We start from the raw sequence: 72,089 nt of genomic DNA on the forward strand, positions 1-72,089 counted from the left end.
CTCTTCGCAAGAGTGGTATTCTAGAAACCAATGAGTTTGATTCATTTGATGTATGTGAATCTTGTTTACAAGGCAAAATGACAAAGCAACCCTTTAATAAAACTTTTGAAAGGTCAAAAGAATTATTGGGTATCATACATTCGGATGTATGTGGTCCTTTTAGACCAATGACTAGGAATGGTGAAAGATACTTCATTACCTTTATTGACGATTATAGTCGATATGGTTATGTGTACTTAATGAAACACAAAGATGAAGCTTTTGAAATGTTCAAAGACTTCAAAGCTGAAGTAGAAAGACAACTCAAAACCACAATCAAAGTACTTCGTAGTGATAGAGGAGGTGAATACCTAAGTGGTATTTTTCAAGATCATCTTAAGAGTTGTGGAATTATTTCACAACTTACTCCACCTGGAACACCACAACATAATGGTGTGTCTGAAAGGAGAAATCGTACCCTATTAGATATGGTTCGATCAATGATGGCTAGAAGCACTTTACCTCTATCATTTTGGGGCTATGCTTTACTTTCCGCTGTTCGCATATTGAATATGGCTCCAACCAAGAAAGTGGAGAAGACACCTTTCGAAATATGGCATGGAAAGGCTCCATCGCTATCATTCTTAAAAGTTTGGGGTTGTGAAACTTATGTAAAGCAATACACCCCAAACAAGTTAGAAGTCCGATCCACTAAGTGTATCTTTATTGGTTACCCTAAAGATGATATAGGATATTACTTTTACGATCCTAGTGAGCAAAATGTTATTATTGCTCGAAAGGGTAAGTTCTTGGAAACCAAGTTCCTTAAGGAAGGAACTAATAGTAGAACAGTGAAATTTGATGAGGATCAAGAATCACAAGATGATACACAATTGGTTGATACTAGCACTCAACAAGAGGTTGTTGAAAGTGATCAAGTGGTTGATCAAAACACACAAAACGTTCGCAGATTTGGTAGAGTTAGCAATCCACCCGAAAGATATGGATTTTTTGTAGAAGGTTGCTACGTGGTAGATTCGGATGAACCAACCACATACCGTGATGCAATGTCCAAGAATGATTGTGACAAATGGCTTGAAGCCATGAACGTTGAGATGCAATCCATGTATGACAACCAAGTTTGGGAATTGGTTGAACCACCACTCAACTCCAAAGCTGTTGGAAGTAAGTGGGTTTTCAAAAGAAAAACGGATATGCATGGAAACTTGGATACTTATAAAGCAAGACTTGTAGCTAAAGGTTTCACTCAAACTCAAGGGGTTGATTATGATGAAACTTTTTCGCCTGTGGCAATGCTAAAGTCTATTAGGATATTATTTGCCATAGCCGCACATTATGATTATGAAATTTGGCAAATGGATGTCAAGACCGCTTTCCTAAATGGATATCTTGAGGAAGATGTCTATATGGTTCAGCCTGAGGGTTTTGTCGATCCGAAACATCCTAAAAAGGTATGCAAGTTAAAGAAATCAATCTATGGATTGAAACAAGCATCTAGAACTTGGAATCATCGTTTTGATGAAGAAATCAAAAATTTTGGGTTCATCAAGAACGCTGATGAGGCTTGTGTGTATAAGAAAGCTAGTGGGAGTGTAATTACCTTCTTAGTATTGTATGTCGATGACATTCTACTATTTGGAAATGACATTCCAACCATGGAAAGCGTTAAAGCTTGGCTTGGAAGTAAATTTTCTATCAAGGATCTTGGTGAAGCAGCCTATATTTTGGGAATAAAGATCTATAGGGATAGGTCAAGGCGCTTGATAGGTTTGAACCAAAGTACATACATTGATAAAATCTTGAAAAGGTTCAAGATGGAAAACTCCAAGAAAGGTTTTGTACCTATTCAAAGAGGGACCATATTGAGTTCAGCTCAATGTCCAAGCTCAAAGGATGAGCAAGACATGATGAAACAAATCCCATATGCTTCTGCTATAGGATCCATCATGTATGCGATGATATGTACTAGACCGGATGTGTCATGCGCTTTGAGCATAACAAGCAGATACCAACAGAATCCAGGAGACAGTCATTGGATGGCTGTTAAGAACATATTGAAATACCTTAGGAGGACTAAGGATATGTTTCTGATATATGGATCTGGTGAGGAGGAACTCGCTATAAAAGGTTACACGGATGCGAGCTTCCAAACTGATCGAGATGATTCTCGATCACAATCTGGGTATGTGTTCACTCTTAATGGAGGAGCTGTCTCTTGGAAGAGCTCAAAACAGGAAGTGGTAGCATTGTCCACTACAGAATCAGAATACATCGCCGCTTCATTGGCAGCTCAAGAAGCTGCATGGTTGAAGAAATTCATTACCGATCTAGGGGTGGTCTCTACCATTCAAGACCCCCTAGAAATCTTTTGTGACAACGAGGGTGCGATTGCTCAAATCAAGGAACCTCGTTCGCACCAAAAGACAAGGCACATAGAGCGGAGATTCAACTACATAAGGGATGAAGTTGAAAAGGGAAAGATATGTATTCGCAAAGTTGGAACTGATCAAAATCTTGCGGACCCATTCACGAAGCTCCTAGAAAGACCGAAACATGAGCGTCATGCGAGTGGCTTAGGACTTCGATATTCTAGTAATTGGATTTGATCTATTTTGTATTAAAGTTTAAAAGACTTTTGTAATTTAACTCTTTTATATGATTATGGAATCTTGAGTTAAATTCTAATTTTGCATGTTTAATCCATGAATAAGTTATCTTATTCTAAAAGTCCGTAGTCGATCACATTTGTGGGAACAAATATGAAGCAAGACTATTATGAACTAGGATTGGTGGATATTCATAAAGGGTGAATATGGAGCATAGGTTTGCTGCCAAAGTTCATAGATATTTGTGGGATACAAATATTGGACTGACCCGCTCTCAATATTACTACATGGAGTCGATTGACCTGATCATTAGTAATTTTGAGTAAAGGAGAATTTCATATTATCCTTAGACCTGAGATGTATATTGGGTCTTGATTTTCACCGAGTATTACACTTTGACTCTCCCCTTCGCTATTCGTAAAAGATGGTACATAAGGATGAGCTCAGGTGGAGTATAAAGTGATAGTGAGAGGCGTATACAGTCAAGATGGAATTTGTTCCTCTTATGTGTTGAGAGTTTAGATGTCTAAGGCCTGATAAAGTTGAATTGAAAAGAGAATGATCACCTATGTCTCTTAGATTCAACATGACATCTAGTAACAAAGGGATATAATGATAGATTCACCTAAATCATATCAAGTAAGGGACTTGAAGGCATGATGTTATTGAATGGCACTTCGTCAAACACATTAGGGGTGGTGAACTGTTGTTAGGCGGTATTCACCACTTGCATTAATTTTCTATGTATCTCGTGCAAGTGGGAGATTGTTGGAATTACGTATGCCCGAGACACATACTTATACTAATGTGGCTAACTGTGTTTGATCCAAGTCGGGTCATACCCAATAACAAGCTAGACAACACCAAATGTATTCTTTAATGATTTGATCATTTAAACGAATACCGAACACTACGCGTTTAGAAAATTGGTTTTCTAAACAAACACACTTGAGGATTTAAATAAATTATCTGGATAATTTGTTTATATAAATTAATTATTTAATTGGTTAAATAATTATGTAAATGCATGTACATTTTATAAAATGGTTTTATAAAATGAAAGGAGATAGTTTTAATTGTTAAAACAAAACAACAAAAAAAAAAAAAAAAAAAAATAATAATAATAATAACAATAACAAAACCGGCCACCCCATGTGGGTGGTGGTTTTTGGTCCAATCAAAACTTCCTTGGTTGGTTGACCACTTTATTATTTTACTCCATCCTCCAAGACATGCATTCATGCCTTTCAATTTTGAATTTCCAAGTGCAAAAATATCAAACTCTCTCTCTCTTTTCCCTCTCCAAACTCACGGCCAAATAGGGGCTGTTTTGGGAGTGAATTTTGAGCTTGACCAAGTGTTCATAAATCCTAGCAATCACTTGGTGTTGTTGCAAAAGCTTGGGGTATCAAAAGCTTGAGGTTTTCTTCTTTGGAGGCTAGCCATTCAAAGACATCATCATCTTCATCCACTTACTTGTTATTCTAAAGGTAGAAGAAGGTATATTTTATATTTGTGAGCATTTTAGTTCTTGTAATATTGATCCTTGGCTTTGGGTTTTAGTTTTAACATAATGGTATGTTCATTAACAAGTTTTAAGATATAAGCTTCCGTTGCGTTTTTCATGTTAAATGGTTAACTTGAACTTTGATAAACTTGTATAAAACCCAACAGAATCAAGGTCTTAAAGGTCAATTTCAACAAACGGGTGGTGGTCAAAATGGGTCTTCGGGTCAAAGTTCATCAAGTGGGAATGAAGTTATGGAGATACTCAAAGTGATGCAACAAGACATGCAAAGGAAGAATGAACTTGATGAAATTCGTTTGCAAAAGGATGAGGTCCGTGACAAATCAATTCAATCATTGACCACTCAAATGGGTCAACTTGCAACCAAAGTGTCGGACTTAAAGAAAAACAAAGGTCAATTTCCAAGCGACACAAAGGTAAATCCTTCCCACAACTCATCTCGTATTGTTCCTATTAATCATGTTAGTTTTTTGAGAAGTGGTTAAGAATATAAAGCTAATTTATCAACGGGTTTGGTTGATGGGGTGGTTGAGGACATTACGGGAAATGAAAGTGATGAGGATGAGGCCTAACCCAAAATTGTTTCTAAAGACCCAACTTTTGAAAATATAATTGATAAACCGGGTTTGGGTAATAATGTGAATGATAAAGGCAAGGGAGTGGGATTAAGTCAAGTCCCATTCCCCTCGGCTTTAGTTGACCCGGGTAAGCAGATTATCATTTCAATACGGGGTCCTCAAAAAGAGAAAATGTAGGAAGTCTTTAAGGAACTAAAAGTAAATTTATCTTTACTTGAAGCAATTAAGCAAGTAACCGCTTATGCCAAATTTTTAAAAGAATTGTGCACCCAAAAGATACAACAAAAAGTGCCTAAACGGGTTAATTTAACTAAGCGGGTAAGTGCGATTTTTTAAGGGGATCTTCCTCCTAAGCTCCAAGATTCGGGAACACCTTTATTAAATATTCAAGTAGGTGATTTTCAAATGTCAAGGGTGTTGTTAGATCTTGGAGGCGGAGTAAGTATTTTACCGGGGTGTTTATATGACCAATACGATTTTGGTCCATTAAAAAGGGTTGAGACAACAGTTGTTTTAGCCAATTTGTCTCATAAACTCCCCCCGAGGGATTGTGCGGGATGTGATAGTAAAAGTTGAAGAATTTTACTATCTGGTTGACTATTTGGTATTAGACTACTCACCGGTTGACTCGACCCAACAACAAAATGTCATATTGGGCCGACCATTTTTAAACACCGCTCATGTTGTTATTGACTGTCGATCAGGTAAGGTCCATTGGACAACCCTTAAGTGATACAAGACCTTTAATAATCATACATATAACCGGTTTATTATGTGGACTTGGATGACTACATTTATCTGATTATTTCAGGTACAAGAGACTTAAAGGAAGTGAATTGATGTGTTGAAAAGAAGCTAGCTGAAACGAGGAAGTCGGGCAATCAAAGATGGCGAAAGAATAAGAAAAGAAGGTGGTCAAAGAGGAATCCATCGTAGATTAAGGTACCCACCATAAGCTACGGTGGGGAGTGAAGAACTTTGTCTGTCGTAGCTTTTGTGAAAGACACCATAAGCTACAGTGGCCACCGTAGCTTTGACGCTGAAAATTGTAACAGCTTTTATAACTTGCATTTTGGACGGCTTTTGACATTCTTATCACTATTTTTCAATCAAGAACGAATCTAGGGAGATTTTGAGGCTCCATAACATTATTGGGGGTTGTGTAATCATTAGAGACTTGTTTTTTATTTGTATGATTACTCCAATTTAAGGGGTGATGAACTAAGTCATGATCGGCTAATTTCCTTTGTGTTATCTCCCGAATTGTAAGATTTTCCGTTTAATGTTTGTTAATTGTTTATGTTATTTGTGGGATAGTAGTTTGATCTTATGACTATATCGCTATGGAGATTGTGAGTTTGATTAGTAATTGTTAGTACAGTTTAATTAGTGTTCTTGACCATTAGTTCTTAATGCCATTAGCAATCGAGATTTATTTGAAGGGAATTAGGGTTGGCGATATAAAACTGATTATCGGGTGACAACCTTGTGTTATGGCAATCCAAGGACTCAGCCCATTTTTATCACAATCAAATATATACTCACGAACTATGTCTATGTATTTCATCCCAAAAGTATAGGTTAACATTATCAATCACTGAAACATGAAATCGAGAGAGAGCATTCTTTTTATTATTAAATCAGTTAAAACTCATTATTTGTTTCTAGTTCTTTTTGTTAACCAATCCAAACAACCAAATATTTGAAGTTAATTTCTACATTTATTTTAATATAGTTAAATTACAAAGCTACTCACTAACATAATTTCCACAAACTCCAAGTGTTCAATACCCACTTACTGCTATCTATTTAGTTGTATTTGGTTTATTTTTGAGTGAGTCTTCGACCTCACTTTAAAAGGCTCATCGTTTTCTGGTTTCATCAACAATGGTGTCGAGGATATTTATGTCTTCAATTCTTAGAATGATTTTTCGTGTTGCTCATTCCATTCAGATCTTTTATTCTTTCTTGGGATATCATAAAACTCTTTGTATCTTTTTGAGGATATATAAACCCATCAAACTCATTATAAAAACTCAGATCGATCAACAACAAAGTTCATTTGTTCAACACTTGTTCTTCATCTCTTATTCATCATATTGTGTGTTTGTATGTTCTTGATTTACCAACAGTGGTATCGGAGCACATGTTACAAATCTGGGAGAAGAAGTAAGAAATCGGTCAAGAAAGGCAACTAATTCGAAAAATATCTGTTGCAGCGATAATCAGAAAGAAAGGAGGAGGCCTGATCCAATCAATCAGAGATTGAAGGGGACGGGTCTGATTGAATTGAATCTCTAGAAACGAAAATAAATTATAATCTAGAAAGTTTGCAAAACAATTATGGGTGTGATATATTGGCTGAAGTGTACGACAAAGAAAAGGGAAGAAAGTCAAACTTTGTAGGCATTATAATATTCAAGTAAGTAGATTATTGTTATTATCATAATTCTGGAAGTGTGACGAAAAAGGAAAGGGTTGTGATTACATTGCAAATCAGAATTCTCAATTGAAAACGTAATCCCTATTCAGATTAGTACATGTTTTGTATATTTTTTGATTCAGAAAGCAAAGAACTCTTGTGTGGCAAGAAAGTTAAGTCCTGTGTGGCGAAGTCCTGTGTGGCAAGAAAGTTAGTCATGTGTGGCAAGAAAGTCCTGTGTGGCAAAAAAGTCATGTGGGCAAGAAAGTCCTATGTGGCAAAAAAGTCTTGTGTGGCAAACAAGTCTTGTGTGGCAAGAAAGTCATGTGTGGCAAACAAGTCCTGTGTGGTAAGAAAGAAAGACCTGTGTGGCAAACAAAACTTGTGTGGTACAAGTAAGAAGCAATAGAAAGATTAAAGCAAGAACCGCAATATATGGAAGAAAAAGTCTAAGAAAGTAAGGCAAGAAATCATGGTTGGCTAAGAAGACAATAAAGATGGAAGCCCATGAACATTGGTTCAAGAGCAATGGAATGTATCTCTTCAATGTCCAAAGTTGACAGAATCAAATTTCAACGAATGGTCCATTATGATGGAAACAATCCTAAAGGCATATAATCTTTGGGAAACGCTTGGATCAACGGAAGGAGTAAACAAAAGAAAAGATAATACATCAAAAGTGATGATCTTCCAAACATTACTGGGAGATGTTTTAATGCAAGTGGCACAATTAGAAAGTGCAAATGAAGTATAGGATGTAATAAAAACTTGATTCGTTGGAGCGGATATGGTTCAAAGAGCACGACTACAAACTTTGAGGAGAGAATTGGATTCCTTAAAGATGAATGAGAATGAAACTGTAAGTAGCTTTGCAAGCAAGTTGGGAAGTATACGGTCCAAATTTAAAAGTCTTGGCGCAACTCTTAAAGACAAGAAAACTGTAAGGAAGTTGCTTATCTCGGTACCTAAGAAGTATCTGCATGCCGTGGCAAATATCGAGCAGCAGTCAGAGATAGATAAGATGCCATCTGAAGAAGCAGTGGGAAGAAAAACAAATTTTGAAGAATGCCTCAAATTTTTAAAGAAACAGAGTACGATGATCAAGGAAGACTGTTGATAGCAAGTACAATTAATTCAGTGAGCCGACGTTATGAAAGAGGAAGTGGTGATCAAAACCGTTAAAGTGGAAGAGGATCATTCAGAGGAGGAAGAGGATCATTCCGAGAAGGAAAAGGACGTGGACAAAGTACAAATCAAGAAACCGAAGACAATAGCAAGTTGAGGTGTTTCAATTGTGGTGAATACGGACACTTTGAAACAGATTGCTCTAAATGGAAGGAAGACAAGGAAGAAAAGGATCATCTTGCCTGTGAAGATGAATCGTTGCTAATAAGAAAGGAAGTCAAGAAAGTTTGAAGACCTTCTTAAACTATGTTTTGTTTTAGGGGGGTACTGGAAGTTAAACTAAATATAGGGATCCATGTGTCATTAGTAGAAAGTATGTTTAGAATGCTTTATGTATTTGTAAAAGTAGAAGGGTCAAATATGTGCAATTGAAAGTAAATAACTGTTAGACAGTTATTTTTTATGGCTATATAAACCCATCAAGCTCATTGTAAAAACTTAGATCGATTAACAAGAAAGTTCATTTGTTCAACACTTGTTCTTCATCTATATTGTGTGTTTGTATGTTCTTGATTTACCAACAGGTTGCACCTATGTTTTTAAGACCAAACAGCATATCATTATAACAGTAAATACCTTTAGGTGTCATGAAGGCAATACCCTCTTGATCTGAGGGTTCCATCTGGATTTGAAGGTATCCTGAAAAAGTATCCATGAAAGATAACATTTCATGGCCTACCGTTGCATACACCATTGTATTTATATGTAGTAAAAGGAAATGATCCCTTGGGCATATTTTGTTGAGGTCGGTGAAATCCACACAAATTGTCCACTTCCTATTCTTCTTGGGTACTACCACCACACCGGCGAGCCATCTGGGAAATTATACTTCTCTTATCATCCTCGTTATGAGTATCCTTTCTACCTCTGCTTGAAGAACCACATTCTTTTCCAGTGCATAATTTCTTCGATTTTGGTGTATTGGCCTGAAATTGTTATCTATACATCGTTTACGAGTAATAATGTCATTAGAGATACCTGTCATGTCTTTGTGTTTCCAGACGAAGGTTGATTTTCTTTCATTCGGAAACTTTAAGATCTTGAATTCAATATCCTCAGGGATACTGGATCCAAAGAATATTGGTTATCAGGATCCTTAGGACTTAGGATAACTTCTTTCACATTTTGTGTGTTTGCTTCAAAGACCTCGCGGTCTTTTTTCTTGGATTGTTATGATTGCCTTGACTTTACGGATGGTTTCATGGAGGATGTATAACAATCCTTGGCTTCTTGTTGATCGCCTGCTATTTTAACTACTCCCATGGGCTTGGTAACTTGATACATTGATGATACGTTGAGGGTACTGCTTTCATATCATGGATCCATGGTCTTCCCAAGATAGTATTGTAGCAGGACAACGAATCAATAACACAAAAATCTTTGGATTCAACTCACCCCTTCTATAGTGTTCTTGGCTTCTCCACTACCGAGGATTTCTTCAGGATCTCTTCTTCTAAGATATTCATTCTTTTTGAAGTTTCAAGCTGAATTATATTGACTAAACTTCCTCCATAAACCAGGATCCTTCGAACATAATGGTTGGCCATGTATAATGTGATAACAAGACCATCATGGTGAGGATATAGAATATTTTCTTTGTCTTCCTCCCCAAAGGTTATGAATTTTTCATCACTTAGAGCCCACATTTTGGTAGGCATGGTTTCTTTATCTGACTTGGAATCTTTAGCTTGTCTTTTAGTTGTGGAATAGGAAGTACCACATATGTCAGATCCTCCTGGTATAAGCTTAACTATTCTTGCACCCGGAGGAGGAGATGGTGCCCTTTCAGTAGGCTTGGTATCCTCTTGCATTTTGTTCCCCTTTCTTCCTAAGAGATCCTTCAAGTATCCTTTGCTCAAGAGATGACTTATTTCCCTCATCAAGGCAATGTAATTTCAGTTGTGTGACCTAAGTCTTAGTGATAAGCACACCATTTGGATTGATCCTTCAAATATGTGGTTTTATCATTTTCCTTGGCCATTAAGCCTTATCTCCAAGATCCTGCATAGCAAACATTAGTCCAAACATTGTTGAGTCAAGAATTTGACTTGAAATGACCTAAGAAAGTCTAAGGAAGATTGTAATCTTCTCAACCTCCTATGTATTCGGTAAGTATGGAAACCGAGCATACTTGGACATCCGAGCAGGGTTTTACTTGTCCTAGCAAGGTATTTTGCCTATCGGGCAGGGTTATCTTCTTGAAGTCTTCTTAAGTGTTAATCCGAGCAGGGGGGTTCACTTCATCCAGTAGAGGTGTTCTTCTAGCCGAGCACAGTTTGCTTACTAGCAAACCCTTGGCTAAACCAAGCTTGTGAAGCCAAGTATTTGGAAGATCTAGCAAGGTTTGATTAATAAACAGTAGTCTGAGCATGCTTGTTGAAAGTGATCAAGAAATATTCTAAGTACTTTCTCTAGCTAGGTTCAACCCCGAGCAAGCTACAGTGCTACCAGCAGAGTTCAAACAGTGTTACCAGCACACAATGGTTTGCTTAATAAGTTATCTTCTAACAATGGGTTGAAGGGATTCTTAAAGAACAGTTTGCTCGTAGGATCATATCGCGAAAAGTTTGTTATGGTCAAGAAGATTGAAGTCTACTAGGTGAGTAATTTCTTAGGAAAATACTCTAAGTAAAGTCTACCCGAAGAACTGTTCACGAGCACACTTCAAGGTTACCAGGTCTACTTGAAAAGGACAAAAGGCACAAAGCCTACTCGGAGAAGACAAATGTCATAAAGTCTACCCGGAAGACCTGTTTTTACACTTAGTATAGTTTTGAATATGTAATTTGATTATGTACCAATCATTAGGCTTTCTAGAAGGAATGAAAGCTGTCAGGAGGTGGCAGACCTATAAATAGAATATTTTAGGGCACGCCTCCATAGACAAGAGACAAGGATTTTTGGCAGGCTTTACACTTTTCAGACCTAAAAGAATATTCTTGATTAAGTGTGACGGTTGTCATAGGATTTGTACGGACAGTATATTCCTTACAAGAAACCCTAATCGAATAACATTTGTATGATTATATTCAATAAATGGAAATCTTTTGAGTGATTGTTGTGTTTGTTACATTTATTAATCCTTAAGCAACAACTCTGTTTGTTTCTGATTCCGCCGTTAACAAACAGATTTCTTACCCATTAGCAACCCGTCATTAACCTTATTGTCAACACATCTAATGTGTGGGTTATGACATGAGTGTGAGCGATCAATATTTAACAGGACCTGACAAACATATCAACAGGAAAACAATAATCACTAATTATTGGATATTCTTCTTCCTCATCATCCTCATCCTGCATAGAGTTAATTTTATGGTTACTAGGTTTAGTGTATGGCTTGGATTTGTATGATGGTTGGGATGAGGATTCTGATTTTCATTTAGGGAGGTCATAGCTGGTTGCCAATGCATTGTTTGAATCCATGACACAAAATATTTGGATTGAGTTCAACCCTTCTATATAAATAGGTAGCTTGATTTCTCCAACCGTGTTCTGACTTCTCCACTAAATTCTACCAACACCGAGGATTTTCTTAGGATTTCTTCTTCTATGATGTTTATTATTTTCAAGGTTTCAAGCTGAATTATGTTAACTAAACTTTCCCCATCGACCAGGATCCTCGGAACATAATGATTTTCCATGTATAAGGTGATAACAAGACCATCATGATGAGGGTCAAGAATATTTTCTTAGTCTTCTTCCCCAAATGTTATGAACTTTTCATTACTTATAGTTGTCGTTTGGTAGGTTTGGTTTCTTTCTCAGATTTGGATTCTTTAGTATGTCTTTTGGCTACAGAGTAGGAGGTGACATATGTCGGATCCTCCTTATATAAGGTTAATTATTCTTGCATTTGGGGAGGAGATGGTGCGCTATCAGTGGGCTTTCTATTTTCTTTCATTTTGTTCACCTTTTGTTCCCAAGAGATCCTTCAAGTGTCCTTTGCTTAAGAGATGACTTATTTCCCTCCTCAAAGAGATGCAATTTTCAATGGTGTGGCCAAATTCTTCATGATATTCACACCATTTGGATTGATCCTTCCAAGATGTGGTTTTATCGTATTTCCTTGGCCATCGAGCCTTTTCTCCAAGATTATGTATGTTGAAATTCCTTAAAGAATAAATAATTTGAAGTTTGTTTCTCGTGAAACACTACAAGTTTGTGGATTTTGAACTCCAAAACATTATTTGATATGATTATGTGTTTAGTTACTATGTTTAGTGTTAAGTATTTTTAGATATCATGTGGTGCAATGTTCATTAGTGTTTATGTTAAGTATTTTGATATGTTTATGTTTGTTTGTCCATTAACATTCATTAGTGTCCATTGATGTTTATTTGTCCATTAGTGTTCTGTTGCCCATTATTGTTCATTAGCGTTCGTTTGCAATACAAATGAACGGACGCAGACAAACTCAATTCCTTAATGAACGGACACGAACACGAATTTTCGTTCGATAGGGTGTTTGTTGAGCCGTCCATTTGTCCCAAAAAAGCTTAACGGGGGAGCACGGACAAGGTCTCGTCCGGTTTGGTTCAAACTGCTTACAGCCCTACATATTACCCAACATAAAATCAATATTATTTTATTCTTATTATAACATACAAACATAACTATTAATAAAAATTACCTATTAATTTTTGTCTGTACTTTAAAATGGTGGTACTATGAGTCTATTATGAAAGAACCGGTGAACTTGTGATTTTATTAGGAGCTGGAAATTGAATGGTTAGAATCTTTGATCCTATGTGGTCGATAAAATTTTCAAGAATAATATCAAGATATGTACTATAATCAGATGCTTTGGAGAGACGTTGAAGATATAAAACAATCTCTACAGTTTCAACGGGTTGTTCATACTTGTTATGCTTTTGGGATTTATGTCGGTAGTGGTTGAAAGACGAGTCGGAAGTAATCGAAGACTAAAGCCATACAATTAATGTCAATGGGAGAGTTTGTTAATATATTATAAACTAGTATAATTGATAACTTTGGTACCACAAAGTTTTTTGAGCTACTAGCTTAACTATTTATCTACTTAGTTTCAAGTTTATTCAAATTCTTAACTTGGTTTGATGGTTGAAGGAATTTTTTCAAACTCATGTTATACTAATTTGCTTAAGTTCGACCCCCCATGGTAGCAACTATTTTTAGTTATCCTTCTATGTTGTATTAGGTTTTATTTTTTTAGCTTTTGAAGTATGTTTTATTTTTATTTTTTGTTTGTTAATATATGTTAATCTGACGAAATTATTTTTTAGGTTTAGTTCTCGTAAACGTTATGAACCTAATTGATACCGACTGAATTCGCATCGAGTCATTGCCGTAACACCGGTGTTTTTGCTTTAAATGTGTTAACTTAACGTAACAAACGAGGTTGATACTGACCAAATGCAACGACTATGTTTTACCGGCCGAATAAACATTATTTAAATTTGTTTTTTGTATCATATGCTATGCGAGTATCACTACTATTCTAGGTGCTTACTAATTTGTGGTTTGGGTTTAATGTATGTACCTGTACGAACCTAACCAATACCAACAACATTCGTACTGTCGCCACAATGCGGTGGGTTGCTAACGCGTTCATTATATTCTAGATTAAAACTACTATCTACGAATTATATGTTTAGCCATTCTCATTATGATTGGGTGATAAGATGGTTAATGTGTGAAATGGAATGTTATGGGTTCAAACTTTGTAAGGTGCAAAAATTTAGTCGTTAAAAAAATGAAATTATATGTTTAATATAAATTAAAGCTTTATCTAGCTCAAGGGCAGACAAGTGGGTATGTGTTTAAAACAGGATAAGACCTACTAATAATAACAGTGCGGCGTGCGATTTTTTTTTTATTTTCTTGAATAATTGAAATTAGTATTGTTTTGGACAAAAATCACTCAAGGATAATGTATCCAAATCTGTTATTGTGAGGTCTAGTGCTATGATAATAATGATGAATATGTAAACGAAATGATGATGAACACAAGGATTTGTTACGAGGAAAAGCCCTTGATCTTGGTCGGATCGCCGGCACAAAAACCCCGGGTGATGACAAATCGTCTATCACCACTTTATTAATAAAAAAAATCGGGTTACAATGGTGGAGATTATGATCAGTGATACAATATTTTCTATGTGTGTGTGTATGCTGCTGAATTCATAGTGAATTGTGTGTTGTTGTGTATTGGGTGTGTTTTCCTAGCTGATCATAGCCTCTATTTATACATAAAAGATAATAACTCCATTTAGTTATAAATAATAAAGACTGTTAACTAATAATCCCTAAAAATCCGCCACTGTCTTCAATATAAACGTAACAGCCACTTTGACCACGTGCTCCATCACTCAGGCTGCGAAATAGGGGGTAGACCAGGTCTCTTAGCCGTTACATCCGTCAAATATATTGTTATACACATGAAACAATCGTTAGTAAATAATAAGTACTGAGGATCCTTGATCCTGACGGGATCCGACTAAGGATAGCTGATCCAAGAACATATGCCATGATAACTTATCCATAGTGTCAAATTCCTGTGCACTAACAATTGCACCCAAAATGGCAGTTGTGATAAGATCACAGCTATCATTTTGCCTTTGAATTCAAACTTCCTACAAAAACATATTAGATTTGACAAGCTGGATAAATGGTGAAATCCGGGTTAAGATTTTGGTAAGTTCAGGTGACTTATTAATAACAATAAGCTAAAAACTTTTGGCTATTTGCATGTTGTTTATTATTCCGAAAGCATATCTGTTATAGTCTTAGTTTTATTAAAAGTTCTGAAATAAAGTTCAAGAATACATTTTCCTTATAAAAATAGATTGAGGATACTGGATCCTTATATACATAAATATATAAATTAAAGTCAAACAAGTATAAATTGACAAACTGAAATCATACCATAAGGTTTGATTAGACCTAAGTTACCATAAGTGTTGATCCTTCTGTGATCCTTGTAATTGAACTTAGGATACCTGATGCAAATAACTTATGATATTAACTGGGATTAAACCCAACAAACTGGGGACAAGCCCAAAATAAACTAGGGACAAGCCCGTGCAACTGGGGACAAGCCCGTGTAACTGGGGACAAGCCCGTGCAACTGGGGACAAGCCCAAACTGGAGACTGGCCCAAGGATACGGATGTTAACTGGGGACTCGCCCAAACCAGGATTTAGCCCAAATGTGAGTGACGTGAAAACGCCAAAACCTTAGCTAACATGAAAATGTTAGAAACCTTTGTCTTGAGATAACGTGAAAACGTTATAAACCGGTGGTATTGTACGTCTACCATAAATCTTAGGATCCTCCATATAGCCGAAGACAACGAAATTGTCAGCCACTAAACGTGTACTGGTCCCGCTGCCCCGGACTATACGTTGGATAGCGTGCGCTCCAGGAGAGAGTGTAGAAACTCTAATTTATAAAAAAAAGGTGAAAACCTTTAAACCGTGGGGTATATAACCATCGGGGGTCATATCCAATCGTGGGTTAGGCCAAGGGAAATAGTATAGTACCTTAAATGTAAAGGAGAGGTAGCCAACCTCTTGATCATCAAAAATATTACTAGATACCTGCATTGTTATTTAAAACTTGGAAAAAATAAAACGTTAAGAATATATTATCCTTGAATTAATAATAAGAAATTGAGAAGAATAAGTGATCAGATAGATATTACCAATTTTAGGATTTTGACCCTTTTAGGATACTCGATTCTCTGAGAATACTTGATTCTGATCAGAAAAAGTACTTCTTGAGATGGATAGCATTCCATGTTCTTGGTAACTTGTTGCCTTCCATGGTGAGCAAATGATATACCCCCTTCCCTGCTCCTGACTCGATCAGATAAGGACCTTCCCACTTGGGTGCTAGCTTCCCATCTGCCAGATTGGTTGTGTTTTGGAAGGCTTTCCTTAAAACTAGGTATCATTCTTGAAATCTTTGGACCCTTATATTTTTGTTGTATGACCCAGCTACCCTTTGTTGATATGCTGCCATTCTGATCTTGGCTAGGTCTCTGAGTTCTTCAACAGTATCCAAGTCTTCAAGAAGGATTTCTTTATTGACCACAGGATCATGGATGCTTGTTCTAGCTGTAGGAACCACCATTTCTGTAGGGATTACTGCTTCTGATCCAAATACCAATGAGAAGGGTGTTTGGCCTGTTGCATTCTTGGGTGTTGTCCTGTCAGCCCAAAGAACATAAGGTAGCTCTTCAGCCCACTTTCCTTTCTTGGATCCTAATTTCTTCTTCAAGTTGTTGATGATTATCTTGTTGCTAGACTCCACTTGACCATTAGCTTGAGGATGTACCGGTGTGGGTTGATGCCCCAACTGTCACAAAAGTTAGTGGTTCTTTTCCCGATAAACTGGGAACCGTTGTCACAAATAATTTCTGAATGGATACAAAATCTAGCAATAATATTTCTTCTGATGAAAGATATCACCTCTTTTTCGCGTACTTGAACAAAAGCTTCTGCTTCTATCCACTTTGAAAAGTAATCAGTCATTGCAAGCATGAATACTTTACCTCCAGGCGCTTTAGGTAGCTTACCCACGATATCCATGCCCCACTTCATGAAAGGCCATGATGAGGATATAGGATACATAGGTTCTGCTGTCTGATGTAGGATGTTTCCATGCCTTTGGCAACCATCACATTTCTTTGAGTATTCCATGGCGTCTTTCTTCATTGTTGGCAAGAAGTATCCTGTTCTTCGAATCCTGGAAAACAGAGCTCTACCTCCTGTGTGATTACCACAATCACCTTCGTGAAAATCTTTGAGCACCTCTTGAATTTCAGGATCCTCGATGCACCTCAAGTATGAACCTGCAAGATATTTTCTATACAACACATAATAAAATGTATTGTGATACCTTGAGTTTGAAAGACTTCGGATTCTCTATGGCTGGAATTTCTCCATCTTGAATGTATTTTTTGATTGGGAGGATCCAGGATCCTTGGTTGTTTGAGGATGATGGATCCCAAAGTACGATTTTTTTGTTAGTTGTTATCTCCCCAACTTCTTGTTCTCCTATTGCTGTCAAGAGTATATGAATGATTGAGATCTTCGTGTCTTCTGGAATCTTCAAAGATGAGGCTAAATTTGCCAAGGTATCTGCCCCAGCATTCTCTTCCCTTGGTACCTGTACAATGCTAAACAATTCGAAGGATTTTGCTAATTCCTTCACAACATCTAGATATTTGATTAGTTTTTCTTCTTTAACAGCATATGAGACATTAAAGTGGTTATCAATCAACAACGAATCTATATATACTTGAAGATACCTGATCCTCATGCACTTAGCTAATTGCAAACCTGCGATCAGAGCTTCATACTATGCCTCATTGTTCGTTGCTTGGAACTCACAGGCTATAGACTGGGGTAATATGTCCCCCTGTGGCGATTTCAGTAGGATACCTAATCCTGTTCCTCTTACGTTGGAAGCTCCATCAGTGAAGAGTATCCAAGGATCCTTGCTCTCTTCTAGTTGTTGAACCTCCAAATCAGCTTCTTTCTGCATGTCGCTACTGAAATCAGCCACAAAGTCTGCGAGTGCTTGTGACTTGATGGTTGTTCTAGGATCATACTGAATATCATATGCACTTAGTTTGACAGCCCACTTGGCCATCCTTCCTGACAATTCTGGCTTTCTAAGAACATTCTTAACAAGATAGTTAGTTCTCAAAATAATAGTATGTGTTTCAAAGTAATGTCTCAATTTAGTAGAAGCCATAATAAGTGCAAGAATTAATTTTTCTAAATGAGAATACCTGGCTTCTGCATCTAAAAGACTTTTACTTACATAATAAACGGGATGTTGTTCACCTTCATAATCCTTCACAAGGACAGCACTTAAAGCGTTTCCTGAGACAGCTAGGTACAGGTATAAGGATTCTCCATCCACAGGCTTCATCAGAACTGGAGTTGAGGATAAGTAATCCTTCAAGGCTTTGAGTGCAGCCTCATGCTTTTCCGTCCACTCGAACTTCTTATTTTTCCTCAAGATATCATAGAAGTCTTTGCACTTCTCTGAGGATCTAGAAATGAATCTGTTGAGAGCAGCTATTCTTCCCGTCAGTCTTTGGACATCTTTAGCATTCACATAAGACTTTAAATTGATGATGGCTTCTATCTGCTATGGGCTTGCTTCTATCCCTCTTTTAGTCATCATGTATCCTAAAAACTTCCATGCCTTAACACCAAAATGACATTTTGACGGGTTCAGCTTCATGTTATACTGGTCGAGGATATTGAATGCTTCTTCAATATCTCTGAGGTGATCCTCAGCTCCTTTGACTTCACCACCATATCATCTATGTAAACCTCCATAGTCTTGCCTAACTGATCCTTGAACATCATGTTGACTAATCTTTGATATGTTGTCCCTGCATTTCTTAGTCCAAAAGGCATAGCAATATAACAGTATATGCTGGTAGGAGTCATGAATGTTGTATCCTCTTGATCATATGGTTCCATCTAAATTTGTTGAAATCCAGAAGAAGCATCCATAAAGGTAAACATCTCATGTCCCCCCGTTGCATCCAGCATGGAGTCTATATGTGGTAACGGGAAAGGATCCTTGGGGCATGCCTTGTTTAAATCAGTAAAATCGACACACACCATCCACTTTTCATTCTTTTTAGAAACAACAACCACATTAGCTAACAATCGAGGATACTTAACCTCTCTTATCATACCGGCCTTAAGAAGTTTTTCAACTTCTTCTTGTATGATTGCGTTCCTCTTAGGAGCGAATTTTCTTCGCTTCTGATGGACGGGTTTAATAGAATAATCAAAGCCCAACTTATGAGTAATTACCTCCTTTGAAATACCTGTCATGTCTGAATGTCTGAAGGCAAATGTGGATTTCCGTTGCTTTAAGAAGGATACTATATCCTCCTAGATCTCATTAGGGATATTGGATCCTAGGAAAACTTTCACGTCTGGATCCTCGGGATCCAAGGATACTTCTTTTAGGTCCTGCTCTCAAGCTTCCAGTACATTCCTAGGATTTTGCTATAATTGCTTAGCTATCATCTGTTTAGTTGTCGGCTTCATGGATGAAGAATAATAATTCTTGGCTTCCACTTGGTCACCATCTATCCTTACTACTCCCCAAGGAGTTGGTAGTTTGATACACTGATGGTAAGTAGAGGCTACAACCTTCATCCTATGTAGCCAAGGCCTACCAAGAATAACATTGCAACAAGAAAGATTGTCAATAACACAAAACTTTTGGTAAGAGTTTAACCCTTCGATGTATAATGGGAGTTTGATGTCCCCCAATGTTTTCTTGGTTTCACCACTGAAACCCACTAGCACCGATGTTCTCGGGATGATTTCCGAGTCCGGGATGTTCATTTTCTACAGCACGTCATGTCGGATGATGTTGACCGAGCTCCCACCATCTTCTAGGATCATGCGTACATAATGGTTAGCAATAAACAAAGTAACAATCAAACCGTCATGGTGAGGATCCTGGATGCTGGTTTTATCTTCTTCATCAAAGAAGATTCTTTTATCAGTTGTTAAAGTAGTGGATATAACCGGTCGTTCCCTGTTATCCAACTTTGTCTCCTTGGCGAGCCTCTTAGCTGTGCAGAAGGAAGTGCCGCATATGTCTGAGCCTCCGGAGATGAAGTTGATCACTTAAGCATCTGGTGGGGTCGGAGTTGCTTTTTGAGGAACCTCTTCACGATCCTGGATCCTGGACTTTTTTCTTCCCAAGAGCTCCTTAAAGTGGCCCTTGCTCAGGAGGTATCCAATTTCCCTCCTTAAACTAATGCAATCGTCCGTCATGTGACCAAAATCCTCATTGAATGCACACCACTTGGACTTGTCTTTGAAGGATGTTGTTTTCTCAAATTTCCGAGGCCACCTTGCTTACTCTCCAAGATCCTTCATGGCACAAATCAAACCATGAGTATCAACAGAGAAGCAATATTCAGAAATACTTGGGTAGTCCGCATCATCATCTTCTTCTTCAACTGCCCAGACGTTTTGGTTGTTGAACTTGGCGTACGGCTTTGAGTTGTTATTTCTGAACGAGGATCCTTGTTTCTGATTAGGTGACTCTTGTTTTGTAGGAATCCCTAACCGCTCTTGGATCTTCTTGTCATCCTCTAGCCTTATAAATCTGAGTGCCCTGTTTTTGACTTCATCTAAATTCCTACATGGAGTCATCACAAGATCGTCATAAAATGGGGAGCCCCTTTAAAGTCCCATCTTGAACGCTTTAACAGCCGTAGCCATGTCAAGATTAGGGATCTCTAGGGCCTCCCTGCCAAACCTTGTAACAAAATCCCTTAGGGATTCATCATAAGGTTGGACAACTCTATATAAATCACTAGTTAACTTCTCAAATTTCCTACTACAAGAAAACTGAATGTGAACAAGTTAACTAAATGTGAAAAAGAAGTAACATAATAAGGAAGAAGACTTAGCAGCCATTTTAATGTAGATCCTGTTAGTGTGGATCCGAAACCCTTGCATAGACAAGCCTCCTTGAGTCTTTCAGGAATTGGATTGATTTACATCCTCTCCCTGTATTGAGCCACATGCTCTTCCGGATCAGTTGTCCCATCATACACCTTCATGTTGGGGGTCTGAAATTGTTTTGGGACTTCAGCATCACAAATAGGTGGAAAAAATCTGGACAACTTGTGGCTTCCTTCTGGTATTTCAGGGATTGGTCGACCACCCCTGGTACGCTGGTTATCATATCCTTAAGCTTTCGTAGTTCCTTATCCATAGCTTGGTTGATACATGCATCCTGCATAGAACCAAGATTAGCATCTAAGGATATAGGATTATAAGTGTTACCTCTTTGTTGTGTGAATGTTGGCATCCCAAAAGAATAGCTGAGGTAAGAAGCGTCTACTACAGGAGTTGGTCCACCAGAGGCAATAGTTTGCATGGGGATAATATCTCCTTCATGGACCTCTGAAGACCTCTGATGTTGAGTTCCGGAGGATCCTTGATTCTGGAAGAAGGATCCTTGAGGTTGGAAGTTGAAGGATCCTGGATGATATAATCCAGAGGATCCTGGTTGAAGGATAGACGATCCTTGTTGAAGGAACGAGGATCCTTGAGCTTGCTGACCCGTGGACCCTTGTTGGAGGATTGATGATCCTGGCTGGAGAAACGAGGATCCCTGAGCTTGCTGACCCATGGACCCTTGTTGAAGGATGGATGATCCTTGCTGGAAGATCGAGGATCCTTGAGTATGCTAACCCACGAACCCTGATTGAAGGATGGATGATCCTTGTTGAAGGATCGAGGATTCTTAAGTATGTTGAGCCACGGATCCTGGAGTAGTGAAATCCAGCACCCTAGGCATCAAGGGAGTCTGATCCTCCAATGGCCTCTTTCTTTTCTTAAGATCTTCAATTTCACGTAGGATCCTCTGGTTGGTTTTGTTTAGCTGTTCCATGTATGCCTTAACCTGTGAAAACATAACAGAAACATCATTGTTAGATTTGACCACTGGAGTGGCAGCAGTGGTTTTTGAGCTCTGGAAGACTGGAATTTGTGTCTTGTTTCCAGCCGCGGTGGTCCTTGGAGCTGCTATTAGCGGTGGAGGCATCGGTGGTAAGGTTCTTGATGAGAGAGAAACCGAAGATGGCATGGTTGATGAAGCAGAGGTTGATTGAGAGGCCATTGATAGTGATATGGGTATGAAAAATTGTAAATTGATAGGAAATAATCTGGATTATAGCACCAATTGCCCCACGGTGGGCGCCAAACTGTTTTGGACAAAAATCACTCAAGGATAATGTATCCAAATCTGTTATTGTGAGGTCTAGTGCTATGATAATAATGATGAATATGTAAACGAAATGATGATGAACACAAGGATTTGTTACGAGGAAAAGCCCTTGATCTTGGTCGGATCGCCGGCACAAAAACCACGGGTGATGACAAATCGTCTATCACCACTTTATTAATAAAAAATCGGGTTACAATGGTGGAGATTATGATCAGTGATACAATATTTTCTATGTGTGTGTGTATGCTGCTGAATTCATAGTGAATTGTGTGTTGTTGTGTATTGGGTGTGTTTTCCTAGCTGATCATAGCCTCTATTTATACATAAAAGATAATAACTCCATTTAGTTATAAATAATAAAGACTATTAACTAATAATCCCTAAAAATCCGCCACTGTATTCAATATAAACGTAACAGCCACTTTGACCACGTGCTCCATCACTCAGGCTGCGAAATAGGGGGTAGACCAGGTCTCTTAGCCGTTACATCTGTCAACTATATTGTTATACACATGAAACAATCGTTAGTAAATAATAAGTACTGAGGATCCTTGATCCTGACGGGATCCGACTAAGGATAGCTGATCCAAGAACATATGCCATGATAACTTATCCATAGTGTCAAATTCCTGTGCACTAACAAGTATGCTAGACTTCATCATTTTCCCTTATTGGTACATGAAAGTTAAAACTGTCTTATAGTCATGACATATAAAGTAGTGAAACGAGTCATATTCATGTTTGATACTTGTGTTATGCGCGTCGTTTCTAACCTCTAAACTAGTTAAGACATTAATTGTCGCATGTACATCAAAGAAAATAGTTTCTCGGGTCATTTATCGGGTTGTGGATAAAAGTGACATGTATGATATAATATAACAATAATAATATAATAATCTTTTAAAATAATATTAAGTAGCATGCAATGGTGACATTATGAAATTCATTTCGTCCGGAATCATGTCTATTGGAAACTAGGCCACCTTTGACACAACAAGATATGTACCATCCAAACTCGACGTATGTATAACAGTATTACACTCTATCACTTTGTATCTAAATCTTAGCATCCCCAAACTGAACCTCAATTTCATCAAACCAATCCATGGGAACGTTAACCTTAACAAAATCCATATTAAAAAAATCTAATCACGTACACCTACGTGCTCGTCTGGATATGCCTCGGCTTCATAGTAATCGTCTACAACAAGTACATTCTCAACCGCAACATGTACAACTGGTTGTACCCGATTTCGCTAACCATGATCCACATGGCGAATTGTTTGTCAATGGCTTATGTGATTGTTAACGTTTTTAAAATAGTGGAACGACTTCAAATGACTCAAGAGGTTTATATCAAGTCGGTTGTACCCATCGGGTATCTATACTCGCTTAGCTTTTGGCTGTCAAATTTGGCGTATATTTATTTATCGGTTTCGTTTATTCGGATGATGAAGGCGTTGATATCGGTTGTTGTGTACACCATAGGTGGTTTGTTTAAGAAAGAAGCGTTTAAATCACAAATTGTGGATAATGTTTATTGTTATTTGTTATATAACTAGATGGTTAGATTTATTGTTAAACATGTTTTTCACTAGGGGTGTAAACGAGTTGAACTGGGCTCGAATTCAGCGTGTTTTATGTATTTGACATTGCCTGTATTGGTCTTTAGATAGCTTGTAGATCATTGTATTAGTTGTTTGATTATTTTGTAATGTACTTACTTACTCCCCATATGCATAGTTTGTATGTGTATTCGAGTCTATGCACATGAACCATACGTATGAGCCTGTTCATGCATGTGGGAGCCTATAAATAGCTATAGTCATATGTATGGGTTAGAACTTTTTTCATTTATGATCTGATCTTTGATCATTATAAATTTTAAACAATTACTTTTGCACTATATTGTTAATTTGATTACTATTATGATTCCAATGCCACACTCGATTATAGATACCGCACTTAATCGATGTTGAATCAATGAGATAGATTCTATTCGTGGCTTCTAAAGTTATATCAGAGCTTTTAGCTCCCGATTCATTGTGTATCGACTCTGTTTGAACCCTCAATTTGATTAATTCATCCTTCAAAATGCTTAATATAATGTTTACATTACCGAAAAACCACATACTAATGGAAAATCCTAGCCATGCCCATGCATACAAGCTATGTATTCAACACAAGACTGAACCTAGTCTATTTCGATTGACACAATAAATGCCCTAACGACCCCCCCCCCCCTCCCCCCATCTTGCAAATCATCAGTCATAATAAAGTGCATTAACAAGCCTCAAAATTCAAAATGGATTAAACAAAATATACCATAATTATATTTAATATTACTATTTAATATGAGAGTGGACAGGGAAATAAAAAAAAATGTAAAGGGCCTATAACGGTGACAGACGTCTTCAATTCTTTTTATTTGTTAGTATATGTATAAATATATTTGTATGGAATGTAGATTTCAAAAACTCTAGGGCTTTTTTCATGGGGTTATAAGGTAAACCTAAAAGTGAGTAGGTTAGGGTTTCCCAAGGAAACAATATAAATACAATGCTTTGGCACCACTTTTTCAACACGATTGTATTACTGAATTCAAATATTGCGAGGAGGCTTAACCTTAGGTCGCAAGTCGTCAAAACTAAGGGACAAGCTTGGTATTGATTAAAGCCTAGATCTTGAACTTTTCATGTGAGTAGTTATCGCCTACTTGAGTCGTGTTGCCTCGTATGACATTTCTCGCATCAACAAGTAAATCTCTAAAAGGTTAGGTTTCTTGAAAAATCTTATGGTTTTTTTAACGTTTCTCGCAACTTGCAATTTGAACCTTGTGAAAGATCCATGATAGGAGTGTTATGCCATATCATTGTATGTTCAATATTTTCACTACTAATGTAACTTTAAAACAAACATACAAATCACTAAAATAGGATGAAATGTCACATTAGAAAAACTTCTAAAAAAACTTACATTATAGGGATGAAACTGATATAAGAAATGACATAAGAATGCATTTAAAACTTACGGGATTCTATACATAGAAAAATATATATAATTTCAATAACAAGTTATGATGTTTTAAATATACATAACTTTTATTACTTTTTAAGATGTATTATATAACTATCCATTTAAAGAATACCAACCTTACTAAAAAACACCATTTAACGTCAATAAGTGATTGCACAAGAGAATTAAATGAATTGGGAATCAGCTTGCTTCGTGCGGCCAACCTTAGTTTGTTAACAAAATGTGGTGGAGGTTATGGGGTGACGACAAAAGCCTATGGTTTAAGGTTATTTAGGCAACATATAAAACTACAAAACCATGGAGACCACTCTCAAGAAAAATTGGTATTTCGGGTACGTGAAATACTATTTCAGAGTTGGATTTGTCAAAATTCAATCTCGATATTAATAAATGCATAAGAATGGTGGTTAGGAACGGGTCAAGAATAAGATTTTGGCTGGATATTTAGGTGGAAAACACTCCTCTCAAAGATATTTTAATTATAATTTGTAATCGTAGGGAAAAAATTGTAAGATACTTGATTGCTACTAACTAGATAGTTGGCGGTACCGTGATTTAGGATTGGGCTTATGCGTCCGTCAGCTTCCTCAGATGAAATTCAACAACTAAATGAAAGCTATACCATGTCACTTAATGTAAAATTGTCATAGGAATTTGATATATGAGTCTGGGCCGCGAACAAATGGAATATTTTTGGTAAGTTTAATTCGAGTAAAGATGGATATGTACAATGGGGATGTGAGTGATCAACGAATGAAACTTTGGGAGGATCCAAAAAAAGGTTAGCATTCCTTGTTTCAGCAATTAAAAAGGATCTCGACTTATACAACTTTGGCTAAAAGGAATGTTCAAATCAATTCGAACTTGAATCCCAATTGTTTGGATATTCTAGAAACATATAACACTGTATCCTTGTGTAATGGCCGATGCGGCATGTCAAAACATCCCGGCATGCTGTAAGTTGCCACCATTTTGCCTTCTCGGTCATTGACATTATGAAGTATCACAAGTTTTGAACGATAGCAAGACTCAACAAAACATAATCTAAATTCAATGGAAACAATAGTCTCTAAAGAAATTACTACACACGCAAGCAAAATTGGTGAGGAAGTTATTACACTTATTTTCTAAAGGCCACAACATGATAAAAAAAAAAGCTATCAACACGGTGAAAGTAATGATGTAGTAATCTATGATAATCTTTAATGTTCGCCATAAAAAAACGTCAATAAAAATCTACTAGATGTATGGATGACAATGGGTCGGATATTGCTAATTCTCTACCCATACTCAGTTGTGAAATTAGGTAGGGATGAGATCGGGACTGCATCTGTACCTGTACTCATACATGTACACGAAAGTACCCGTACCTAAAATCAGTAAATCTTGGTACCCATACCCGTACCCGAATTTTATGGTACGGGTACGGGTATGGGTACATGTACTTTGGGTACAGTACTCGTTTTGATACCCTTTTGTATTTATTTTAAATCTCCACTAAACTAGGTATTGGTAACGGTACGGTACTAACAATCAATTCTCTATAATACCAAAACCGTAATATTACAACCAAAACCGTAATACTGCAGCCAAAACATAATACCAAAACTAAAAATGAAACAAATTAACCATAATATAAAATTCATTCGAAATAAAGTAATGAATACCAAAACATAAAAAAAGTATCCAAAAATATTTTATCAAAATGTTTAAAACAAAATTAAATTATGCAAAGAAAGTCAACATTCGTTTAATCTTCGCTAGTTATTTTTTCATTTTCCTTTTCCATTTTCTTTGTCTTTTGTTTCCTTAATTTCTATAGAAAAATAAGAGATGAGTTAATACATGTTATTTAATGATATACCCTTACACATTTATGAAATAAAAATATATGAGTACACAACATATGAATATACACATATAGATCGAGAAGGAATTTATTCAACTAATATATATTAGGTTTTGAAAATACCGTTTGAAAGTTAAGTCATGAGTGTTGAGAACCTAATAAAAGCCCCTACATATTCTAAACGAGTACCAGTACCCGAAATACCCGTACGTGTACTCGTACCTATAATCAATAAAATTGGGTACCCGCACCCAATAGACACGCGCGGGTACGAGTACTGTACAGGTACATGTATTCGTGAAAAAAATTTCATCCCTAATATCAGGCCCATTACCCATCGGGTATGTGTCGGGTAATTACCCGTCAAGTATCGGGTATACCCGTTAGTTTGTTAAAAAATTCCCTTTAGGATTTCCAAGTATATTTTATATATTTTTTTATTTATTTATAAACTATTACAAATTAAAATGTATCATTACGTATATATAAAAGTTATCATAAATAAATAATAGTGCTTTAATTATTATATAAGTTTATGTATGAACTTAATAGCATATAAAATATAAATAATATTTTAAAATACATATTTTAAACATAAAATGAATTTTTTTTTGTATAATAAACCTAAAAAAATAAAGTGTTACTAGGAAAAGATTAAGAAGAAATAATATTAATAATTAAAAAAACTTTGGGTTTATAATTCGTGTATATAGTTCAGGTAAACAACTATGTGTTTTCGGGTAATCGGGTCAGGTATTATTAATTCTTACACTTGACCCTTACCTGTGAAAAATTTTCGAACCTAATCACATATCTAGCTCAATACCTGTCGGGCTTTAGATATACCCATCCAGAATGCTTTGTGGTTAGGTTATTTTTGCCATCCCTAACTAGATTTTTAGTTATTACCCAACATAAAATCAATATTATCTTATCACGATAACATAAAAAACATAACTATTAATAAATTTACCTATTAATATTAATAATATATTCTAAGAAATTCATATCTATGTATGTAAATAATAATAATAATAAGATTGCCTGAACCCAATTCACGAATCTCCAAATTCCATCTTTTTGTTTGTTGAAATGCATTTAAATCATCATCATCATCTGCTCTCTCAATCCAAACCCTAATCTAATCCCATCGAAACCCTAATTCCCAATCTTCACCTCAGATCTCCCGATTACAGGTTAATTACATCAATTATCGTACCGATTTGGTCTTAATTTTCATTATATTTTGTGGGTTTGAGTTGCCGACTAGTAATTTGATCGAATTGTTGTCTAGGGTTTAGTGATTCTGCATGTGTTTTGGTACAGATCTAGTTAAAGTTTGTTGATTTTGTGTTGTGGGTTTTTTAATTTTCATCAATTTTGAATTAAGGGTTTTGTATATCATGTTTAAGATTTGTCTAATTATATGTTAATTGGGTTTTTTTGGATCTTTATAATGTTTTATCATTAGGGTGTTAGTGATTTTATTGTCTGGAAGTATTTTTAATATGTTTTAATAACTTGATGATATAGATCTAGCTTAATTCCACGCGTGTGACCATTTTGCCCTCGAAGAGCTCACGGATTCGTTTTTGAGATTTCCGGCCAAAAGAGGTAACTTTATATCCTGTTTAGTAAAATGGTCGTGTTTAATCGCTTAAGCCGTTTAAGAAACATGTCACATTTAAGATAGATTTTCACTTTATGTTACGCGTGTTTCAGGATAATATTAAATTTGTAGCAATGCAGTCACGTTCACCAAAAATCACCATAAAAATGGGAGGAAAAAGACCCGATATGACTCCACCGGCCGTTAAGCCTATTCAAGAGCCCTTACAGAATGACCAAAATGCTCTTGAGGGACCAAGTGATAACGTTGGAGGAAAAATACCCGATATGGCTGCACCGACCGTTGAACCTATTCAAGAAACGTTACAGAATGATCAAAATGCTGTTGAGGGACCAAATGATAATGCTTTAGACGTTTCTTCATCTGAATACAGCTCAGACGATGAAGACAAAAACAAACAAATGGTAGTTTATGATCATTCGTTGAACGGGTCAAACGTGGTCAAACCGGTCAAACTTCCCAAATCAGATAAACCCCGGGCTGTATCAAAAAAACCGCCTGAAGTGGGTGCGTTTACGGTCCAGTGTGCAAATTGTTTGAAGTGGAGATTAATACCTGATCAAGAAAAATATGAGGTGATTCGAGAACGTTTTACCGACGTACCGTTTACATGTGACACGACACGTCAATGGAACCGGGTCGTTTCGTGTGATGACCCGACTGATATTGAGCAAGACGGGACCCGCGTATGGGCTATTGATAAACCCGACATTGCACGACCGCCACCTGGTTGGAAACGGATTTTGAGGCTTAGAAATGAAAGCAGCTCTAAATTTGCTGACATGTACGAATCTTTTCAGTTTTTTTTTGTAAAAATTTCCCTTTTTGTGATATTTTTATATTAATGTAACGTCTGTTTGTATATCTTTATTGTTTTTAGATATTATACATCACCGACGGGCGCCAAACTTCGATCACTGCCTGATGTTACTAGGTACGTTGTCGTGACAAAATTTTCAATATAACTTTTATTTATAAATTATTCTCTTTTGAGTTATAACTTGTTTTGACCTGTTTTAGTATGTGTATGTTTCTTGAATGATTTGCTTGCATAATTGATGTTTTTTTGTCCCTTATTGGTAATTAAACAAGCTGCTTTTGCCTCAATTTAGTTATTATTTTATTCGGATTTTGTTTTATTATTACCAAAACAGGCCTTCCAAATACTTGTAGTCACCAAAACAGGTCAGAAAGTTATAATTGCGAAAACGGGCTAAATATGAATTTTCAAAATTGAAAATATAATAAACTTGAAGTGTTAAAGCTTTAATTTATAAAGGTAAAATGGTCATTTTCGAATTGTTTCTCATAAATTAATAAGCTTTTTTTTGCCTCATTTTAGTTATTATTGTTTTTGTAGTCTTTTATTTAGGGGGTGTTTGGGATTCCTTATTTTGTCTCCTTATAACTTTTCATTAAGTTAATAAGTTACAAAAGTGTAACTTATGGAACTTTTCCTCTCACAATATAAGCAATCCCAAACACGTTATTACTTTTCAAAAAGTTAAGTTATAAGTTGGTGAAAATAAGCAATCCCAAACACCCCCTTAATTATTACCAAGTCTCCAAAACGGGCCTTTTAAAATACTTGTAAACACCAACACAGATTAAAAAGGTTATAATTACGAAAGCGGGTAAATATGAAATTTTAAGGTTAAATTTAAAAGTTTTTTAGAAATAAAGGTAAAATGGTCATTTATTAAATTGTTTAAATTAAATGTATAAGTTTGATATTTTAACTAGTTTTAAGGACATATATGGTAATTTTAAGTTCAGGATGGGTGTATATGGTATTTAGGAAATTTGTAGGGGTATATGATACAAGGGTCTAGTTATTCTACAAAGGGGAACAAAAATGAGAAGGATGAGAAGGATTTCTAGCCACACAAAAAAACCCCTCAAAAAAATTTAAAAATAATAAATAAAAAATCATAACTCAAAAAAACGAAAAATGTAAAAACACAAAAATGTTTCCACCACCTATCTCGTTCTCATCAAAAAAAAAAAAGAACACAATGGTAAGTGAAAAAAGTCGTCGTGTTGTTTTGTTTATCATTGTGTTTTGTGTTTATTTTTGTGTATATGGTATTTAGGAAATTTGTAGGGGTATATGATACAAGGGTCTAGTTATTCTACAAAGGGGAACAAAAATGAGAAGGATGAGAAGGATTTCTAGCCACACAAAAAAACCCCTCAAAAAAATTTAAAAATAATAAATAAAAAATCATAACTCAAAAAAACGAAAAATGTAAAAACACAAAAATGTTTCCACCACCTATCTCGTTCTCATCAAAAAAAAAGAACACAATGGTAAGTGAAAAAAGTCGTCGTGTTGTTTTGTTTATCATTGTGTTTTGTGTTTATTTTTGTTATTGATTGTGTCTTTTTTCCTTGGCATTGTCTTTTTTTCTTTATATTGTGTTATATTACTCAACATTGTGTTATATTTTGCGATCTATTGTGTCTTTTTTAGTTATAATTGTGTATTTTGTTCAATTTCGTCGTTGTGTCTTTGATCTCGCCATTGTGTCTTTTCATCATTTTTTTTTGTATTTTTTTAACGGGATTGATGGCGGAAACATTTTAGTTTTTTAATTTTTTTCGTTTTTTATTTATATTTAGAGTTATGATTTTTTATTATTTTTTATTTATTTTTAAGGGTTTTTTTTTGTGGTCCACAATCCTTCTCACACTTCTCATTTTTGTCTCCCTTTGTATTTTAACTTTACCCTATGATACAAACCCGACTTCTCTACTGATGGGTTTTTATAGGTTCGTGTTTTAGTTTATGGATCATCGATGTTTTGTTTATCAAATTAAGGGTTTTTGTACCCTTTTAGTCGGGGATCTAATCCTTCTCGAATCGGATTAACCGGAGACTAGCCCCTCTCGAATCGGGCCAACTATCCTTGTTCTTGTTTATTTCTATCAAATTTATATTTTATTTTCGAGGTTCTATCAGTATATATGAAATTGTGCCTTGAATTTATTTTAACCAAAAAGGGCGTTCCAAAATACTTGTGAATGTAACCACCAAAACGGGTCAAAAAGTTATAATTGCGAAAACGGGCCAATTTGCAAAATGTATATTGCTGCTTTCTGATCATCTGTAAATTGAAAACCGAATATTTATGTTAATATTTATCAGATATTTTGAGAGTCACCCAGAACATGCACAAGGAATCGCGCTCGGACGTTTTTCGTTTCAGATCCCAAGACCGCTACGGGAAAACTATGTGAAAAAACGTCCTAAACCCAAAGCACCCGAAACACTTGGACCGTCACCAGGTATTTTTGAGTGTTACTTTAAAGTTAATTAGTTTTAGGAATAGATTAAGCGAACTAGGAAACTGTGTGGCAATTATGGCATGGTTAGTAGGGCTTAAACGAACCAAACCAAACCAAACGTTCAGCGAACAGTTCGTGGCCTGCTTAACAGGAAGTTTTTTTATTTGATAAAAGAAGGAACATGAACAAAAAAATGTGTTCATTTAGTTAGGCGGACGAACATGGACACATGCCTCATTTGTTCATTTATGTCCATGAACGTTCGTTCATTTAAATCTGTTTGTTCACCTTTATATTCAAATAACAGTTTTGGCCCATTACAACTTAGTATAGTTTTAATAATTGTTTAGGCCATACACGTTGTTCTTCACATTACATCCAACTGGTTTTAGCCCAGCTATGCACATTCATCTATGTTCAGTTACGCTCGTTTGTTTACCTGAACCGTTTGTATTAACAGACAATTAAACGAACACGGATATGTTCATTTTCTTAACCGGCGAACAAGAATAAGAAAACCATGTTCGTTTAAATTTTATGTTCGATCGTTTGTTCGGTTAATGTTAAACAAACAAACACGAACATGCTGCGTTTGTGTTCGTTTACATGCCTAGTGGTTAGTTTTGATTATTGAAAGATATGCAACAGATTAGTGAAAACATTTGGTATATCAAAATAGCACAAGAACATGTTAATTTGATGCATTTTTTTATTTTTTCTGTTTATTTTAATACAACATTTTTCTTGTTTACAATTTTCAGTTGAACCGTTAGCGTGGGCGGGTCCAGCCGAGAATTTGAATTTGCAGATTGGTAAGACTGGTTTCTTAGCTTCATAAATATTGTTGGCAGTTTTGACCCGCTTACATGCAAATTGGCCGTGTCTTGTTAACTGGTTAAATGGTTAAAACATTTTAAAAAAAGGTTAACTAAAGAGCAAAACGAGTCAGAAATTGCCAAAAGTGTATTTTCAATGCATAAAACCTTGTAAGTCATTGTGTTTCCAATTTAATAGGAATTGTAATTAGTGGTGTGCGTGAAATTGAAATAAACTGATCCGTAACCGAAATAACCAAGCCCAAACCGAAAGTTTGGTTTTATTGTTTCTTAAGAAACCGAATTTCCGGTTCAGTTTCGGTTTGGCGTGTACCTGAAACCGGACCGAACCAAACCGTAAAAACTTAAAAGAAAAAAAACAGCCTTTTATGTTAAGAGTTTTGGATTATATATCATCATCACCGTACTCTGTAAATCCCACCAATAGCAAAGCTATGGTAGGGTCTGAGGAGGGTAAGATGTAGACAGCCTTACCTCTACCCCCTAGGAATAGCGAGACTGCTTCCGGTGAGACCCCCGGCTCGATAGTAGTAGTTCATCAAGCCTTGGACATAAGACACATAACACTCAACCATCCGGACACCGGCTTTTGGTGCATGTACCTTTGTCTTTCGGCCATCAACGCCACCACATGATGCTTGATTAACCTTCCGCCACTTTTAGCATTATTTTCACGAAAATAGTAAACTAACGTCAAAATTAGTGCAATTTCACTTTTGCCCACCCGAGGGCCCACACATAAATACATTATATGCGCGCACCACAACCAGGGCGTTTGGATTATATATATGCATATAAAAAAACTTAATTTGTGTATGCAAATAATCTAGGCCCAAATGTGTAGTAAAAATCAATCATTAATCAGCAAAAGAAAATTATGCTCATTCTTTTTTTGGGTATTTTTTTGGCCGAAAGCCCAAATGGCAAAACCGAAAAACCTAAAAGGAACCCATTGCAAAAACGGGTTTTTGGTTTTAGCCCAAAACTGACCCAGCGTAATTGAATTAATCTAAAATCAGTATTCATATTTGACCCACTAATTATTTATAAATATATTAATTTTTTATCACAGTTTTAAGTCAGTCCAACCAACCCGACCTCTTTAAACATGATATCCAACTCGTTTAACCCCCTTTTTTGGTCACTTGGCTTAAATGTGGTTTGTATATAAATGTAGCTGAACCGTTATCGTGGGCGGGCCCCATGGAGGACAATAATGGTATGCCCGAGTATTTGAAGACGCCTGAGGTTGACCCTGAGAATCAGGCTGCAAAGAAAGCAAAGAAAGACGATTTCATTTCTTTATGATAAGGATTGTATCTTTTACACGGTATGGTATGTTGTTGATATATCTCATTAGAGATTGTAGTGTTTGTTGGTATCTTGTAAAGATGTGTCGAATGATGGGTCTGAAGACTGTGCCATGGGTTTAGGTGTAACCGGTTTAAAATTTTGACCGGGCTTTTGATGTTAATGTAGGGCTCTAGTGAACCACGGTTTGGACCTGGCCGAATATGGTTTTAAAAAAAAGTTTAAGATTTTTTGGTGTTACTTTTAGTACTGTTATCAAGTCTAATATGAAAATTTTGAAGCTTTATAATTAGATAATTTAGTTATAAAGTATGTAGTCTTAGGGGGTGTTTGGGCATTGAAATGTTTCCAATGGTAACAAGGTTGCTTGCATGAAGTTATGAGAAAGTTTTCAATGGATAATGCAATGTAGCTTCATTGATTCTATTAACTAGTTATGATATGGTACTTTGGGAACAACTATATGTGAAGTTTCAAGCAATATTCATGAAATTCAGGGTTGGTGATCAAGTGTTAAGAGTTGAATGGGTTGGATAATAACTCATTCACTTTGTGTTAGAAGCTGATTCTTCCTTTGAAGGCTTAGGTGGTGTTCTTGTAATACCCTAGATAAATCCGGTATCGGTCGTGGTCAAGAAATATTAGTGGTTGGAAGGTCATTGTATCATCCAATGTTGCACACTCGCACCCATTGAGGTCTAAACAATGACATTATTACTTGAGTCTTAACAATTTTGTCATTAGACCATAAAAGGTCAAGCATTTGTTGAGGACAAGAATCATCTTCAAATCCAATCTAACAGAACCAGTCCCTGGTCTTTGTCATCAAATCGCAGGTTGGTTTTTAATTCTTGTTCTTCCTGGTCGGTTCAAATCGCTAAATCCACGCCCACTTGGGTATGGTGTCTGAATGTAAAGCTACTCAGTTCATACGAGCTTAAAAACACTATAGAAAACGCGTTTTAGAGGCTTTTGAGAATGAACAGAGATGCATTTCATGTATAAACAGACACAAAATCCCAACTTCCGTTTGCATTTTGACTAGTAAGTTTAGTGTAAGACTTGATCCCTGTGGTTATCGATTGTTCTCGTTTTAGATTCGAACCAAATACATTTTTAAAGGAATTAATTCCGATTCAGTTGTAAATTCCGCGATTTGAATACAAATGTTGAATTAAGTATAATTCACTAATTTGCACAATGCCACTATACGCATTCAATTACATAAAAGAAAAAAGATTATGTGAATCCTTTCACTTGCATCTTGCAAGAGCCCATTTCTTCAAAACTTGGTTACGTTCTTCCGGTTTGACCTGTTTTCATAAACTTTTAGGTAACTTTCAACCTCTTTGACTCGTATATCAACTTCACTCGCCATCGTCGACTACCTATTACTTGTCCTGCTTAAGATAAAACACCACCCAAATCACAGCTAGTTCGGGTCAAAAGTCGCGCCTCTACTTATTAACTACAAACAACAATTGTTGAAAGACTAGAATCAGCAGCCCCACTAACAAACCCACCATTCTTTTTCACATTAACCAAATAACTCAACGCCTCCTCACAAATCACTTCCCCCGGTATAAGCAACGGGACCCCCGGCGGGTACGGACACACCAACTCCCCGCAAACATTCCCGACACTATCTTTTAAACCAACTTTCTTCTTACTCGCAAAAAACGCCTCTCGGGGACTCAATCTCATCTCACTGGTACTCCCAATACAAGACTTCATAACCATCTCATTTAACTTTTTTTCATTTAACCGGCTCGATAAACCATATTTTTGTGACAAATGCTTCAAACCCGACATGAGCCTCAAAATATCATCTCTATGTGTACCTAAATTAATCGCAATTGTAATCGAACGGGTCCCGGTTAGTTCTGATATCACTCCAAAATCTTTATCTAAAATTTCATCCGCTTCAAAACCAGATATACCTAGATCCCACACGCCAACTGTAATTCTTAACGGATCGAGCTCAAAGGTATTAGAATCAAAGATTCTAATTCCCGGAATCTTTTCTACAAGGAATCTTGCTTCGGTAGCTATTTCAACAGGTTCATTAAAAATGGTACACGGGTTTTTGTTTATTTGGGCGCGTGCAGCATCTAATGAGGCTAAAAGGAGATAACTTGGGCTTGTGGTTTGGAGGGTTTGAAGGGATTGACATATTCGTTCTCGGTTAATAATATTATTATTATGTGACATGTGTAACATGGATGATTGTGTGAGAGAGGATAGGACCTTGTGGGTTGACTGAACCGAAAGGTCAACACGTTGACTAAGAGCAGACTGAGGGAAGTGTGGGTGGAGCCCTAAGTGGGCCCCGTGAGCCTCGTCCACGATGATGGGAATGTTGTGTGAGTGGCATACTTGTGAAATTTGTTCAAGGTTGCTGCAGATTCCATGATATGTTGGTGAGGTTATTAGTACTGCTGATGCTTTTCGGCCTTCGTTCTTTAATTCGTTAATTGCAGTTTCCACCTGTGGTGGCACAGTAACTTTGGTCATACATAACAAAAAAAATATATATCCCCTAAAGATATTGAATCAAAATAAAAGAAGGTTAACACCATACAAAACCAGTATACTTTCTGGTATATTAAAGTTCCTCAACTTGTAAAAAATACCTGAAAAAAATCAGTAAACTATATTTCATATATTAATGTCCCTAAACTCATCTAAAATAAACGTACTTTTTATTTTATTTAACAATAATCACTTGTAAATGATTAAGTTGGTTAAACAAGATGGTGTAAAAAAAATTTTAGAAAATGCTGAATGCATTTTATCAAATTCTGATCATTTAAGAGTTAAGGAGTCGTCTTTTTAAAAAAGAAATTCACATGTATGTGCATTTTAGAGAAAAGTTTAAGGACTTTAATATACAATAACTACTTTTGTAAAAGATCTTCATGCATTTCTTACAAGTTGAGAGACTTTATAAAATGCCTGAAAAAATACTAAAGTACATTGGTTTATATGGTATCAATTAACCTATAAAAGAATGCTAAAACATATTGGTTTTTATGTTATTAATTAACCCATACGGAAGTATATTGGTTTTTATGTCATTAATTAACCCATTAAAGAATGCTAATATACCTAAATTTTACTCAACTAAAAACATAAACTTGTAAAATACATGAAAAATTCAATAAACCAACTTTTATTCATTAAAGTCCCTAAGCAAATCCAAAATGCCTGCGTTTTTTAAGAAAATAATCACTTGTTAACGCTTAAATGACCAAAATAAAATGGTATTAACATTTTGTTTTCTTGCGAAATTGCTGAATTCACATTGTCACTTATCAAAATTTTTATCAATTTAGGAGTTAAAAAGTGACTGTTTTTGAAAAAATTCGCAAGTGCATTTTAGACAAGTTTAGGAACTCTAATGTATAGAAACTAGTTTAGTGACCTTTTGTGCACATTTTTTACATGTTGAGAAACTTTAATATACCAAAATAAGGCTAGCTGACTTTTTCGTGAAACATGAGAAAGTTATCGGTTTTTAACTTTTTATAGAACTAATTAACCAATAAAAGAATAGTGAGAGAAAATCATTTACCTGCAAAGGAGTGATGCCACAGGCAATATCCCAATCAAAATCATATTCCGGAACAATATACTTTGGTATCACACCCGACAACACCATACCATTAAAAACCGACAGATGAGCGTTTCGCGGTACAATTATAACATCACCCGGCGAACAAGTAGCCAAAATACTCGCTTGAATCCCACACGTTGTACCCCCAACTAAAAACCACGTCTCTTTAGCTCCAAACAGTTTAGCTGCCTGCTTTTGTGCATCCAAAATCGGGCCCTCAGGTGCAAACAGGTTGTCAAGCTCAGGCAGCTCGGGCAGATCATGAACAAATGGTTGTAGTCCTATGAGTTCGGTTAGTGAAGACGGAGCTGCCCGGCCTCTGTTGTGACCTGGAAAGTGAAAACTGGCTACTTTTTGTTTGGCTGAAGCTTTAAGTGCAGTAACAAGTGGAGGGTTGTTATGGTTGTTTGAATCTTGACAGTGTGAAATTACCATATTGTCCTTGACGATCGGTATCCCATGGTTTGTGTCCTGGAAAATGATACAAGTTTTGTTACAAGTTCATGTATTAAAACTGGGGTATAACGATCCAAGCCGCTCACGAGCTACTTAAACCGAACCGAGCTTAAGCAACCTCAAGCCTAAACCCTTATTTTATAAGCGAGCCCGCGCTTCACTTATCTAGCTCGTGGCAGCTTGCGATCCTAAACGTGCCAAGTTACTCACAAGCTACTCGAGATAGGCTCACAAAAACGCTTGAACCGAGCTGAGCTTATACGAGCTCGAGCCTAAAAAATAAACTTGTTTAATAAACAAGCCCGAGCTTCATTCATCAAACTCGTGCCGGCTCGCAAGCCTAAACGAGCCAGACCGCTCACAGGCTACTCAAGATTGACTTGCAAAAAAGCTAGAATCGAGGCATGCTTATACGAGCTCGAGCCCGAACCTAAAAATAAGCTGGTTTAATATACAAACACGATCACAAGCTTCACTTATCAAGCTCGAGATGGCTCGTGAGCCTAAACGAGACTATTACTTATTTGTTATCATATAAATTTACTAAATAACAATTATCATATACAAATTATGATAAAAATAGCTAAATAATATCTTTTCTTCTCATTAAACTTGTTAACGAACGGTTCATGAAAGCCAGCCGAACAAAATTAATTCCAAAAAAAAATAATAAACGTAAAATTACAATTAGAAAAAATGTTAAAAATCATAAAAATATATAAAAACTGATAAAATAATTAATAAACGAGGTCGATCTCTGTTTAAGTTAAAGAAGCTGAGGTCTTTAAATTAGGGCTTCAATGAAGAAGAATAATTATTATCAATTTTTTATTTTTTGAAAATATTGATCCTTTTATATATAACACAAACAGAACTACATCAAATATGAAAAATTCGATATCAAATTATTATCCTCTTGATTAATATCAGAGCACATAACTTTAATTAGTAATAAAATATTTATTTAAGAAATAAGGAATTAACCTCAGAAATGCAGGCTCTGAATGTGCGATTACACCTGAGGTTCTGCAAGGGCATAATTGGAATAAATGACTTGAATAAATTTATTAGATGATGAAATGAAGAAAGAATGAATAGAGTGTGTGTGTGTATGAATTATGTACCGAATTTAGAACAGTAAACGCCATTGTTGATGTTTGAGGAGGCACACGAATAACCAAGATAATATTCACACTGTCGTGTTTTTTTTTTCAAATTTTGTGAAACAAGATATTATTAATTAGTATTAAATAAATTAAAGAGATTATTTTATTCTAAACTTTTAAATTTTAATAGATAATTTACCAATAATACATGCCAAGAAATGACACTTCTTATCTTCACTTTCGTTACTTCATTACATGTTTTTGTTCTTGTTAATGATAATCAACTTGTCACTGTTTCTTATACTATGGTTTCTTTATGCTTCCTAAACCACATCGACTCTATTCGCTCTAAGATGCTACATCGGGTTGTGGGATGCTCGTCTCGGTCATTCATCGGATTGCTTTCTTATTTTACGTATTAGTGTCATGGATAAACTTTTAAACAATCATTGTTGTAATGGTATACCGCCTATGCAACAACAACCGTTTATTTTCAAGAACCCTATATCACTCTTCCTTGTACCAGCTCTTAGGTCACTTTAAGGTCAATTATTCTCCCTTTCATCAATGGATAAAATTTCACCTATTATACCACATCTACAACAGAATTAAATCCAATTTTTTATAAATTTACTCTAAAATACTCTCTTAATTTAAATAATATGAAAATTTAAAGTTTTTTATGGATGTTTATAGAGTTGGAGAGTAAAAGTGTTTTTCTAAAACTTTATGAATTGTAATATGGAAGATGGCTGTGCGTTTAAACTTTAAAGTGCATACAACCCGTTGCATTAGTGATTGGAAATTATAAGTGTAAATGGACTAATTTGTATAAGAGAGGCTAGTTTTTTTAAACTCCATAAGCTAATTTGTTAATTGCATCAATCAATGATGGGTCATGGGGACAATTGGCAAACATCGAATCTAAATATGGTGGTGGTGGTGGTAAGTAGCGTTGAACATGGTGATGGTGGTGACATGCATTAGTGTAGGCTATGGTGGTAGCAAGTGTTGTTCACCATGATATGAATTGTTTACGAAGCATATTTCCATGCAAATGGTGTTCATCATAGGAGATGTTGTCAGGAGGAGATGACGAGAGAAGAAGAAGAAGATGTTTTATAGTGTTGTAGTGTTTTATGACCATAAGATTGTCATGAATTTATATTCAATGTTGTATAAAACAGCAAAGATCATTCAAAAATTACTTTTAATAATGATAATATTTCAAGAGATTTGTGAATCATATCAATTCTTTTCAATCAAATCTTATTAGTGCATTGTGGATTTGTTCCACTAATCAATCTTCACACTAAGAAAGAAGAAATATTTCATAAAAAGAAAAGGAAAGAAAGAAGAAAAGAAGTTAGAAATATTTTATGCCATTAACTAGTCGAATTATGTTCCACAATTTGTTGTTTTAAGTGGTTTTAGATATGTTTTTAAAGTTATTATTGTAATTTAAATTATAATATTTTGTTTCTAGTGTTTGAATTTTTTTTAACCATGCACTAGTACAAAAAAGGCTTTTAAGGACACACAATTTATGATACGCTGTGATTTATGACGCGTAAATGTGTGTCATTAAAAAAGAGTTTACTTTCCAAAATTCAAAATATTTATGACACTTATTTTTTAATGTCATCAAACCGGTGTAAAAAAAACACAAGATATAAAATAATGAAGGATTATTGAAAGAATTCAATAAAAATTGAACACCCGCCTAAACATAGCCTCATAATCTGCTTCTCCATCAGTCAACAATCTAGGGTTTAGTTATCAAAATTACACACACATACATCGCCTATTATCAGAATCATACACAACCCGTCGATTATCTTCTCCATCAGTTCACGAAATTAAACCCGTCAAAGTTATTGTGGACAGATTTCAGACCATAATTGAAGGATTATTGAAAGAATTCATCCATCGTGAGGTATTTTCCTTCAATTTTACATTCTTCATAATAGGCTAGGGTTTCGTAATATGGTTATTTGGAGTTGACATTTGTTGGTTTCATAATAGGCTAGGGTTTTATAATCTGCTATCTAATAGATTAAATTTCATATCAGAATGCTTGCTGTTTGATTTTCAGAATCACTAGAACTAGTGAAGAAAGAAATATTTGTGATGAAATCACTTCAAGGACACCCGAATGTTGTTATGCTATGTGCACATTCTATTTTTGATATGGGGAGAACAATGGAAGCACTCCTTGTAATGGAGTATTGTGATAAGTCTCTGGTTAGTGTTCTTGAGAGCAGAGGTGTTGGTTTCTTTGAGGAAAAACATATACTTTTAATGTTTAGGGATATCTGTAATTTAGTTTTTGCTATGCATTGTCAGTCACCACCCATTGCTCACCGGTAAATCACTATATACATTGCAATATGTGCTCTTATTGATTAGTAATCAATTTAAAATTTGCAACTGTAGTGACTTAAAGGCAGAGAATCTTTTGCTTGGACCTGATGGTTTATGGAAGTTATGTGATTTTGGTAATACTGTTGGGTTTCTACGGATATTTTAGACTTAGTTAATCATTTAACTAGTCATTAAAAGGCGGAAGCGTGATTATCTATAAACTTTATGTACATATATCCATATATGTATTACAAGTTCATATGTGTGTTAATCTATGAATAACCCTTTATTCTTGTTTCAAGATTACCATTAATCTTAAGATTAGAAACCCGAGACTAAGGATCAAATAATACGGAAAAACTAAACTATCAAAGCTTGTAAAACTTACATTCTTAACTCCTTAAGATATGTAGTTGATGGTTGAAGAAGATGATGATGTTGATGCTAGACTTTCAAAGGGAAAATCCTCAAACGGAAGATACCCCGAGCCTCCAACACACACCGAGCTATGTTAGGAAGCTTGAACACGAGAAACCGAGACTCGAACCTCTTTTGTTTCTTGATTTCGGCCGAACCAAAAGCTAGAGGGAAAGAGAGAGTTGTGGTTACTTATTATATCTTGAAAGTATGTTGATCTTTATATAAATGAGATCATATCTCATTCATATCTTAAGTTAGGTTTTTGGTCAAGTAAAAGTTACTCAACCTCCATCAAGTCCTTACCAACTTTGACCAAGTGTATGGGGTGTAAGGCATACATGTCTAAATAATATATATTTTATACCTTATAAAATATATAAACATCCCATCTTTTATAAACCATTTTATAAAAAGAACACATGTTTAAATAATCATTCCAATAATAATTATTTGAATAAATAAATTAACCAATTAATTTATTTAACACTTTCAAGTAATTATTCAGAAACCCGATTTCTGAATGTGTTGTGTTCTGTATTTGTTTTATAGATCATATCTCAACAAATACATAATTGGTGTGTGTCTAACTCGTTATTGGGTATGACCCGACTTGGATCAAACACGGCTAGCCACATTAACCTAATTATGTGTCTCGGGCATACGGTATTCCAACAATCTCCCACTTGCACGTGACTCATAGGAAGTTAATGCTAATGGTGAATACCGCCTAACAACAGGTCACCATCCCTAGTGTGTTTGACTAAGTGCCATTCAATAACATCATCCCCTTCAAGTCCATACTTGATATGATATAGGTAAGTCTTATCATTATATCCCTTTGTTTCTAGATGTCCTGTCAAATCGAAGAGACACAGAGTGATCATTCTCTCAATGATTTAACTTAACAGGCCTTAGACATCTAAACTCTCAACACATAAGAGGAACAAATCCCATCTTGACTGCATACACCCTTGTTGACATCTCGTATGATATCTGAGCTCTTTCTTACACGTTATCGTGTTACCGAAATAACAAAGAAGAGAGTCAAGTTATCAGACTTGATGAAAAACCAGATCCAATATGCATCTCAGGTCAAAGGACACAATGATACTCGCCTTTACTCAAGGATTACTTATGATCAGTTACACTAACTCCATGCAGTGATCCTTGAGAGCGGGTCAATCCAATATTTGTATCCCACAAATATCTATGAACTTTGGTGGCAAACCTATGCCCTATATTCATCACATGAATATCAACCAATCCGGGTTCATAATAGTCTTACCTTCATACTTGTTCCCACAAGTATGATCGACTACGGACGTTTAGAACAACATAAGTCATTCATGGATTAAACATGCAAATATAGAACATAACTCATTGAATAATTAAAACATAATTAATTTTCATGAGATACCCATTACATTTGTTCTTATACAAACACTAAACACAGATTAAATCCACTCACTAGAATACCGAAGTCCTAATGCACAAACATGACCCTCATGCTTTGGCCTATCGAGGAGCTTCGTGAGTGGGTCCGCAATATTTTGATCGGTATGAACTTTATGAATACATATATTTCCCTTTTCAACTTCATCCCTTATGTAGTTGAATCTGCGCTCAATGTGCCTCGTTTTCTGATGAGCACGAGGCTCCTTGATCTGTGCAATAGCACCCTCATTGTCACAGAATATCTCTAGGGGCTCCTGAATGGTAGAGATAATCCCTAGATCCATGATGAACTTTTTCATCCATGCAGCCTCTTGGGCTGCCATTGAAGCGGCGATGTACTCAGATTCTGTAGTGGATAACGCGACAACATCCTGCTTCGAACTCTTCCAAGAGACAGCGCCTCCATTCAAAATGAAGACATATCCCGACTGTGACCGAGAATCATCTCGGTCAGTTTGGAAACTCGCATCCACGTAACCCTTTACGACGAGTTCCTCCTCACCAGACCCATATATTAAAAACATATCCTTAGTCCTTCTAAGGTATTTTAATATATTCTTGACAGCCATCCAATGACTGTCACCTGGGTTGTGCTGGTATCTACTCGTTATGCTTAAAGCATACGAGACGTCCGGTCTAGTGCACATCATTGCATACATAACAGATCCTATTGCCGAAGCATAAGGAACATGCTTCATCCTATCCTGCTCTTCCTTAGAGCTAGGACTTTGGGATGAGCTTAACACGGTTCCTCTAGGAATAGGTACCAAACCTTTCTTAGAGTTTTCCATCCTGAACCTTTTCAGGATTTTATCAATGTATGCACTTTGATTGAGTCCGATCAATTTCCTTTGTCTATCCCTATAGACCTTTATTCCCAAGATATATGTCGCTTCTCCAAGATCCTTAATTGAGAAACGACTACTTAACCACGCTTTAACGCTTTCCATACTTGGTATATCATTTCCAAATAAAAGTATATCATCGACATACAAAATAAGGAACAAGACTATACTCCCACTAGCCCATTTATACACACACGCCTCATCACCGTTTTGGACGAAACCAAAAGCTTTGATTTCTTCATTAAAACGATGATTCCACATCCGTGATGCTTGTTTCAACCCGTAGATTGATTTCCTTAACTTACATACTTTGTCAGGATTAGATGGATCGACAAAACCTTCAGGCTGAACCATATGGACATCTTCCTCAAGATATCCATTAAGAAAAGCGGTCTTGACATCCATCTGCCATATCTCATAATCAAAATGAGCTGCAATGGCAAATAATATCCTGATCGACTTAAGCATCGCGACCGGCGAGAAGGTTTCATCATAATCAATCCCTTGAGTTTGTGTGAAACCTTTTGCTACAAGTCGTGCTTTGTAAGTATCTAGATTTCCATGCATATCGGTCTTCTTCTTGAAGACCCACTTACATCCAACCAGTTTGGAGTTAAGTGGACGATCAACCAATTCCCAAACTTGGTTATCGTGCATGGATTGCATCTCGGCGCTCATGGCTTCAAGCCATTTTTCACAATCAGGTTGTGACATAGCATCTTTATGGGAGATCGGTTCATCCGAATCGACCAAGTAGCAACCATCCACGAGAAATCCATATCTCTCGGGAGGTTGACTAACCCTACTAGATCTGCGAGCAACGTATGTATGATCAACCATTTGATCACCTTCAACATCCTCGTGTTGAAAGCTAGTATCGACCAACTGTGTATCATCCAGTGATTCTTGAACCTCTTCAAGTTCCACTCTCTTTTCACTAGGTCCTTCCATAAGGAACTTAGTTTCTAAGAAGTATCATTTGCGTGAAACAAACACTCTTTGTTCACTAGGATCATAGAATATATATCCTATATCATCCTTTGGGTATCCTATGAAGATACACTTGATGGATCGAGCCTCAAGCTTATTTGGGGTGTCACGTTTAACATAAACTTTGCATCCCCATACCCTTAAATATGAAAGGGATGGAACCTTTCCATGCCACACTTCATAGGGTGTTCGATCCACCTTTTTGGTCGAGGCCATATTCAAAATACGAGCTGCTGTAAGTAGTGCATATCCCCAAAATGATGGTGGTAGTGAGCTTCGTGCCATCATTGATCGAACCATGTCCAACAGTGTTCGATTCCTCCTCTCGGATACTCCGTTATGTTGAGGAGTACCAGGAGGAGTGAGCTGTGAAACAATTCCACAATCTCTAAGATGACTTTGAAAAGCATCACTTAGGTATTCGCCCTCTCTATCGGAGCGGAGTACCTTGATTGTTCGGTCGAGCTGATTTTGTACTTCATTTTGAAATTCCTTGAACATTTCAAAGGCTTCATGTTTGTGTTTCATTAGATACACATACCCATATCGACTAAAATCGTCGGTAAAGGTAATGAAGTAACTTTCACTATTCCTACTAGTGGGCTTGAGAGGTCCGCATACATCCGTATGTATGATACCTAACAAGTCCTTAGCCCTTTCATTTGTACCTTTGAAAGGCTCTTTGGTCATCTTGCCTTGAATACAAGATTCACACTCATCAAACGAACCTAACTCGTTTGTTTTCAAAAGACCATTCTTTTGGAGAGTATTTACACGATTCTTGTTTATGTGTCCAAGGCGACAATGCCAAATGTAGGAATCACTCAAATCCTTTTTGAGTCTTTTGGTGGAAGTTTGATATAATGAGCTATTTGAGGTATTATCATGAACCAATTCATAAATACCGTTGTTTGGTACAGCTTTAAAATAAAAGATACCATTAGATGATACATGCATTTCTGATTTTACAAATTTAAAGTCAAAATTACATTGTCTAAGAAGGTGCACGGAAATAATGTTCCTAGTCAAACTAGGAGCATACAAAACATTCCTCAAAACAACTTCCAAACCACTTGGAAGCGATAAAGTGAAGTCTCCTCTAGCGACCACGTGCACCCTTGCACCGTTGCCCATGAAAAGACTCACTTCGCCCTTCTTTAAGTCTTCATTCCTTTTGAACCCCTGCAACCAATTGCAAATGTGAGTTCCACATCCGGTATCCAATACCCATGTGTTAGAAGAAATAAGATTTAGCTCAATATTAATCATAAAGACATTACCCGAGGCATGCCCCGCATTCCTCTTGTCTCTTAGCTCCTTTAGGTAGACCGGGCAATTGCGTTTCCAATGTCCGGTCTCCCCACAACCAAAACAAGGATCATCCTTATGACCCCTCGGTTCCACAACCTTTTGTTTCTTTGCCATAACCGGTGCCTTGCCCTTACCCTTAAGATGCACAGGAGGACCCTTTCTTTTTGCTACCTTAGCCTTAGGATTGGGCTGAGATCGATTCTTGGATCCACCTTCATTGATCGCAAACACGGGTAAAACCCTTTTACCCATGCTCGCCTCGGCTGTTTTAAGCATTGAGTGAAGTTCTCCAATGTTTTTGTCCCACCCGTTCATGTTATAATTTAACACGAAAATGTCGAACCTTTTCGACAAAGAGTTAAGGATCAAATCCGTTGCTAACTCTTTTGAGATGGGACAATTGAGCTTGGCGAGGCGATCAATGTAACTTTTCATCTTAAGTACATAAGTTGAAACTGGTTGATTATCATCCATTCTACATGCATGCAAGGCTCGAACCGTTTCGAACCTTTCAACCCTCGATTGCTTAAGGAACATTTCCTTAAGTTGAGTAATCATGTCGTACGCATTATGGTTTTAGAAATCCTTTTGGATTTCAGGAACCATAGTCGCCAACATGAGGCATGACACTTGAATGGAATCTTCCGTGTGTTGGACCCAATTCATGTATTCGACCTCACTTCCCTCTTCCGGTTCGTTGGGGATAGGTGTTTCCAAAACATGATATAATTTTTCTTGTTTTAGAACAATCCTTAAATTTCGGAACCAATCCGAAAAGTTATTGTGGTTAAGACGGTCTTTAGCGAGAATAGATTGGAGAGATACATTTTGGACGTTAGGGATTATGTTGTCGTCGACGTGTGCGGCCATCTGCAGAATTTTAATTAAGTTCATTTTAGTGTTTTACTTATTTTAATTATTAATACCCTTTTATATATACCAAATATAATTAATAATTAAAATCTAGAATCCAACGATAAACCCGACTCCGGTTAGGTGACCTTTTTCCCATTGTCGGTTTATCAAGGTAGTTATTCATAACAATTGCAAACCCTTTTGCAACTTCTAGAGTTTATGGGACCGGTTCGAAATCATATTTCGTGTCGGCATGTTTATCCCATCAACACCTATTATACCCCATGCTTGGGTGACCCTCTTCACATGGTTCTAATTTAAGTCGTCCTACTTGTATCAACTTGTAATATCAACATACAAACGGTTAGGTGACCTTTTTTCCATTTATATGCCAATATTACCTCAACATATTAATTTACTCTACGCGGTTAGGTGACCTTTTTCCCACTAAGAGCTTACTAATATGTTAAGCGTTATACAAAAGGATGGTGTTTAACTTGTTATCCTTAATTTTAAAAGGGATTTTTAGTTTTAATAATTCTAGTTGTAAAACTTTAAATCATGTTCTAACATGCATTTAGTAACATGATTATTTTGAAACCATTTTCAAAATTCTAATTTATAATAAAACCATTTTATTATGGGCGTGAGACGGCTAGTTAATAAATCCATTTTATTAAACTACGTGTCACGTGATTACCGATAATTGTTAGAACCCGTTTTATGCTTTGTTAATTAATTCTATGTGACGAAGTTGATATCCTAATATCTAACAACCACATAATCAAACAATCAATTAACAAGCATACACAATTATACTAGACACGAGCCACTAAGTTAGACCACACTTGTTAGCCGAAACAAGTGTGTGTCTTAGGTCCGATCCTAAGGGACACACGACACATGGATGTTGTAGCTCCCACTTGATCCCGCATCCAAATGCGTCAAACATCTTCTTCAACCCCGTTGTAATCCATTGGGCTTGAACTTGGGCCTTAGCTTCCATAAGCTTCCATTTGGGCTCAATTGGTGGGCTTAGGTCCTTTTGGGCTTGAATCCCCTTAATGGGCTTGTGAGGCCCATTATCACCATACCCGGCCCAATAAGGCCCAAACTTCCAATTTAGCAATCTTCTTTAATTTTACAAAACCAAATGTCCTAATACATTTTTTATTCTATAAAATAAAGATATTACAAATAATCTATTTATTACATACCCATATGAATAAATAATTATAAAATTACAAAACTGCCCCTAATTAATTATTACAAACCGAAACTTGAATAATTAATTACAATTACAATCATCAACCACAAACAAACATCCATTTTGGTCTACGGCTCGGTCTAGTTTTAATAAATAACAAACATAACCCGTTATGTTTTAGGATCCCGTTCCAAAACCCCTTGACCTTATCGGGCCTAGCCCAACCCATTTGGGCTTGACCCAATAACTTGTTCTTGGGCTTCAGCCCATAAGAAAGTCTCATGGGCTTCGGCCCATTTAACTTTCTTCCCTTTTTTTCGGTTAACCCATTAACCAAAAGAAGTGGGCTTCGGCCCAATAGCTCGGTTTTATTTATTTATTTATTTATTTTTTTTTTTTTTGAACAAAGCCAAAAATATAACAAGATTAAATACAAAAAAAATCATGCATGTTAATTTTTTTGTATAAAATCTTTCAAGGGGAAAATATAAAACCGAAAACCCGAAGCTTAGTTTCCCGTATCCCGGCTCTTGATGCCAATTGTTGGGTTTCTATGGATATTTTAGACTTAGTTAATCATTTAACTAGTCATTAAAAGGCGGAAGCGTGATTATCTATAAACTTTATGTACATATATCCATATATATATTACAAGTTCATATGTGTGTTAATCTATGAATAACCATTTATTCTTGTTTCAAGATTACCATTAATCTTAAGATTAGAAACCCGAGACTAAGGATCAAATAATACGGAAAAACTAAACTATCAAAGCTTGTAAAACTTACATTCTTAACTCCTTAAGAGATGTAGTTGATGGTTGAAGAAGATGATGATGTTGATGCTAGACTTTCAAAGGGAAAATCCTCAAACGGAAGATACCCCGAGCCTCCAACACACACCGAGCTATGTTAGGAAGCTTGAACACGAGAAACCGAGACTCGAACCTCTTTTGTTTCTTGATTTCGGCCGAACCAAAAGCTAGAGGGAAAGAGAGAGTTGTGGTTACTTATTATATCTTGAAAGTATGTTGATCTTTATATAAATGAGATCATATCTCATTCATATCTTAAGTTAGGTTTTTGGTCAAGTAAAAGGTACTCAACCTCCATCAAGTCCTTACCAACTTTGACCAAGTGTATGGGGTGTAAGGCATACATGTCTAAATAATATATATTTTATACCTTATAAAATATATAAACATCCCATCTTTTATAAACCATTTTATAAAAAGAACACATGTTTAAATAATCATTCCAATAATAATTATTTGAATAAATAAATTAACCAATTAATTTATTTAACACTTTCAAGTAATTATTCAGAAACCCGATTTCTGAATGTGTTGTGTTCTGTATTTGTTTTATAGATCATATCTCAACAAATACATAATTGGTGTGTGTCTAACTCGTTATTGGGTATGACCCGACTTGGATCAAACACGGCTAGCCACATTAACCTAATTATGTGTCTCGGGCATACGGTATTCCAACAAGTACTTCAACGAATCATAAACGTTTCAAGAGGCCAGACGAAATGGGCCTTGAAGAAGACAATATACGGAAGCACACAACCCCTGCCTATAGATCACCTGAGGTTCGATAAAGGACTTGTTTTCCTCATACGATAATTAATAGTCAGATCTTTTTTTTCATTGTTTCTAACATTTGTTCTTAAATTGAGATGTGGGACTTGTTTCTTAGGGAAGTTATAAGCGAGAAAGTTGATATTTGGGTAAGTTTGCCGGTCTTTATGTGTCTTGGATGACATGCTAAAACGTGTTTGGGTTGACTCACAAATATGCTGACGTGGAGTTTTTTTTAATGCAGGCGCTCGGGTGTCTTCTGTTTCGCATATGTTATTTCAAGTCTGCATTTGATGGTGAATCGAAGCTTCAAGTTTTGAACGGAAACTATCGGATTCCAGAACAACCAAAGTACAGCTCATCCATTACGGATTTAATTAGGGACATGCTGCAATCTTCACCAAACCAGACATCACGCAGGCAAGAGCTTTGCTTGATTGGACATACATCTCCATGAATTTAGGTTAGTTATAGATTGAACACGTTCATGGAACATAACATGTCCATGATCACTGATTCTACTTTGTTTGATTTATGCAGGTGTGGTTTCGCGTTAATGGTCTGCTACCTGATAGATTACAATAGTCGTTACCAGATAGACCACCTGAAATGCTTCAAGCTGACATGACTGAAGGTAAGACACCAAATTTTATTGAATTCTAAATTTTATTGAATTCTTTTTTGATTCTGGTTTGACTTTGACCATAATGCATTGTGCACTTACTGACATGAACATTCTATTTATTTGTATAAAAATTCTGGCTTATTAGAGTAGTTCAAAGTTTAAGTCTCAATTCACAAAGAATTGCCAGATAACATTTGTTTAACCCCAAAATAGGTATATCTAGTTTAATTTGAGTATCTTCTATTGTTATTAAGGTTTTATTTTAATATCATTCAAAGTAAAGAGGGTTCATAACAGGTTCAGGCTAAACACGCCGCTTTTTAGTATTGGTCAAAGCAGGGTGTAGGTCTTTAAATGAACTAAACGTTCAGTATTCCATGACACATTCATCGGGAATTTTGTTTATGTCCGTTTTGTTCAATAAATGGACGAACTTGAAAACAAATTTTTTGTTCATTTAGTTAAACAAACGAACATGAACACATGCCTCGTTTGCTCATTTATGTTCGTTTACATTATCTCATCTAAATTCGTTTATGTATGTTCGTTTACGTTAATTTGTTTAAGTCCGTCAGCTTACGTTTGTTAATATATTTTTTTAAAGATTTTTTTGGCCCATTATGTCTAGTTATAAAACTTTTTAGGCCCAACACATTGTTTTTCACAGTATTTTTAGCTAGTTTTAGCGCAGTTATACTTGTTAATTTATTTTTGGTTATGTTCGTGTTGTTCAGTTAAGTTAAATGAACGGACACGAGCATGCTTTGTTCTTGTTCGTTCGGTTTATTTATACTGTTAACAAACGAGCATATTCAATTTTTTAACGAACAAACACAAACAAGGAAATGCTACATGGTGCTTTCGCTTATGTTGGAATTGAAGGATCTCAATCCCCGTTTCTCTCGAAATAGTACATGTTGCAGAACCAGCACACTCGGGCTTTTGTTAGGTGGCTTAAGAAAGAGGTGCATTAATATATAAGTTTGTTAGAAATACATTGATATTTTGTAACGTTTTCTTTTTTTTATTTTTCTTCTTAGGTTGGGGGAGGCAAAGAGGAATGCACGGAGGCGGATTTTGATGAAGTTCGAGAAGAATGGTCGAGTTATGCGATACAATTTGTTTTCCAGTAGTGATATATATTGTATTGATTATTAAACAATATTTTTGTAACTTGGGAATATTTGTAATATTTTGACGTATGATGTTTAATTAAGTAATGAAACGAGTAGTTTTTCTCTATAATTGTGTCATTAATATATAGATTAGTAATTATGCAAATAAAAAATATATATTTTTAAAAAAAGCTGTACAATGACACGCATAAGTGTTGGTCATGTGTGGGTGTCATAAATGCATGTCATAAAAGCGTGTCACAAATGCATGTCATTAATGCGTGTCATTAAACATGACGAGTGGAAGCATGTCATCTTCAGTTTATGACATGGGCTTCCACTACACGCATTTGTGTGTCATGAGTACCCTTTTATGACACGCTTTGCGTGTCATTAAAGGTGTGTTTTTGTAGTAGTGATGGTTATTGTCATTAAGCTTTTGCTCAACTAGGATTGAAGGGTAAATGTATATTTAGATTGGAGGGTCTTAAGTTTGAATCCGAACCCAACCGAGTTTTATTGTAGTGGGTCTTCGGACAACGGGTTTTTTTCAAAACAGAAGATGATAGGTCTGGGCTATACAATATTGTGATCGCGAGCATATGAGATCGCCTTTTATCATTGGGTTACCTTGAATAACTAGACTCCATTAATTAGTTGTTAAAAAAACATGGTTATTACTTATTAATATTCATTCTTTGGGAAAGTTTTAACAATTTGCTTGTGGGCTTATTTAGTGTATATTGTTGCTAAGTTGGGCTTAAAATCATATTGTTATATCATATTGTAATATATGTATTTATGGGCAACAGTATTATAAAGTATTTCATCCATGCACTTTGTTACACTCTCTAATTTATAGAGTATGTTGTCCCATTCTAGCTCTAATTTATAGAATATGTTGTCCCATTCTGGCTATACTATTTGTCTTAATCGGGTGCACGTTGGCTTCAGTGTTTGGTTTGGGGTTCTCCTGGGAAACCATACCGTCGGCTGCCACTTGACAGTCGTTGTGCCGCCACAAGAGCAGAACTCTCTAGCATAACACACGATGGGACGAAAAATCGGGTGAGCTCAAGATCCGAACTGACAACCTCGCAAAGCCTGGCTCAAACCCTTCATTGTTAATATCCACCAAAGTGACGCACGTAGGGATCGAACTTGGGTCTTCATTAGAGAAACCAATCATTCATATCACTAGGCCACAAGTAAAGGATATTCCTCGTAATAACTAACTTTAGTTTTTAAAAGCATCCATGTGTATCGACTTAATTATCTTATTTGCTTCGAGTAAATCCAATTTTTTGTTTACTTTCGTTTTCTTCTAGTAGGTGTCGGTCATGAAACTATGAAAGCAATGAGAATAGAAGTTGTACACATGAGTATTAGAGACTCTCAATTTGCTAATGTTGCTTAAATTTCTAAATCCGTCGATAAATATCTATTTGTGATTTGTTAATATTCACACCAATGTTGTACAAACTATAATTTATGCCATTTCATCTATGTTTAAAAAAAATGCAATTATATGTAAATTTTTCATCACTTCGCACAAAGAAACATTTCGTGTAAAATAAATCCAATATATTGTATCATTCTAAAAAAAAATATTGATGTAAATATATGTTGAAACGGCCATTAAAAGTCAGTCCAGATCAAAGTATGCATTCCAATTGAGGAGACCAATTACCAAAATCGTGCAATGACAAGAAAGAATATGTGTCGTGGGTAAGGGCTTCTCGGGAACAAACTCAAATGTAAGAATATGTGTCGTTGAAAGTTAGGAGACGAATAAGGGACTTAACGAAATTAAACGGGGGGTCGATGGGGAAATGCTAGTGGTTGGTGCATTAGATGCTCATTACTACGACCAAGTAACCAAGTTTTCAAACTTATTCATGTTTGGATTTTTTTGACATACATAGTTTAAAGTGGACGTTGGTGCTCGAAATGCTTTAACAAAGTAGTGGTTCAAACAGGAGGACGTCCAAAATACCTAACAACACGACTAGCGGTTCAGATGCAAATTCCGACAAAGCACTGAAAGAACAACACACCCAATCGAAAGGGATAAGGCAAAAGAAAAACAACTAAAGAATACTCATCTCAAGAAGAAAAATTGGAGTGGTGTCAAAAAAAATTGAAGACAGGTTCTTAGCAAACTCGGGTTGTAGTTTTCTTTTATTTAAGTTTGTTTAATTAATATTTTTTTAACTTAAAACCTTTTTAGTTGAGTTTAAAATAATAATATTTGAGTTTAATTAATATTATATAATGTTTCAAAATAATATTTGAGTTTAAGTTTTTAAAAATAAAAGTAATAACTATTTATTAAAAGAAAAATATGACGTGGCATTTGTCATATTAAGTGAAAGGTGAAATCACGCCTCACCCTTTTGAATTTGTACGAAAACAATATGAAAATGAGATGACGTCAACGTGATAGGTTTCGCGCCTCATGAGTCATGAATTATTCCAGCACACCCCCTTAGTCTTATATCTGGTCTGGACATGAATGCTAAATCGTTTGGATGGAACATCCCTCATTAATAAATTGATAACGCAACCTTTTTTATGTGTGTGTTTTTTTACATATTATAAAGTTGCCATTAATGATAAATGTATGTGTAGGGTCTCATTGCACATGCATTTGCCCATCTTGCATTTTTTATTGTTTGCATTTTTAAAACAAAGTCGTGGATGATTTGGCAAGTGGCGGAATAATCAGAGTCTTGCCAAGATCATATGAAAAGATTCACATGCAAAAACAACAATAAAAATTCATTTATTCTTTTCTCATCGAGTTAACCTTCTAAAAACACAACTTAACTTAGAAAATAAGAAGAGAAAAGTACATAGAAATTAACGTTCGTACATGATAAATAAGCAGAGGGTTCTTTTACGCGATGCGACGAGAAGCACAACTTGATGATTGATTTATATTATTGTATATGTATATGACGGGAAAAAGACATTTGTCAGTTAAGTAAAACTTAGTTAAAACGTAATCATTTTTAAATTGTTACATAACAATAGTATACTCATATAGAAGTTATAGAAACACTCGATATTATGGTGTAGGTTTTTATTTATTATATTTTTTAGATGACATACAAAATAATTATTGGCAATTAAAACAGATTGGGGAACTTGCATGTACAAGAGTCACATGTGTTAGAAAAATTTAGCTTTAAAGAATTGTAGCGTATATTTTAGAAGTTTTAATTAATGTCGTGATTTTATCGCATATATAACACTAATTTGTTTTTTTTATCATGGGGTGCGAAGACCCATGTACCTGCCATAACGCGCGGTTTTGATTTTATTTCTTTCAATCTGATTCCTTTTTGTTATATACTCTTTTTTATTTATTTTTAAATAACTCACACATTAAGCTAACCAATTAACCAAACACGTTATATTTTGGATTATATCTTTGGTTTCCATCGCAGCTTACAGGTTTGGGTTTTTTTTTTTCTTTTTAGTTTTTTTAATTAACTTACATATTAAGCTAACCAATCAACTGAACACGTTATATTTTGAAAAAATTGAAATTAAATAATCTCAACTATAAACTATTGATAAATTACATTCCAACTAATGAGTTGTCTGCTGACGATCTCATCTTTTAACATATATGTTCTCAAAGAGCCACGACTAACGTAAGCGTAACTTCGTTAGTCTCCCATCGTCTGAAAAACGTTTTCGGGCGGAAAACTCCTTTTTATTTTCTGGAAAACTCAACATTTTCGTCTCGAACCTCTTTGTAACATTAGATTGAACCTTTAATAATAATGATTTTAGTAAAAGCCCAATTATGAGGTCGCCGGAACCCTAGGTGGTAGTTTCTGGGAAAGCGTTTTTGCCCGGAAAACTCAACAATTTTCGTCTTAAACCTCTTTATTACCTTAGATCGAACCTTTATGAACATTTTTTGAGTAGAAACCCTAATGTTTTAAGTTGTCGGAATCCTAGAACTACCGTTAGTGGTGGTGGCCAGGTAGTTTGTGGTGGTGTTCAATTAGTAGCGGTGGTCAGCGATGTGTTCAAGTGTTGCGCCTGCTAGTGGTGGTGTTTAGGTGTTGGTTGTCAGTTGGCGATGGGGGTGGTCAACAATGGTGTTCAAGTGGTGGTGGTGGTGTTCAAGTTGAGTTTTCCGGCCAATTACGTTTTTATGGCGATCGGAGATTAATGGAGTTGCGCTTCCATTAGTCGCAGCTCGTTAAGAACAAATATGTTAAAAGATGAAACCGTCAACAGCCAACTTGTTAGTTATTGCCTATAGACCATGGTTGGATTATATAATCCAATTTTCCTTATATTTTTAAGGTTTTAACTTTGGTACTTTTCGCAACACGCAAGTTTGTACATTTGGTATTGCGGGTTTAGACGTTACATAATAAAATAATAAGCAACGAAACGAACCTGCTTCGATGACCTTTTGCTTATATTATGTCTATATTTTTCAGTTTTCACTTTCATTTACTATGTCAACTATGTACATCAATTGAACTAATGTTTGGTTTTTAGGTGAATCTAAATTTCCTGCCGTAAAGCCCAAATTTCCTAGTTAATAGATATTAACATATAACAACACTAAAACATTGATGTTTGGTTTTTAGGTGAATCTAAATTCGTTTTGTTCAGTCCACATGAGGCATACGGCAATAACGAATTTCGGTATAGAACATCAATAGTTCAATACCTTTGAACGTACTATTTGTGGGTAAGAGAATAACTTAATAGTTAAACATGTCAAGATGAAATAATCATATTTATGGATGAGAAGAACGCAATATAGTTAAACGTGTTCATGTGAAATAATCCATTGATGGTGACATCTTTGGAAACCTACAATCGGAACAATAAAAGCAATTCCATAAGCAGTTTCTGGAATGAAAAAGGAAGCATATATATGGCAATAAAGGTGTATATCATTGCTGCCTGTTACTCTGTTTGATGCATGCAATATATTTACATGCACACATTTATTTTAATGATGTATGCAATATACACACAAATTCATTTACTTAACAACTGGATTCCGTCTTTTTTTTTAACTGTTACGGTACACTCACATGTCCTACTTTTACCCCTACTCCTAAAGTACTTTAAAAGAGAAAATTTATCCCATGTTAGGTTTTGAACCTCGCTCTTCAGTTGTCACTCTCAAAAGCAAATGCCTTATTACCCTGCTAAAGCTAGAATGGCGGATTCTTAGGTGAATATATGCCAATTCATACATCCATCAAACTTTATCATTAATATATTTTAGGTTATTGTATCTTAATAATCATAATTTTCGTATATTGGTCGGGATTAATACCAGCTAAGAAAATGTTTGCAGATGGTACCAACTTTGAACATGTTTTTCTCTGGCAATTCCATATGTATTTTCCACGTCATTAAAAAACCAAAGGTTTATTTTTTCAATTAGTATAAGTTTGCCGGAGGTAAATAATTTCAAAGTTGAGACTGTATATAAACATTTTCTAAGTTAAAATTACTTCTGATTCTCCACCTATAGGTGAAAAGTTGGGATTATTACAATTGAATAACTTTATAATTTTCACAAAATTAAAAAACCTCAAATATTTCACGACAAAAGCTGTAATTTACTGTGTTGAAAGAAACAGAAACAGTTAGAGCATCCACAACAACAAACCTTCATAAAGCACCACATCATCGCTACATCAGATTTCAAACCTTTCCCAAAAACTTTACTTTTTTCCACAACAACAAACCTCTACAAACCTATTAAAAAATTATTAATGTTATATACATATAATGTGTATATATATATGTATGTGAGATAGAAAGAGAGAGTGAATATGCCACTCAAAGTTTGTTTCAAGTTTGCATAAGCAAACTTTCTTCTCAAGGACCTCTCTCCACAATGATGGACTTAATTTTTCTCGAGTTTGCCGCCCGCTACGTAGATCGGACCTAGGGAGATGGAGCTTGTTGTGGATGCTCTTATAAACAAATGAAAAGCAAAAAGAAGCATGTGATTACATCGATAAATTTCTTCAGAATTAACTTAATTCAGTTTAATGATTTCTTTCAGAGTATTTACTTGGAACACATTGAGTTAAGGGTTTACTGTGTGAAAACATATGGAGTCAGTGGTGTTGACGATGATGGTTGTGATGATGGAGTGTTTACATGTTGTCTCTCCAAAAACACCTTTAACAAAGGGTTGTAATTATGTGAAATCATGTGAAGAGGACACGTTGGATGATCTATATATAAAAAGTAGTCATCAGGGTTTGATTACAACACAAATTATTTAGCCAGGGTAACTAAATACTAGGTGAACCCACTTAATTAGTTTTGATTAATACCCAATATAGTTAACTCATTTGTAAATGTAACAAATAAATAAAACTAAGACCCCAGAGCGCATGCCTTGTGACAACGACTTTAAACTATACAGAAAGCGGCCGTTGAAACATTAATGCAAATAAGTACGTGGATCCACGCGTTACGACATGCACATTGATAATAAAACTTAAGATTAAGAAAAACGATACCTTTGACGTAAACCTAGGTGTTGCGTCTTTATATAATAAAAACGAAACTGAAAAAAATTCACTTTGAAACATTAAAAAAACAAAATCTTTAAAAATAATCACCTCGAAATGTTGGAAAAAATAAGCACATCTTAACAAAAAACCTGTTAAAAAAATCAAAGAATAGATACTATAATAAAGAAAACCGAAAATGTCAAATTTTAAAATACCAAAATACATTTTCAAATACGTAAAATGCAAAAAAGATTATATATAAAAGAACACGGATTAAAAGGATTAAAGTGGGAAAATTCGCAAAAGGGGGTTCACGTAGAATCTACGTTGTTCCATCAATATTGATTATCTATGTATTTTTACTAGTAGGAAATGCAACGACAACAACAATTTACAACGTAACAGTGGCGATTTAGTTGGAAAATTATAGAAATGGACACCACCTTGAATGTACATATAAAAAAATAAATGATTTTTAAACTTTTTATTCTATTTAATCTTTCTGAAAATCCGCTTGTATCATTTGGCAAAAAGCAGGGTAATTTATATGTGTGCATCGATAATCCGTTTGCAATAGAAACTTTTATTATGTCTTTAGGTTTAGTCGTGAATTTTGTCGCTAAAAATCCATTAGAAATTAGACTACCATCTTTATGTAGTATCAAATTAGTGAAATGTCCACTGTCAACTTCACACTAATACACATGTCGTTTTTACGACCACAAAAAACATAAACGATATTCTTATCTAACTTGACATTCTAATCTAACTCTATGCCATCCTATCTGCTGGTGAAGCGTTTAGTGATACCAAGTTATCAAAACTATTATTTAAGACTCGTGTTTTGTGATAGGATTGTTAAACATAACAATAAAAAATATGTAAAAACGTTAAACCCTGAATATGTTGCAGGTCAACGCGAATTCAGTCAGTGTCATGCTACGTAATTCAAAACTAAGCATGTCCATGATAAAATACAATAAATTATAATATTTAAAAAAAATATTGCCGATGGTTAACCGTTTGAAATTCAACATGTGGTCCAAATGTCTGAAACTAGAAATAGCAAAAACAAAGAGGGGCAAATATGTCGATGACAAAAGTGATGTTGATAGTGAAGTTATTATAACAAAAACCTAATAATTATACTATTTTTTTTCTCTAGTTGGGTCGCATGTGATGGATTAGTTGAGCATGAAAACAGGAAAGTACATACATTATATTATTACAAATAAAAATAATAAACTATACGCAATGATTTGGAAACAATATTCCTATTTTAATGTATAGAATTCAAGCTAAGTTCGTCTAGTTTACGTGTGATGGATGAAAAATGAGTTGGATTTTAGATGAAAACACCGTCTTCGGGTGATATTCGGGCGATTATTATTATTATTATTATTTTTGAGGGGGGGGGGGGGGTGATTTTAGGCTACAAACCATTACACTTACAAAATGAAAATAGTCATTCTGCTGACATGAACCATGTATCGAAAACCTTCTATTTTTTTGCCTTCCACTATACATGGCCTTATTGTTTTTTGAAAGGGTTTTCTTTAAATTGTATTATTATTTTTTGAAAACGTTTCCTTTAAATTTTATTCTGTTATGTCTAAATGAGAGTATTTAAATATATGTACAAGATACTATGATGGGACTAAAATTATTGAAAACTAATGAACCCCAAACACCATTTTATAGAATCGATGAGTATGATACTATGATGTCGATGATAAGTATTTGAAACTGTCAATATTATCCTTTTTTTCTTTGTTTACCAACAAAAACCAACTTCAATATCGTTGATAAAGATTTTTTAGTTTTATAGACCTTGCTAGTGATGAAGACTGTTGTTGAAGATGAGTTTCCACCGAAGGAATATGGTTTGTAACTTACGGAACCATGAATGTAAATAATTTTCTCTCAGTATATTTCATTAAAATTATTCTAGATGATGTTTTATGTAAAAGTCAATTTATGTTTTATAAGGTTTGTAACTTTCTACAATATTTAATATGGAGAATCATTTAGGAGTAATTAGGGGAGTTAATGCTTTGAACAACTAGAAGATAATCAATGGTTGAGATCGACTTCTCGCACTTCTCGCTATAATATCACTTCTCGCATGATCCATCCCCTACATACATATGCATATATATATATACATATATATATAACTACCTATATAATTGCCTACCATAAAATCCTATGTGTCGCTCTCACACCCTCTAAAACCATCAGATTGCTTGATTACAAAATAGAGAGCTCTCAGTCGTTTAATCCGCTTTTAACCCGGTTATATTACACGGGTCATAACATCTACTCCGGTCACATCATTCAGATACCATCCGCCACCGCATCCACGTGTCCAACGAGTCTTGGTTATCTTCTTTTTCTTGTCTCCGACATCGGATCAATCAATCGTTTGAATAATCTAGCCCTAGGTTTCATGTCGAAACAGTGGGATTTCAACAAGTTTTCCAGTTTGTGACATCCGCTAATTAACAGTAAGTCTTTGGCAAACCCTAATTTGTCTTTCAGTTCGGTGTATCTGTATTTTTTATTTAGATCTTATATTTGTACTCACTAACATCACCACCATTCTTTCCTATTCAAGTTTATTTTGATTATTAGGGTTATTTTTGACATGTAAGTTGCTTAATTAGGGCTTAGATAGTACCATGCAATGTTGAAATTGATTTGATTGGGATTACCTGAACCATATCATGCTTATGCTTCTTTTAATGTCTCCACTACATTATCTATTTGGCTGCAAATTTTTTTACTTGATCAAACAGCCATTAAGTATGTCTATGAGTATGCTAAACGATTAAGTGCGGGTTAACTTAATTAATATGGTTTACTAATTACATAGTTGTGTCACTGTGTGTGGGTTATGTATGGGCCGTGTGGCGAATGTGTTGCCTATGAGTCCTATCTGTTTGGTGAAATTGTTTCATTTGGCACACTCAGGATTATATATTGGTGAGTAAATGCTGTAGATAGTACATGGATGTGTATACACACATATGTACATTCATATTCACACATGGTGAATTGAGTAAGAATAAGCAACTATTACCGAGTCTAAATAAGTATGATAGCATCACATGGAATTGCATAATAGGTTTGTTTAGATGGGTCTTGCTTGGTAATCGTGTTCAAGTTCGGTGGTTTCGGGTCAGTTTTGGTATTCGATTACAGTAACAAACAACACTGAGTTAACATAAAAAAAGGGGGGCAATTAGGATAAATAAAAAACAACACTGAGTTAAGATAAAAAAAAGAGAGGGAAATTAAGATAAATAATAAAAAACACCGAGTTATGATAGCATAACATGGAATTGTATAATAGGTTTGTTTAGATGGGCCATGCTCTTCTGGTTCGGTTTCAATAATCGACTTCGCTTAAAAACGACAACGGGTATCATAGAAGCTGTGGTTTATCTAAGATTCAATCCAAATTTGGATATATATATACACTTTCATAGTCTTGCTAAACATGTTCAAGTTTTGTGGATTGCATCAGAATTGCAACAAAGATTAAAAGTCCCGGTGCATATGATTTTGAAAACATTAAATGGAAAAACAATCCCGAGAAAGCATGACCAAACTGCCAGCACTATATAGACGACAACAATGATGTAAATTTCTCTAATTTCCATTCCCATATGATATCCTTTATTGCTATGAAGAGAGGTTATGCAAGCTTCAAATAATGCATATACTGAGATCAGATCTGATGCTAGAATTTTAGTGTTTTGTTGCAGGGGCAAACATGTCTTTTTGTATAACAAACTTGCCAAAGTTTGGTTATAGAAACTTGGATTTAGCACATTTATGATGTGCAATAGAGGTGGAATGGCTATTCTATTTGCTAATTATGAGGTAAACAAAATAAAATTAACTGTTAGTAGAAGATCTCAATTAACAATCGTATTAATTTGTTGATAACTAAGTGCAGGTTTCTGAGGAGAAACTAAATCCAAGGTTGGAGCAAATCAACACCTAAACAACCTAACCTAACAAACCAAAGTCAGAGTAAGTTAATACTTTATTCCTTATTAAATAGTTAATGTATCTAAAAAATGAATTGGTTAATTAAATTGGATCCATGCCTGTAATGTGGGTGAATAATAATTTAATTAATTGTGCGTTATAATGTTTTAAACCTAAATGGGCTTTGTTTGGTGTGTGGACAACATCCTAACCATGGAATCACTCCAGTTCATGTTATATTTTTTGATGTTCATGTTTGGTTGGTGGATGGTAGCTGACTGATTACTCCAGTTCAAGCAAATGGTCTCCCAAGATTTAGATAAAATCATAATTGAACATACTTTTGCTTTTTTGGCAGACAAGAACACGTCAGTTACTCTGTCGTTGATTTGAGTATTTTTATGTGATTTGTTTTAAGATCAAATTGATATCATTAAATTAATATTGCTTTATATATGGCCTTCGTAGGACCAAGTCAAACAACCATTTGGAACAACAAGAAGTTTATCTTAATTTGGTAAGTCTACGTATTTCCTTAAAACATGTTACTATGTATTTACAAGATTAAACATTGTGTCACGATTATTAGTTGTTCATGTATTGACTCATCGGGTGGAGTGAATGTTTATGTTTTCACTGATATGTCATGAGATCCTGAAAACGCTAAGGTTTGTAATATTTGATTTATGGAATCTATTGTTTTAGAATTTGATTTTGTTTATGTTTAGCTTATTTGAGTTATATTTTGTAATTTGATTTTGTTAATATAATTTGATTGTGTTAGGGTGAAATGGTATATAGAAATGTGAAGGCAACAAAAACAGCTCAGTTATGTGGCCTTGATGGATCTTTATTAACTGCTATGATTAATTAATTTTGACTTTACTCCGTTTTATGTATTATTGTATATTGGTTTAATTTGTGTGACAGAAAAGATCATTTTGTTTTCTTATTTAGAGGTAAAAATAAGGAATCCTAAACACCTCTTTATTCGCACTAGATCATATATAATAATATTGAGAAAGTTACTGATAAGACATGGATGATATTTTTGTTTGGCCGTCTTTAATTCCTGACCCGATTAGTGCTTCTGGTAATGGGTTGGGTCACATCATAAATCACAAGTCGGTGATTAGGATAAAAGCTTGAGTATTAGTAATTTAGGTATATCTTAAATTCTTTATTAAATATAAATACAAGTATTTTCAAATTTTATTAATTATTTCGTTCGATATGTTTTATTGACTTTATGTGATCTTATCCAATCTTAAGCTTATTTTTTTAAAAAATATGTCATAGAATGCCAATTCAATCAAAAAAATCTATCAAACCTTTAGGGCTATTAAATTGAAACGAAAACAATTGCAATGAAACAAATCAAGATCTGAAATTCTGGATGATTGAGTATACATATAGAATTCGATTAACCAAAGAAGCTGAAATTAACAATAAACAAAGACGAAATCTTATTTGGAATCAATAAAAGAAGTGATTTACAAATGAAATTGGCAAACAAATTATATAAAAACAACCTATTTAGCCCCAAAGGTTAGTAACAACCAATCATATAGCTTAATTTTAATGCCTAATCACAGCATACATGAAAATATATATTCACAATAATTAATAAAAAAAACTAAAAGTAACTCGCGTAACAAGCGGGATAAAAACCAGTATATATATATACATATATATTATATATAGGGGAAATTCCTAAAAATAAGCGTTCATGAATACGTTTTTCAGGTTTTAGGTGTCATTTCCAACAAATTCCCAAAATAGGTATTATAAACTAGTCGTGACGAATAGTTTATGATTACCCACGAGTAGTTTGTATAACCAATTAAAACTTGCCACGTGTCTATAAACTAACCATAACGACTAGTTTCACTAATCATCTACTCGTAAAGATTAAATAAGTTTAAAGCCTCGTAATCAACGCCCACGAGTAAATAAGAAATCCTTTAGTCGCGACGAGTAGATTCTAAAAATTTACGAGTCACGAGTAGTTTATCAAACTAACCACGACGATGCGTTTGATTACCAAATGCGTCAAACTGGTTAGTTTTACAAAAATGCTAACCGGAATGGTTAGTTTGATTGGTCAACTAGTCGTTACGAGTAGATCTTGTTCAACGACTAGTTTACATTCACCATACGAGTATTTTATTGGTAATTAACTCGTCTCGATAAGTTTACCTGGTACACATTACACATACGAGTAGTTTATATGTAGTTAACTCGTCGTGACTAGTTTATCTTGTTTACATTCCCGATACGAGTATTTTATAGACATGTGGAAAGTTTTAATTAGTTATACAAACTACTCGTGGGTAATCATAAACTATTCCTCACGACTAGTTTGTACTACGTATTTTTGGAATTTGTTGGAAATGATACCTAAAAGCTGAAAAACGTGTAATTTCCCCGAATTTAAATAATAGTATATAAAAAAAAGAAAAAAAGTAGTTTATCATTGGTTCCCTCCTAAAAACATCGCGTCTTCTTCATTCTTTCTTCTTCTTCTTCTTCTTCTTCTTCTTCACCGGAAGAACTTCGTCCTCTACAAAATGTTACTCTGTATTTGCACGGTGCTAGTCGTCGTCCTGTACAAACAAAAAGTTGAAGATCTTATATTGAAGAAACTGACGTATGGTGCTATGTGTTAGGGTTTAGTAATCTTGCTACCTCCGCTTCAATATCCGTCTGTGCTACTTTTTCGTCTAATTTCACTGTGTATGCTTGATTTCTTTCACATTGTTCATACTATCTATTATTTATTTGCGATTTGGGGGGATTCTGTTCGTTCTTGATTTGTGTATAGTGTTACGTCTGTTATTTACTTGCTCTCCTGATTCTAAATTGAATGTGAATATATGCTTTTACCTAATTCTTCTTCTAGTTTGCTTGGATGTGAATATATATGATAGAATCTGGAATTGCAACTGATTTAGAGTTGTATACCTGTTGCTTGCTTTGTTGGATAATTTGGATCTTGCTTGTTACCGTTAGCTGCTTTCAATAAAAACTGATGTAGTTAATCAAGCACGTGGCGTTTACCATTTCTGCTGCTGCTTTCTGATTTGCTATTTTATACCTAGTTTGTAGCTGTTTTAGTTTATTTCCGTTATCTTGTAGCTCTATTTATAGCCGGTTTGGCCTTTTAATGAAAACAAGCAATTTCACAGTTGTTAATTAGACACCTTATTCTATCATGCTTGCTTGTCCAGTAGTTTAGTTTAGAGGTTTTCTCACATTTTCTTTTGTCATTTGCAGCAAACAGTTATGGACCGCGCTCCGTACTATCTACTTTGGCAGATCTTCATGGGCTTCAACTTCTTTCATCTTCGTTCTCAAAAACGCATTTGTGCAAACGTGAGAAACGCCCTTGCAGACCCCTTTTTCATCCGTGCATACCACGCCCAGACGGTCGGTGCAGCTTCTTTGTGGCATTTCACCTACGTTCGCAGCAGGAGGCCACCAAGGCGACATTTGTTGAAGTGTGTAAACGAACGCACCGGGAGGAGAGTAACTGTAAGAATTAGAAACCTGGATTACTCAACACTGAAACTCATATATGTCTGGAAGTCCTTGTTTCTTTTTCGTGATGGAACACGTTCTTTCCACGTTTACAATCTTTGGACATGCTCAGTAACAACAATAGTCTGTCCTTTCACGTTCGATGCTGCTACTGTCGAGAACGCAACAAGACTTGTTGAGAATCCCGACAACGATATGCTTCATATACTCCAGCATGTGCACCACGTTTGTGACAGGTTTAGGTTGAGGCTGCGTGTCTTCTGCCACTCTCAGCCTCCACATCCAGACTATCCTCGAAGCGCGAACTCCAACCGAATCAACCTAAACGAACTCACAGATGCTGAAAACACTCGCCAGTTGCGGATGATTATTCCGAGGGAGGCAGAAGGGTTAACCCTACTTGTGTCCAGGCGAGGCGCGGTGCCGGTGGTACACGTGATCCAAGAAGATCAACTCATCTATGCTGCATCTTATCAGAATCAACTTCCACAAGTACCACTGCCCTTTCTACATAATTTCAGATACATGAGTCGAAGAATTTATTGCAATGAAGGTTACCTCGCCTTCTTGGAAACATGGATGCACAGATGGGTAGGGAACGAAACATGTGTGAGATTGAAATTTTTTCACTTAAGGCGAGATTTGGTTGGCGGTTACAGGTTCCTATCCAGTATGCCCCAAGAACATTTTCCACAGGATTTTAGGAGTCTCTCGAATATTCATTTAAGAAAGGTCGAAGGATACCTCAATATGACCATGCTAACAGCCGATAGGGGCGTTAAGACATTTTGTGTGTTCAGGTACAACATCCGTCAGAGAAGGTGGGAGGCAAGGGACGGTGTGATTGATGTAGGCCCGCAAATGATTGCCAAGTCAACCTTTAGCACCATGCTAAGGATCTCCCCTTAGTTAATTAGATACACTAACAAACCACAACTCTTCAAAAAGGTGTACCGGTTTCGTCCCACCTTTCGACGGGTTTGTTTTTTAGCCTTTTCTGATAACCACTTGTCTAGATAATATCATAATGTTCCGAACCACTTGTCTATATGCAGCAATGATCGACGAAGTGTAAGTTTTTTTTTCATTATTTGTAAAGCTGATTTGGGATTTATACGAGTGGTATTGATGTCTATTGTTGTTCTAATTGTATTGTTTTGTTAACATATGCAAGCATAACTCGTATAAGTAGCCTAGTTTTGAATTAGAAGCATTCATCGCTTTACCTCTTAGTCAATTTATGGGTTAGACAAATATTAATTTACCCTGATTAGTTGTTAGAAGGCAGCATTATTACTATATAGTCAGTCAACACTACCAAATATCCATTTTAACCTCACATGTTTTGTTGTCACTGACTTGGGCTTCTTGAGTATATGACAAGCCGGTTAGACCAACAAGAAGTTGATTTTGGAGAAATTGGCTTAAACAGGTATCCTCATCAGTCATTCCCACTAGAAAAAAACACCAAATTTAGTTGTAACATAAGGTGTATAGGAGGAGTACAAAACTATGTTTAAAGTCTCACAAAATACTTTGGGTTTGAAGTAAACAATGACTTTTGGTGAAAACGCGTGTTATGAAATGGGTCTTGGTTCCAATTAAATGATGGTTTGAAAAGAAACTGAGAACACAAGTTAAATGGTTTATGGTCGTTGACTTGAAAGACAGAATGTTAATTTCTACTTGAAACAAGCACACGAAAGGGGGTTTTGAAAGCTTTTAACTTTATTCTGCCAATTAACAATCATGAATGTTAAATTTTATGTAATTAATAATTAAATATAGCTTAAATGTGATATGTCAACATGGAACTAGAGGTGCACAAAATCGGGTACTGGTAAAAACCCGAACCGGTTCGGAACTGGTTTTTTTAACACCGGGTAGAAAATATGGCCGGTTACAGTCAGGAACCGGGTCGGTTCCTGACCCGAACCGATGGCCCGAAATGCCAACTTATAGGAACCGGGTAGGGTAGTAACCAGGACCGGGTATTACGTAAAAACCGGTTCCGCCGGTTTTTTTTGAAATTTAAATAAAATAGCCGTTACAAACCGGTTCCAACGGCTATATAGCCGTTTTTGACCGTTGGAACCGGTTTTTTTTACTATATAAAGCTTAAAAACATACTATAAATAGCATGTGTTGTGTGTTGTTGGTTAAACAACTTTCAAAACTATATAACACACTCTAAATCACAACTAAGGTTAAACCGACAAAGAAATGGCAACTAATGACGACGTTATGGTGATTGAAACAACACGATGCCCCGATGTTTGGGTTCATTACGATTTGTGTGTCATGACCGACGCACAAGAGATGGCTCGTTGCAAATATTGCTCGAAGTTTCTTAAAGCCGTGTCCAACTCGACATTACGAAAACATACGAATAAGTATTGTCGTGAGAAAAGAAGTTTGGATGCCAAAAAAGCGGAAGTGGGAGAGTCGCCCGCCTCTATAACCCAAGCATCTACCGCCGGTAACAACGCTTAATCGTTGTAGAACGCCGGATTAAAACGACGGACGTTGTTTTCTAGTTGTAATTGTTACTTGTTATGTTTAGTATCGTTATGTTTTAATAATGTTTGTAATAGTTTTTGTTTAAATAAATAAAATGTTCGTCGTTGTTTAAATGAATAAAATGCACTAGTAATAAACAAAACAAAAGTAGTTATTAAACAAATCAAAACTAAATATTAGTTGAACTTTGATCGTGTTACAAAAGATTTTACTAAACCAAATAAAAATTACAACTCTTCTAGTTCTTCGTCTTCACCCTCGTCTTCTTCACCACCCGAATTATCGGAAGAAAGCCCGTCCTCCGCCTCCTCTTCATGAATAGGACGCTCTATTGGTATATCGTCTTCAAAGTTTGCCTTGTGTTGTACACGATCCACTGCATCCAAATGGTCCTTTAGACAAATGTAAACCTCTAGAGACTCGGGAGTTAATTTTGTTCTTCGCATCGATAATACCCTACCACTAAGAGAAAAAACCGACTCGGAAGCAACCGTTGAGGCTTGTACGGCAAGCAAATCACGAGCCATGGCGGATAGAATAGGAAATTTGTTTTTTTTTTCCTTTCCACCAAGCCAACAAATCAATATTGCGAATTTCGTCGACCGTTGCGCCCTTAACATAGTTTGCTCCACTATATTGACCAAGTTCGCTAGTTGGTGTGTTTCCTCTTTGCCTCTTAGATGCCGATTCACGAATCCCATTCATCAAGTTTATAAGCAGGTCCTTGCTCGGCCTACTAGTCGTTGTTTTTTAACAAAAGACGATCTCGTGCTTGGACCATAAATTTGAAAATAATGGTTATAAAGGTCTTGAAGGTTTTTGTTAAACTTTTCATTCGCTTCCGCCGACAACTTCGGGTCGATCTCGTGCATACCCATGTTGTCGAATATTTCCTCGATCGTTCTCTCAACCCCATGAACATTCCAATAGGGATTTAAAGTGGCGGCACAAGTGAAGACCAGCGGTATGTTCTCAAAATATTTTAAGAACTTTTCCTTCATAACCGCAACAATATTCTTGAAGAGTTTGTTCTTATCCTCAAACTCTTTAAAAGTACAAGACATGTAGTACAATTCTTGCAAAACCCAACAACTAGTAGGATAATAGACTCCCGATAACTTTGTTGTTGAGGTTTTGAACACTTCAAGATACTCAAACAAAAAACGGACATTGACCCATACACTTTCGGGAAGCATATCGGCCTCGCGTACATCAATAAGATTGTTATGAAAACTTTGTAGAGTTTGGCGTTGGGCAAAAGCACACTTGAGCATATGACAAGTTGAATTCCAACGGGTTGGAACGTCCCAATTTGGCCCCAAATACTTTCTTTCAACCGACTTGCAATAGTTCTTATATTCAAGATGTCTTTTTTTACCACATTTGAAAACATCTTGTAACATAAGTCTAAAGAATTTTAAATCTTCACAAATTTTTTCATTGTCAATACCTTTTTGAACGACCAAGTTGATGATATGTGCAACACATTGAACATGAAAAAAAATCCCCGTAACAAGGTGGTGAATATTTAATGATAAATTTTCCGGCCGCCTTAGTATTGTTTGATGCGTTGTCAAACGCAATCGAAAATATTTTATTTTTCAAGTTGTAAGTCGTTATAACTTCATCAACCAATTCAAACAATTTTTCGGCGGTATGTGGGGACGGGAAGTTTTCAAAAGCGATGGTGCATTTCATCAATTGCTATGTCACCGGATCAACCCAATGAGCGGTGACACATATGTATGATTCGGGTAACCCTTGTGGTGCCGACCAAACATCGGTAGTTAAACTAACCATCAATTGTAAAGAATTAAAAAACTCGATTAACTCTTTTTTAGCACACTCCCACAACTTGATACAATGACGTCCTTAAGGTAATACGACTTACGTGTGTGTATCGCGGTTGTAGAGTTTCTCGAATCAAGGACGTCAAATCCGGGTCGTCAAAGTGGTTAAACGGACAACCTCGTTGAATAACGAACTTTGCCATTCTATCTTGAACTTTATTCGTGTTGTAACGAAATAGTGTACCATCTTTACCCAAGTCAACTTGATCGGTTGCGCCAATGCCTTTCAAGGCCTTGCAATATGGCTTCTCAATGTGCTTTCTCAAAGTCGAGTTGGAATCGTGCTTTAATTGTGTTCCACATAGTTTGCAACGAGCCTTTTTGCATGTTTTGGTCCTGTTATCTACTTGTAGATTGAAATGATAGCCATTAATCTATAGAATGAAAGTGACTGGGGCGATTGAATTTATTTTTATGCTCCTCAAAATTTGAGTTTTGAAGCAAAAAGAGAAAATGATAGTACATTGATCATTTGACCCCATATCCAGAAAGAAATAATCTTAAAAAACTGTGTGCTTAATTGCATTGGTGTATTGATAGGTCTTAGACAAAATATTAGAGTAAAGTATGTGATATAAACATAAAGAAACGCCAAATTGAAAGAGGTGTTAGTCTCTACCAAAAATCTCGGTAAGGATGGCAGAAATGTAATAGCCTATCATACTCAAGCCTTATATTTGCCTTATCACCAAAAATAAAATAAAGCAAATAGCAAGCATTAAAATTCTGGACATTGTGAGTCTTTATGCGGCTTAATCATCTGGGTATTCATAAATATTAATATTTCAAAAGCTTTTAGAGGAAACCCAAAGTCATTAAACTTGATCATTGCTGTACAAATGTACAAACTAAACTACTGACTTGATCAAAATCCACTTTTAGTCATACATCTGTTCCTCCATTGCGCGCGTCTTAATACTAGTAAGAAACGGACCCATGGGATACAATGTATGTAAGCCCACAGATGGACTCGTGCATACTCACTCACAGTAAAAGAAATCTGATGCATTGCTCAAGTATTCATAAAATCTAAAATTTTGATTGGCATTATAATGGTTTAAGTCAAGTTGGGGTGATACGGTAAAAATCAAATTAAGCTTGAACCAAGATTAAAGGCTGATAGTTTCTGATATTATGTGCTATAATTGAACATTTAATCATATAACGAAATGCTTGAAAGTTTGTTATAAGATTTAAGTGGATAACAATTTCAATGACCGACTTAACGCCAGTCATAATATCGCCGAAATATAAAACCGTGATGGAAGGACAATTTGGTTAATATGACCTCTGCTTAAACTCATCAAAAATCAAAAAAATATGTACTGTCCTTGAAAAACATACAAAAATACAAAACCATTCTTCTGCTTTTTATTTTACTTTCGGATATTTTACTTGTACATATTTTGAAACAAAAAAATGCAAAATACCAAAAAGATTTTATCTTTTTCGTTTACGTATTATTTAATTCTTTTTATGTTATGTGTTTTGAGCGTAAAACACGTTAAGGTATTACCTTTTACCGAATAGGGTAAAGGTTAATAAAATATATTATCATCGGGATACGAGATTTCGTTGATTTATTTATTAATTTAAATATTCTTTTATTTAATTGATTTATTTAATTAAATTTAAAATTAAAAAAATATAGTTCG

The 72,089-nt window shown here is 35.5% G+C and overlaps 2 protein-coding genes and 1 long non-coding RNA gene across 3 annotated transcripts; 2 read left to right on the top strand and 1 right to left on the bottom strand.

Annotated features, from left to right (window-relative positions):
- The first annotated feature begins 28,007 nt into the window (after positions 1-28,007).
- LOC143599829 (methyl-CpG-binding domain-containing protein 2-like) lies at positions 28,008-34,288 on the top strand. The gene is made up of 7 exons (XM_077077689.1): positions 28,008-28,179; positions 28,517-28,597; positions 28,706-29,397; positions 29,494-29,547; positions 31,762-31,901; positions 32,663-32,713; positions 33,915-34,288. Exons 3-7 carry the CDS (start codon positions 28,727-28,729, stop codon positions 34,043-34,045), a joined length of 1,047 nt encoding a protein of 348 aa, XP_076933804.1. The 5' UTR covers positions 28,008-28,179; positions 28,517-28,597; positions 28,706-28,726; the 3' UTR covers positions 34,046-34,288.
- Positions 34,289-35,256: 968 nt separating this feature from the next.
- LOC143599827 (uncharacterized) lies at positions 35,257-39,316 on the bottom strand. The gene is made up of 4 exons (XM_077077688.1): positions 39,245-39,316; positions 39,105-39,146; positions 37,623-38,135; positions 35,257-36,535 (listed from the first exon to the last, which is right to left on the bottom strand). Exons 1-4 carry the CDS (start codon positions 39,266-39,268, stop codon positions 35,513-35,515), a joined length of 1,602 nt encoding a protein of 533 aa, XP_076933803.1. The 5' UTR covers positions 39,269-39,316; the 3' UTR covers positions 35,257-35,512.
- A 10,883-nt stretch (positions 39,317-50,199) lies between these two features.
- LOC143599828 (uncharacterized) lies at positions 50,200-50,644 on the top strand. The gene is made up of 3 exons (XR_013147361.1): positions 50,200-50,269; positions 50,357-50,407; positions 50,503-50,644. It is a non-coding gene; the product is annotated as an uncharacterized LOC143599828 (long non-coding RNA).
- The last annotated feature ends 21,445 nt before the right edge of the window (positions 50,645-72,089 follow it).

This window comes from Bidens hawaiensis, unplaced genomic scaffold, assembly GCF_021521415.1.
Source record: "Bidens hawaiensis isolate Kalapana, Puna unplaced genomic scaffold, B.hawaiensis_p1.1 tig00052961_1, whole genome shotgun sequence".
Classification (NCBI taxonomy): Eukaryota; Viridiplantae; Streptophyta; class Magnoliopsida; order Asterales; family Asteraceae; genus Bidens; species Bidens hawaiensis.

Bases quoted from the DNA above. Each gene is read 5' to 3' on its own strand.
- LOC143599827 (XM_077077688.1), bottom strand. From the start codon at position 39,268: ATGGCGTTTACTGTTCTAAATTCG. The intron at 38,136-39,104 runs GTTAATTCCTTA...ATCATTTTCCAG, and splicing joins TCAGAGCCTGCATTTCTGAG to GACACAAACCATGGGATACC. The intron at 36,536-37,622 runs GTAAATGATTTT...GTGCCACCACAG, and splicing joins GTGGCATCACTCCTTTGCAG to GTGGAAACTGCAATTAACGA.
- LOC143599829 (XM_077077689.1), top strand. From the start codon at position 28,727: ATGCAGTCACGTTCACCAAAAATCACCATAAAAATGGGAGGAAAAAGA. The intron at 29,398-29,493 runs GTACGAATCTTT...TATTGTTTTTAG, and splicing joins AGCTCTAAATTTGCTGACAT to ATATTATACATCACCGACGG. The intron at 32,714-33,914 runs GTAAGACTGGTT...ATATAAATGTAG, and splicing joins GAATTTGAATTTGCAGATTG to CTGAACCGTTATCGTGGGCG.